At 34.6% G+C, this 72089-nt stretch overlaps 2 long non-coding RNA genes and 3 pseudogenes across 2 annotated transcripts; 1 reads left to right on the top strand and 4 right to left on the bottom strand.

The window, feature by feature from the left end:
- The first annotated feature begins 6427 nt into the window (after window positions 1-6427).
- LOC149230437 (histone H2A-like) lies at window positions 6428-6771 on the top strand (annotated as a pseudogene).
- Window positions 6772-13654: 6883 nt separating this feature from the next.
- LOC149230436 (putative histone H2A.1 pseudogene) lies at window positions 13655-14825 on the bottom strand (annotated as a pseudogene).
- Window positions 14826-16471: 1646 nt separating this feature from the next.
- LOC149230435 (uncharacterized) lies at window positions 16472-17172 on the bottom strand. Its single transcript, XR_016247372.1, has 3 exons — window positions 17091-17172; window positions 16912-16971; window positions 16472-16812 (listed from the first exon to the last, which is right to left on the bottom strand). It is a non-coding gene; the product is annotated as an uncharacterized LOC149230435 (long non-coding RNA).
- A 7187-nt stretch (window positions 17173-24359) lies between these two features.
- Window positions 24360-25075, bottom strand: LOC149230434 (uncharacterized). Its single transcript, XR_016247371.1, has 3 exons — window positions 24979-25075; window positions 24800-24859; window positions 24360-24700 (listed from the first exon to the last, which is right to left on the bottom strand). It is a non-coding gene; the product is annotated as an uncharacterized LOC149230434 (long non-coding RNA).
- A 26918-nt stretch (window positions 25076-51993) lies between these two features.
- Window positions 51994-55118, bottom strand: LOC149230433 (putative histone H2A.1 pseudogene; annotated as a pseudogene).
- Between the last annotated feature and the right edge of the window lie 16971 nt (window positions 55119-72089).

The raw sequence follows: 72089 nt of genomic DNA, 5'->3' as shown, positions 1-72089 counted from the left end.
ATTCCAACAATTCAAAATGAGTAGGGGCGCACCTATTATTGGAAGTTACTACACATAAAGTTATCGATGTGATTCATCTTTCAACTGTGTTAAGATTGAGAATAATGTCAACTTGTTGTCATACCTTTTTATAAAGCAAGAATTTACATGATTGTTGTTGGAAATCATTCTTATCCTACTTTTCAAATTACAAATTCATATAGATGAAACCTAATCATTTCATTATTTTGATATTCTATGAATTTTTTTCTCTTTTCTCACATAATGCATTTCTCAAATAAATGCATCAAACACTTATTAATCCAAGGATGATGCCCACAGTAAATTAAATTCTTCTTGACTCAAGGTTAAATCAATGTCTCAACAATAAAATCACGCAAACACATCACAAAGTAAAGAAGCGAGAACTCTCAACCACTCAATCTACACCCTATGACCACCAAACATGATGTTTAATTTGCATTATCAACTTAAATTTATACTTGTACACTAAAGTTCAATCAACTATTAAGAAAGCATGTATCATGTGTTAAAATTTAACACCCTTACTCTTCCTTTCCTTATTTAACATCCTTACTCTTCCTTTCCTTTTAGTTCTAGATAGTATTAGCAAACTTCTAAAAAAAAGAAGGGGCTTTATGGAATATTAAAGGGATTAAGAATAACAACAATTTTATTATCTCACATATTTTAATTGTTGATGATATTCTAACTATTGATATTAATTCTATTAAAAACGCTAAAGCTATTAACTCTTTTTTGAGATTGTTATGTTTGGCACTAAGAACATTGCCAAGTGTATCACTTGTTTCCATTTAATCCCTCCCTCAAGGAGGCAAGCTATTAACCAATTTTAGCTTTAAAAGCTCACAACTTTGATGAAGGCTTCAAATAATATAGTTTTTCAGTTAAAGTAAATGATTATTTGTGAAGGAAATATATTTGGGTAAGGAACGAATCAAGAAAAAGATATCTTTAAGGTGTTATTAAGTACCCCAGAGATCTCCCTAGCTAAGAATGAGAGAGACGAGAGAGAATGGGTAAAATGAGAGAAATGTTGTAATGTTATATTATATTACGTAAACATTTTTTATTTTCCTTTTTTTTGAAAAGATAAATATATTTTATGCTCATCATGGGTTCTAGCTGAGTCTTCATTCTCAGAAAAGTGTGTGCAGAAGGTTGATTTGTCAAAGGAGATTCAAGAGTTGACTACACAGAACTTCTAATTCATCATTTTGTCTTGCAAGCTTTGCTTCGAGGACTAGTTTTCCTCTTACACTTTTTTTGTCAAGGAGATTGAAGAGTTGACTACACAGAACTTCTAATTCACATTTTGTCTAGCAAGTTTTGCTTCAAGGACTAGTTTTCCTCTTACACTTTTTTTTGCCAATCAGAAAAGAATCTTTCTATTAATAGTAAAAAAAGTGATTACAAACATAGAACTTGTATTTGGACTAAAAACAAAGTATGTTAATCAGTATTTCCTCTTGCACTTGGACAGTGGACATCATATAATCTTTTGTCTTCAAATTGAGAACCAATAAATCAACTTTCATAGAATCAATCTTCAGTTCAATTGTGCAACAATATCCAAGTTGACAAAGTGATATTCCAGTTTTGGAATCGGGATGAATTTAGCAAGAGCTTTGCCTCCCACCATCCACAAAGGACCCTCCCGCTTCAATTCAGAAATGTCGATTATCGTTCCACCTGCAATCGCCAGGATGAAAATGGGTTTTGCAGCCCAAGACTCTACCCAAGTAGGTAGGCATAAAGACTGCAAGACATGCCTAAATCCACAGCCAATGTTGTGCATGCTTGAAAATGATGAGTTACTGTGTCTGCATAGAGGAGGGGCCATCTTGAAATGACGCAGCCTGACGAACCACCTATAGGGAGATTTAATGACATCAACTTGTTCATAATTCGTATGCCATGGACATCCATCATGTTTTCAAAAAGAAATTGAGTATTAGGGGGTTTACGCAGTGCATTATATTAGATGTCATTTTGGGATTCAACTGCGTTAAGTAAGTCATTAGCGTATGACCATTTCCATGAGAGGTAGTCGTAACTGACTAATTTCTCATGATTTTTGAATAGTTCACTTAGCACTCATTGCATCGGGTGATGCTCACAGGGGTGAAGAAGTGGGATTGAAACTAGTGAAAAGAATCACATAGCATCAATCATCACTTCCGGATGATTTTTGAATAGTTCACTTAGCACTCATTGCATCGGGTGATGCTCACAGGGGTGAAGAAGTGGGATTGAAACTAGTGAAAAGAATCACATAGCGTCAATCATCACTTCTGGGGTTTTCACCCAGTAACCAGGACTTCCCGGGAGGTCACCCATCCCAAATCGCCTCTGGCTCAAGCGCGCTTAACTGTGGAGTTTTCCCCACAACAAGCCCACTTAGCTTGCTACCCTATTTGCAAAACCTTAGCAAGTATTGTGCCTCATGAACCATTCAAGGAGAGATCCCTTCACTCTTTTTGAATTTAAGTATTAGGGGGTTTACGCAGTGCATTATATTAGATGTCATTTTGGGATTCAACTGCGTTAAGTAAGTCATTAATGTATGACCATTTCCATGAGAGGTAGTCGTAACTGACTAATTTCTCATGATTTTTGAATAGTTCACTTAGCACTCATTGCATCGGGTGATGCTCACAGGGGTGAAGAAGTGGGATTGCAACTAGTGAAAAGAACCACATAGCATCAATCATCACTTCCGGGGCTTTCACCTGGTAACCAGGCTTTCCCGGGAGGTCACCCATCCCAGATCGCCTCTGGCTCAAGCACGCTTAAACGGTGGAATTACAATTTAATAAGGTGTGATTAGCGTTAGCATAATGGTGAAGGTAATAATGCAATGCCATAATCAGGTGCAGTCCCCCTGCCACTTGTGGTGATTGATTCCCCATAATTAAGATTAGCACTGGAATGTTTTGCCTCTAAACTGGAGAAATTTTGTGGGTGTGGATCTTAGTATGCTTTATAGCCATATGATTGAGTTTGAGGTTATGGTAAATTAAACCAACCTTGGGTTTCTAATTGCTTAACTTTGAGCTGAGAAGTTTGATTAGCACACTTATTAACCTCACTATTTTGTTTCTTTAAAATATAGAAGAAAAGCTTTAAAGGATAATTCTTCAAGCAACATTTTTTTTTTTTTTTTTTAATTAAATTTGGTAAATGATTTTCTTTTAGCTAGGTGTTTTTGTGGAGATGTTGAATAACCAGAAGTGAGTCTCCAAAGATGGTTACATTAGATACTCAAAGGATTCTTGGGAGCAACATGCCATGCAATTCAACCTGATTTTTGATAATAGAGCCCAATCCCTAAGCATACCTTCTATTCAAATTTTCATCAGGGTTGGTCATTGAACTCAATCCCCAAGCATACCTTGTATTCAATTTTCCCTCAGGGTTGTACAAAAACTTTCCCCTACCTACCACCCTTATGTTATCTAAACAATTGACTTGGTTAAATTACATTTAACAAAAATAAAATAAAATTAATAATTAAAATAAAATTGTCATAAAATAGTACATATACCATTGGAAATTTTGGGTTGCAAATTTGACAACCCAAGTTTTTCCAATGGTATTATTCTCTATTGTAGTCCAATGGTATTCTTCTCTAATGCAGTCTATTTAAAGGTATTTTTTGCAACTAAAGCTTAAAAACTAAAAATCATAATTATGTGTATAGTATTGCACCTCCACCACAAACCTTGGGCAATTTTCATATCCAACAAAGAGAACCACTCAGTACATATATAACCCAAAGACTTGTAGCTGTGAGGATGCATGTCTTCCACGTAAAATTTGGGAAGCACAATATTTGCCCATTATTTTCCTTATGAGTCCATTGAGTCTTTTTTTTGCTTAAATTTGAACTTCATGGTTTGGGATTTCTATATTTCTCCTGATTTTACCATGTAGATATCCCATGATTTTTTATTCTACAAAACCTAGTTATATGACTGAATTGTGATTTTACTAAACACTTATGTATGTTGGGCTCCACTAATGGCTCGTATCTACAAAACCTAATTATGAATAAATTGTGGGTTTTGTAAGTGTTTTAAGAACATTGGGATGCTAATGACTCATATATTAAATTGCCCTTTCTTTTTATGATAAATTTTGGTTTTGTGGTAAAAATTATCCATTATTTTCCTTGAGCCTTTTCCAACTTCCAATTCTAGTTCTTTTATGAGATAATTTGATTTTTTGGGATTTCTATTTTTCTCCAAATTTTACCATGTAGATATCTCATATTGTGGGGCTTCACTCAAAGCCTAAAATAATGATGACTACAAACTTAATACTCATAAATATTTTAATAAAGAATGTCATAAAGGGAATACACATATTATAGCTCATTTACAATCATCCCTAAATTTATTATAAATAAGTTCACCTAAATTTCCAATAGATTTCTATGGTCTAGAAGGAAAAAGCTAGCATCCCACTAAGTGGACGTCCATTTACCAACCCAAAATTATGGGGATTAGGCACTAAAGGACTCTTCCCTATTCATTCAAGCATTAGTCACAAAATCTATTTGACATTTGTTTTCTTATTTAAGGCTCTAGCACAAGATCATAAAAATGTCTCATCTTTCACTCCCCAAGTAGATACTCAAGCATCACTATTCTAAAGAGTTATAATTACTATTATCCCCTCCTAAGAAGATAACTAAGTAATTTAAGTAGAAATGGGGAATCTACTATATTAAGAGGTGACTCCTATAGTAGTGTAGATTATAAATTCCAAGTAGATGATGAATTTATTTAGAGTTGGAACCAATGGGCATATATACAATGAAAAATCCTTCAATGAAATTACCAACTAATCCACCCACATTTAGGTTGAAGCAAGAAGTAGCATTGAAGTGGAGATTCCTAATCATCTCAAGATTTCATAAGACTTTTAAGAATCAACTAATTAGATAAAGCACCACATTAAGATGAGAGTTAAAAAATTATCAGTTAGGTCATAGTAGATTAATCATACACACTTTACAACAACCACAAAAAAACCCTTATTGGTCCTCCATGTAAAAGGCCAAGGATCAATTAACAGTAAGAATATGCTCTTAAATACAACGAAAAAGAAACTATTAACATATAAAATAAACAACTTCAAGATTCTAACTATTAGGCCTAAGGAAAAACAATTCAACGCTAAATAACAATATACTCTTAAATACAATGAAAAAGAAACTATTAACATATAATAGATTACCAAAAACAAACAACTTCAAAGTTCTAACTATTAAGCTTACAAAAAAATAATTCAACATTAATTTAAACATTGTCAAATGTTTTAGTCCAAATATCTAAGCATGAATTAAACAATATAAACTTGAAATGAAAGATAAAAAAACCTTGAAAAATAACATTTAAACCTAAATTAAACAATAAAAACCTAGAAAAAAAAATGAAAAGAACTAGCATATGGAATACACAAAACCTACGAACAATAATGGATTAAATAATTCAAGCATGAAATAAAAGATTTGAAACAATAATAAACGTAGTAAATAGTACTGTAACATATAACAACAAAATGAGTTATTGTAAACCTATAAAACAATAATAAACGTAGTAAATAGTACTGTAACATATAACAACAAAATGAGTTATTGTAAACCTATAAATCCTCGAAAGTTCAGCAAACTTCGAACCCTAAACTCTGGGGCTTAATTTTCCATACCCTTCGAAAGGGATTTATACATGAAACAATATTTGAACAGGGCACACTACGAACAGAATTGATTTAAGACATATATATATCTATAGAGTATTCACTAATAAGTTCCAAATTGGCTTTAGTAGAAAACAAAAATAAAAAACATCAATTTGGCGCATAAGCGTACTTCACTTTCCCATTCTTCACTTTCTCGATGTACTTCTTGGAGAAGAGAGCGTAATTAATGCGTTGAATCACTCCATCGCTGGGAAAGTGTAAAGCACTTTTCAGTGTTTATTCAAACTAATAGTAAAACCCAAAGAAATATATTTAGTTGGTAAGTTATCTGGTGATTTTTAATTGGTAAAGTGTTTTAACTACAAAATTTTACTCAATATTTCAGTGTTTTAGTAAGAAATATATTTAGTTGGTAAGTTATCTCGTGATTTTTAATTGGTAAAGTGTTTTAACTATAAAATTTTACTCAATATTTCAGTGTTTTAGTAAGAATAAGAATACGTATAGGTGGACTACTGTATATCAATTCCAAACATCAAAATTCTAGAAATTGAAGTTGCTTTTATATTGCTTGTATCTTCTTATACTACACATGGTATAAATAATGTTTAAATATCTTTCCATTTTCAATAGTGTCATTGGCTTTGTGGTCGCCATTTACGAGTACAATCAGCGGTAGAGGAGCAGTATTCAGAAAATGGAGACTTCAGGGAAGAGCAACGGAAAGGGAGGGAGGAATGGAGCAGGCTCAAGGAAGAAGCGAGTAACCAAAACAGTGAAGGCGGGATTGACCTTTCCATGGGGAGGATTGCCAGATATCTCAAGAAAGGGTGGTATGCCAAGCGGGTTGGAGGCGGGGCGGCCATCTACCTTGACGCTGTCTTGGAATATCTCCACGCCGAAGTGTTGGAGTTTGCCGGAAAAGTTGCCCGTCGTTTCAAGAAGACCAGAATTATCCCTCGCCACATTATGCTGGCCGTCCGATTCGATGACGATTTGGATAAACTTTTCAAGAATGTGACCATCACGTGGAGGGCATGACGAAGTATAACATCACCCCAACATTTAAGACTAGTGACATCACCCTAGACCCTGGGTATATTGAATGGAGGGCATAGTAGAACTCATGGGATTTAATTCCCGGGTGACCTAGCACATGGGGCCTATTTGGTGGGGTCAAACACGACATAGCATGAATTTTTTTGCTTAAACGTCAAGAGGGAGGCTAATCTTATCACAAGTTATATGTTTCCATGTAACCCTGACAAGGTCATGCCTAGTGGCTTCTCCCGATCTTTTATTCTTGAGAAGAGGTGGCTAGGCAGGGGCCCACACTTGCTTAACCTGCCTAAGTCTATGTATGAGTGTTCATTTGTTTAGAAGGGTATGTCATATGAGTGAATCAATAGTGGATACATGTGACCCAGGATAAGAACATGTCAACAACTTCCATGTCGCCTATGATGTGGACAATCACATAGGCACTGCATGGCAGACCCGATGACGTGGTGCAATTTGATTGACCAAGACTTTAATCAACCACATATTTTGATCGAGGAGTCAAATTGGAAAAAAAATTATATTGTTGCAAAGGTCTTGATGAGATGAAAAAAACAATGTTATCCAATTTAAGTTATGATATGCTCGAAAAAGATCGAAAAATTTAGACCCCATTTCCATAATGGGACATTTGAGGTCAGGTCAATGTTGTAAAATGTTGTTAAATATTTCCTAGGGGTTAAGTGTATTGAATGATGTATTATTTCTAAAGTTTGAGTTAGAGAAGAGGGTTATTATAGACATCTTTGGTGATCAAACCTCTTTTTATTATGTAATAAGGTATTAATCATGTAATAGTCCTTCAGTGATGCATCCTAGATTCAATCCTAGGTTGAGCTTTTATCCTATCAGTATATTGTTATCATGGTGGGGTTATCATTAGGGAAGATAACTTAGTTTCAAAATAAAACAATTATTGCAGAACACCCCCCTTATTAGCACACTTCTTTAGGGCAACCTTCTCTTCTGCAAATGGTTTAGGAAGTTAGTTGACCATTTTGGCACTTCTTCCAAGGGCACAATCAATATAGGATATTTCATATTTGATGAATGGTTGAGGTAATTACATCACACAATATTCTTGGGCACACCCCTCCTAAACACCCTCTCTTAAATATTGCATGGATATTTCAGCTACACTTAACATTATTTGACCTCGATTGGCGAGCACACTCATGTCTTTGACTTAGCACATAAAATATTTTATCTAGAGGTTATTATGGAGTTTAAATGTGTCATGTTAAGAGGACATATGTCTCCTTCAATGCATCTTGCATGGACTAGAAGCTTGAGGGTCATATATCACTTTTACATGCATGCGTACTTGAAGAGCACTATCTATGTGGACCTATAAAATCATGTCCCAATTATTGTTCATATTTTTCATGGTGCACCCTCACTTGAAGATATGTGTTTTGATTCCTACATCAAGATGAGGGTGAGCTCTTTTGGAGAGTCTAGTGTCTTCATATCTTGACATGGTCAAGCATTGATTGAGGATGGATCTAACTATTCCATGATCACTCTAAATACATTGAGGATGGATCTAGCTATTTCATGATCACTCTAAATGCATTGATATCGAATGTTATTTCTTGAGAGAATGATAATTATTGGATAATACCTACCTTACAAGGAGGGTTTTTTAAACTTCTTGATTACTATAAGTTGTTCTCCATTCATCCTCTCACTATTGGGCAATGGTGGGGCACACTTCTTTGGGAGCGCACATTCAATTCCAAGAATTCAAAATGAGTAGGGGCACACCTATTATTGGCAGTTACTACACATAAAGTTATCAATGTGATTCATCTTTCAACTGTGTTAAGATTGAGAATAATGTCGACTTGTTGTCATACCTTTTTTTAAAGCAAGAATTTACATGATTGTTGTTGGAAATCATTCTTATCCTACTTTTCAAATTACAAATTCATGTAGATGAAACCTAATCATTTCATTATTTTGATATTCTATGCATTTTTTTTTCTCTTTTCTCACATAATGCATTTCTCAAAGAAATGCATCAAACACTTATTAGTCCAAGGATGATGCCCAGAGTAAATGAAATTGTTCTTGACTCAAGGTTAAATCAATGTCTCAACAATAAACTCACACAAACACATCCCAAAGTAGGATTAAAACCCAAGCAAAAGAAGAGAGAACTCTCAACCACTCAATCTACACCCCATGACCACCAAACATGATGTTTAATTTGAATTATCAACTTAAATTTATACTTGTACCCTAAAGTTCAATCAACTATTAAGAAAGCATGTATCATTTGTTAAAATTTAACACCCTTACTCTTCCTTTCCTTATTTAACAATCTTACTCTTCCTTTCCTTTTAGTTCTAGATAGTATTAGCAAACTTCTAGAAAAAAGAAGGGGCTTTATGGAATATTAAAGGGATTAAGAATAGCAACAATTTTATTATCTCACATATTTTAATTGTTGATGATATTCTAACTATTGATATTAATTCTATTAAAAATGCTGAAGCTATTAACTCTTTTTTGAGATTGTTATGTTTGGCACTAAGAACATTGCCAAGTGTATCACTTGTTTCCATTTAATCCCTCCCTTAAGGAGGCAAGCTATTAAACAATTTTAGCTTTAAAAGCTCACAACTTTGATGAAGGCTTCAAATAATATATTTTTTCAGTTAAAGTAAATGATTATTTGTGAAGGAAATATATTTGGGTAAGGAAAAAATCAAGAAAAAGATATCTTTAAGGTGTTATTAAGTACCCCCAGAGATCTCCCTGGCTAAGAATGAGAGAGACGAGAGAGAATGGGTAAAATGAGATAAATGTTGTAATGTTATATTATATTACATAAACATTTTTTATTTTCCTTTTTTTTGAAAAGATAAATATGTTTTATGCTCATCATGGTTTCTAGCTGAGTCTTCATTCTCAAAAAAGTGTGTGCAGAAGGTTGATTTGTCAAAGGAGATTCAAGAGTTGACTACACAGAACTTCTAATTCATCATTTTGTCTTGCAAGCTTTGCTTCGAGGACTAGTTTTCCTCTTACACTTTTTTTGTCAAGGAGATTGAAGAGTTGACTACACAAAACTTCTAATTCACATTTTGTCTAGCACGTTTTGCTTCGAGGACTAGTTTTCCTCTTACACTTTTTTTTGCCAATCAGAAAAGACTCTTTCTATTAATAGTAAAGAAAAGTGATTACAAACATAGAACTAGTATTTGGACTAAAAACAAAGTAGGTTAATCAGTATTTCCTCTTGCACTTGGACAGTGGACATCATATAATCTTTTATCTTCAAATTGAGAACCAATAAATCAACTTTAATAGAATCAATCTTCAGTTCAACTGTGGAACAATATCCAAGTTGAAAACGTGATATTCCAGTTTTGGAATTGGGATGAATTTAGCAAGAGCTTTGCCTCCCACCACCCACAAAGGAGCCTCCCGCTTCAATTCAGAAATGTCGATTATTGTTCCACCTGCAATCGCCAGGATGAAAATGGGTTTTGCAGCCCAAGACTGTACCCAAGTAGGTAGGCATAAAGACTGCAAGACATGCCTAAATCCACAACCAATTTTGTGCATGCTTAAAAATGATGAGTTACTGGGTCTGCATAGGGGAGCGGCCATCTTGAAATGACGCAGCCTGATGAATCACCTGTAGGGAGATTTAATGGCATCAACTTGTTCATAATTCTTATGCCATGGACATCCATCATGCTTTCAAGAAGAAATTGAGCTTTGTTTTGTGACTTTCGAACTGTGGAATTACAATTTAATAAGGTGTGATTAGCGTTAGCGTAATGGTGAAGGTAATAATGCAATGCCATAATCAGGTGCAGTCTCCCTGCCACCTGTGGTGATTGATTCCCTATAATTAACATTGGCACTAGAATATTTTGCCTCTAAAGTGGAGAAATTTTGTGGGTGTGGATCTTAGTATGCTTTAAACCCATATGATTGAGTTTGAGGTTATGGTAAATTAACCCAACCTTGGGTGTTGTTGTTTTCTAATTGGTGTTGTTGGTTTCTAATTGCTTAACTTTGAGTGGAGAAGTTTGATTAGCACACTTATTAACCTCACTATTTTGTTTCTTTAAAATATAGAAGAAAAGCTTTAAAGGATAATTCTTCAAGCAACATTTTTATTTTATTTTATTTTATTTTTTTAGTTTGGTAAATGATTTTCTTTTAGCTAGGTGTGAAGTTTGATTAGCACACTCATTAACCTCACTATTTTGTTTCTTTAAAATATAGAAGAAAAGCTTTAAAGGATAATTCTTCAAGCAACATTTTAATTTTAATTTTTTTTAATTTTTTTTTTTTTTTTTTTTTTTTTTTTTTTGGTAAATGATTTTCTTTTAGCTAGGTGTTTGTGTGGAGATGTTGAATAACCAGAAGTGAGCCTTCAAAGATGGTTATATTAGATACTCAAAGGATTCTTGGAGCAACATGCCATGCAATTCAACCTCATTTTTGATAATAGAGACCAATCCCTAGGCATGCCTTCTATTCAAATTTTCATCAGGGTTGGTCATTGAGCTCAATCCCGAGGGATACCTTGTATTCAATTTTCCATCAGGGTTGTACAAAACCTTTACCCTTCCTACCACCCTTATGTTATCTAAACAATTGACTTGGTTAAATTACATTTAAAAAAATAAAATAAAATAAATAATTAAAATAAAATTGTGATAAAATAGTACGTATACCATTGGAAATTTTGAGCTGCAAATTTGACAACCCATGTTTTTCCAATGGTATTATTCTCTAATGTAGTCCAATGGTATTCTTCTCTAATGCAGTCTATTTAAAGGTATTTTTTGCAACCAAAGCTTAAAAACTAAAAATCATAATTATGTGTATAGTATTGCACCTCCACCAGGGAAATTTCATATCCAACAAAGAGAACCACTCAGTACATATACAACCCAAAGACTTGTAGATGTGAGGATGCATGTCTTCCAAGTAAAATTTGGGAAGAACAATATTTGCCCATTATTTTCCTTATGAGTCCCTTGAGTCCCTTTTTTCTTAAATTTGAACTTCATGGTTTGGGATTTCTATTTTTCTTCTCATTTTACTATGTAGATATCCCATGATTTTTTATTCTACAAAACCTAGTTATATGACTGAATTGTGTTTTTTCTAAACACTTATGTATGTTGGGCTCCACTAATCTAGTATCTAAAAAAACTAATTATGAATAAATTGTGGGTTTTGTAAGTGTTTTAAGAACGTTGGATGCTAATGACTCATATATTAAATTGCCCTTTCTTTTTATGATAAATTTGGGTTTTGTGGTAAAAATTATCCATTATTTTCCTTGAGCCTTTTCCAACTTCCAATTCTTTTATGAGATAATTTGATTTTTTGGGATTTCTATTTTTCTTCAAATTTTACCATGTAGATATCTTATATTGTGGGGCTTCACTCAAAGCCTAAAATAATGATGACTACAAACTTAATACTCATAGATATTTTAATAAAAAATGTCATAAATGGAATACACATATTATAGCTCATTTACAATCATCCCTAAATTTATTATAAATAAGTTCACCTAAATTTCCAATAGATTTCTATGGTCTATAAGGAAAAAGCTAGCATCCCTATGGTCACAAAATCTATTTGACATTTGTTTTCTTCTTTAAGGCTCTAGCATAAGATCATAAAAATGTCTCCTCTTTCACTCCCTATTCAAGCATCACTATTATAAAAATTTATAATTACTATTATTCCTCCTAAGAAGATAACTAAGTAATTTCAGTAGAAATGGGGAATCTACTATATTAAGAGGTGACTCCTATAGTAGTGTAGATTATAAATTCCAAGCCAATGATGAATTTCTTTAGAGTTGGAACCAATGGGCATATATAAAATGACAAATCCTTCAATGAAGTTACCAACTAATCCACCCACATTTAGGTTGAAGCAAGAAGTAGCATTGAAGTGGAGATTCCTAATCATCTCAAGATTTCATAAGACTTTTAAGAATCAACTAATTAGATAAAGCACCACATTAAGATGAGAGTTAAAAAATTATCAGTTTGGTCATAGTAGATTAATCATACACATTTTACAAAAACAACAACAACAAAAACCCTTATTGGTCTTCCATGTAAAAGACCAAGGATCAATTAACAGTAACAATATGCTCTTAAATACAATGAAAAAGAAACTAATAACATATAAAACAAACAACTTCAAGATTCTAACTATTAGGCCTAAAGAAAAACCATTCAATGCTAAATAAAAATATACTCTTAAATACAATGAAAAAGAAACTATTAACATATAATAGATTACCAAAAACAAACAACTTCAAAGTTCTAACTATTAGGCTTACACGAAAACAATTCAACATTAATTTAAACGTTGTTAATTATATTAGTCCAAAAACTTAAAAAATAACATTTAAACATAGTTTAAACAATAAAAGCCTGGAGTAAAAAATAAAGAAAGAAAAAGCACCAAAAAAAAACAAAAAAAAAACTTAAGAACCAACATATTGAATACATAAAACCTACAGACAATAATGAATTAAATAATTCAGTCATGAAATAAAGGACTTGGAACAATAATAAACGTAGTAAATAGTAATGTAACATAAAACAACAAAATGAGTTATTGTAAACCTATAAATCCTCGAAAGTTCAGCAAACTTGGAACCCCAAACTCTGGGGCTTAATTTCCCATACCCTTCGAAAGGAATTTATACATAAAACAATATTTGAACAGGGCACACTACAAACAGAATTGATTTAAGACCTATATATAGATATCTATAGAGTATTCAGTAATAAGTTCCAAATGGGCTTTATTAGAAAACAAAATGCCCCCAGAGGAAGAAAAAGTGATCTTATAAAAAACATCAATTTGGCGCATAAACATTTTTCACTTTCCCATTCTTCACTTTCTCGATGTACTTCTGGGAGAAGAGAGCATAATGAATGATTTCGATCGCTCCACCGCTGGCGATGGTCACATTCTCGAAAAGTTTATCCAAATCCTCATCGGATCGGACGGCTAGCATAATGTGGCGAGGGATAATTCTGGTCTTCTTGCAACGACGGGCAGCTTTTTTGCTCAAACTCCAACACTTCGGTGGTGAGATATTCCAAGACAGCGGCAAGGTAGACGGCCGCCCCAGCTCCAACCCGCTTGGCATACCGCGATATCTGGCAATCCTCCCCACTGGAAAGGTCAATCCGGCCTTCACTGTTTTCGTTACTCGCTTCTTCCTTGAGCCTGCTCCATTCTTCCCTCCCTTTCCGTCGCTCTTTCCTGAAGTCTCCATTTTCGGAATACTGCTCCTCTGCCGCTGATTGTACCCGCAAATGGCAACCGCGAATTGCTTCTGCCACAAAGCCACAGACACTCATGAGAATGGAAAGATATTTGGTAGAATTTTGTGTTACTGTTTAAATTTTTGGAAGCTGGCATTCATACACTTCTTAACAAGCAATATAAAAGTAAATCTCATCAACAACTCTGGCAGAGTTTCCGGATTTGAAATCGATTTACAATAATCCCACCTGTATTTTTACTAAAAATCACTCAATAATGAGTAGAATTTTATAAATCACCAGATAACTTACCAGCTAAATATATTTCTTTGGGTTTTGCTATTAGTTTGAATAAACACTGAGAAGTGCTTTATATTCTATAGATATATACATGCATGTTCCCCTCCCTAACGCCCAAGCAAATGCATGATCGTACGAAAAGTGCATAACACAATGGAGTTCAAGAACTACTGAAGATCATGTGCGGAAACAAAAAATGTGATCAATTCGGTTTGAAACAAAGAAGTGCGGGTATAGTTGTGCATTACGTAGTGCATAGGAGAAAAAGCATGCTCGCCAGCCTCTGGATCTAATCAAAGATCAAATATAAACCCTAAAAAAATTTAGCATAGGAGAAAAAAATTATCGCCGGGATCAACATATTAATCAAAGATCAAATATTAACCCTAAACAAATAAAGGTTTATTCACTTACCTCAGTTTGTTTGTTTGGCGCAGTATTGACGTTCTTGCACATTTCTTCTGCTCTTATTTACCAGTTTCCACTGCCAAACTCGAACTCAGATTGAGTCCACTGCCAAACTCGAACTCAGACCATTAAGATTGAGTCCACTGCCAAACTCGAACTCAGACCATTAAGATTGAGATATTGATGGTGTAATGACCCCGGTAACTTGTAAATCTGGATAATTACTGTGGTAAAAGTGTTGAGTGGTTACTCATGGTTTTGAATAACATTATTAATAAAGAAAGTTAATTATTGAATTATTTTTACATGGATATGTTCTTGGAAATGCTGGCAGCCTCCTGAAGGAGGATTTCTATTTTTAGTGAATCAGTTATGAAACTGATGCAACTGCTTCTCACCCAAGGAAAAGTCCTGGGAAGGAAAAGTCTCTGGGTTGTTGAGGAACAAGCAGAGGGAGAAATTCCATGAGAGAGCAGAGTAAGAAAAGAGGTTAAGTCTGGTAATGACCAGATAACCTAGCACAGAGGTGCAAGAGTCTTGTTGAGGGCTGCAGGCCTGCAAGACGGCTCGGGGGGAGAATCCAACGAAGTGGATCTCAAGGTTGGGAGGATAAGAGCAAACCATTGCAGGTGACTTCTGCAAATAAGGACATCATAGCGGGAATAACCAGGTATGCAATCTCTGATCTAGTTAGTAAATAAAGAGCAGGTACAGAAGGAGACAGACAGGACACAGAACTTGTCTTACTGTCTTTAGTTACTGTAGTATGTCAATCTGAATGAATGAATACAGTTCTTGAAATATTTATGCATGTTAATGTGAGACTATGGTCACCTATGGACATACCAAAGATAATGAAAGTGAGCGTGACTGTGTAGGGAAACTATTAAATAGTGCTGCAAATATATATGAGAAGGCCGAAACGAAATGCTGTGATTATATATATAAAAAGGCCGAAACGAAATGCTGCAAACATATATTTCAATGGCCGAAAACAACATGCTGTATACATATAAATATATGCCAGGTGGCATGGCATAAACACCCTGTTGTATAAACATGAACCATTATACAAACGTAATGCTGTGTAGTGAAACCTTATTACGGAGCAGAATCTTAAAATAGCAGTGTACAGTAAAAGAACACAAAGCAAGCTAAATCATATTAACAGACTCGGAAGAGGGTTATAACAAGTGAAATCATGCCGACAGACCGAATAAGGGTTATAATAAACAAGATGTATTAGCAGACCCGAGTAGAAATTCTATTTCTAAATGAAGGACCCGGTAGTAGCTACGCTTAACAAAACCGGTAACAAATCCCTCATTACAAGATAAGTCAACAATATCAAATTTATGAGCTGCAAAAATTAAACATACAGTAATACTGGCATTAAGGTCATTGTAAACGACTGTCGCGGAAGAGGTAAACGCTACGCTCATCACCCGAGCGCAGGATTATCTCAGTGCCGCCTTACATATATATTTACATGAGATGGGTACCGTCTGTATGAACTGAACACATGTAGAAACCCCAATATTACTACTATATGAATATGCACTGAAGTAAACTCTTTAAATCCACGGATCTATTAAATAGACAGAAATATAAACATATAAAAGAACACCCAGAACGTGAATCGACCATATGAACAGACTATGTGAGAGTAATATAACCATTTGGAACTATTGTCATAATCTGAAAACCGGAAGCAAATATCCATTAAGGGAAACTGTATAACATTGTCATAGCTGTGAGAAGTCCGGCATAGAAGTCAGTGGTAAACCACGGAATAAAGGAAACTAAACAAAGTCGTTCACAGATACGTTAAACTTCATGAGAACTGTTCTAAAATATACATTCGGTGTTTTCTTAAAGCCTGAGGGCCAAGCCGAATCAAATATACAGAGATACAGTAATTGGCGTGAAAGCCACAAGTAACACCTAACTAAACCCTAAGGGTTCACGCGGGACAGGCCGGCATGGAGAGGCCGCCTGTATAAGCGTAACCAGGACTGAGATAAATAAATCGGACCTAAGACAGATAAACGAACCATAAACTATGTCTCAGCTAGAAGTCATGACATACTGCGTATCGATAAGCAAAACCAATGAGGAGCCAGTATCGGCATACCTGTAAACTTCGCTAAACGCCTAGTTCCTTCTGCACGCGGTAGGAGAAGCGGTGGAAGGCCTGCACAAAACCCCCATGAGAGGCATTCGGCCACAGTCAGAATATAGACTACTCAGAGAGAAAAACATGCCTGAAAGTTAACTGTAACATGATCATAGATTCAATAGAGCCATCCTTACCTAAGCTGTGAGATAGGCATCAGAATAGTTGCAGAGAGGTCTGTAGCAGTGGTGCGAGAGCTCGGCAGCTACGGTGGGTTGCAAATGAACCAAATCCGACAATCCCGCTGAATAAATATTGGCTGTCAAACCCTAGATTAACCAGAGCCGTCCGATGAGGTTGATAGATCTCCATCGTAGGTTTATGCGGGAGGTTATGGCGCGAATCCCAGTGTGGGCAGCCCATTGCAAGTCACATGCCATCACGTGGGTTGAAAGTCATCTGGCCATCAAGAAGGTGAGCTGGGTTACCGCTTGCTCACCACCTGGCTCACCACGTCCACGTCAAGCCGGTCATGACAGTCAGTACTCCAATGCATTAAAGTTCCATTCTCAAATATTCGAAGGCATAAAACCATGTTTAAAGGCCTAAGTTATGTCAGGGTGTTATATATATATATATATATATATATATATATATATATATATATATATATATTATTGACATATGTATTCACAGAGTGCAGGCGTATTAGCTGGGGTGGGCCAGTGTGATTATGTTTATACATATAGGTAAATGTGGAAGAGACCTGGCGGAGGGTAAGTTAATGGTCAACCTACTTAGTTAGGGTGAAGGAAAGTGATGAATTGACCACCTTACAAAATTTTTTTATTTTGCATTTTTAAGTTTATGAGATTAAGTTTATGAGATCGTGACAATGTGGTATCAGAGCCAGGTTTCAAAACTGTGGCCTCTGGAACAGCAAAGATTACCTAATGTATATATGAGAAAAGACAATACATCTAACTGATTTTCTTGTGTACCAATTAGGAGATTCATACAGAGACAGCCAGCTGCTAACAGTTAATAAGCAAGATGGAGGAAATGCCGGGAGCTGGTGGCATCCCTCAAGAAAATGCTGAGCTGTGGGTACAGCTTGGTGCTGAGACACGCAGCACCAATCTGGCAATACTGCAAACTGTGCAAGAGTTGAAAAGTGAGATGGCCCGTCTGCGAGAGGATAATGCGCGATTGACCATGGAGCAAGAAAGGATATTGAAAAGCCTGTCAGATAAACAAAATCCACCCTTAGCCAACCCCAGTGCAGAACAGCAAAGGGGAACTGAAGAACGTGATTATGCACCTGAGGGTTCAGATGAACAGGAAGATCATTCTGATAATGTACAAGAACAGCAAACCTCAAAGAGGCAGAAAATGGAATTACAGGGAGAATTCCGGAAAATCAAACCTCCACTGTTCGATGGAGAACAGGAAGAAGCAGCGGAGGCTTGGTTAATTAATATTAATAAGTATTTTCAACTATACGAATATGACCAAAATCTGAAGGCGCGGCTGGCCATTTTCCAGCTACAAGGCAAAGCTACCTTGTGGTGGGAAGAAATTAAAATTGTGAAGGGAGTAAGTGAACAAAGCATAACCTGGGAAAAATTTCAGAAATACTTTAAGGAGAGGTATTTAACTGAGCGCTTCTACGATGAGAAGGCACGGGAATTCCATGACTTGCGACTGGGACAACAGTCCATGGATGAATTCATAAATCGCTTCACTTCCCTGCTTCGCTATGTGCCATACATCAAGGAGGAGAAGGCTAAGGTTCAGAGGTTCGTGAGCAGCCTACCGGCTTATATAAGGGAACGGATTGAGTTTGACAATCCCCGAACCATGGATGAGGCAATTCGTAAGGCTAGAATTTGTTACCAGCAGAACAAACAAAAAGGAGACGTTTCAAACAAAAGATGGACTGAAAGAAAAGGCAACAGAGTTGCTGGAAATAACAAAGGCAGCCGTGGAAATGGCGGTAAAAGTGCTGGAAAGGGGCAGTTTAACAGAAACACCAATAAAGGTACCTTCCGGACTAAGCCAAGCGAGAGTAGGATCAGCGAACCACCTGCCAGATCAGAGATTGAGGGAACCAGACCTCCAGTTCAGTGCTGGGGGTGTGGAGGACCGCATTACGTTAAGAATTGTCCACAGCGTAAAGGAGCTGATCAAATATCTCAAATCCATGAAGCCTCAACTGTTGGGGATGTGGCGCGCAGCGTACCAAGAATTAATGCAGCCCTAGAGGACCGGCAAGCGGAATATCAACCCTCCATGGTGGAATTCGAAGGTAAGATTTCAAACCTGTCTGTAGCTGTACTTATTGATCCAGGAGCTACTTTAAGTTATGTTAGTCCAAAAGTAGTGGAACATTGTAAGCTATCACCGGAAAAGTTCAAAAACCCATGGTTGGTCCAGTTAGCTACGGGGGCCAAAAGACGGGTTTTAGCTAAAGTTAATAACTGTTCTTTCAGTATAGCTGGACAGCCCGTAACAGCAGACCTGAATGTACTACCATTAGGTTCTTATGACATTCTTATTGGTATGGATTGGCTGGAAAAGCACTGGTCATTGGTGAATTGCAAAACCAAGACCATATACTACAAGGATGATTTGGGGCAGCAGCAGGAAATGCAGGGAATTAGACATCCTGTCCAGATTCGACCTATCACTGCGACTCAGTTAGCTAAATGTATGAGAAAGAAATGTCAGATCTATGCCATACAAGTTGGTTATGCAAACCAGAAAGATAAGATGTCCGCATTAGGCAATATTCCAGTGGTACAGGAATTTACAGATGTTTTTCCTGAAGAGGTACCGGGACTGCCTCCAAAGAGGGACATAGACTTCACTATAGAGCTAATACCGGGAGCAGCACCAGTATCGCGGGCACCCTACCGAATGAGCGTACCAGAGTTAACAGAGTTGAAAATGCAGCTTCAAGAGCTGTTGGATAAACAATATATACGTCCCAGTGTATCACCCTGGGGAGCTCCAGTATTATTTGTGAAGAAGAAGGATGGGACCCTTCGCATGTGCATAGATTATCGACAGCTGAATAAGCTCACGGTCAAAAACAAGTATCCCTTACCCAGGATAGATGAACTCTTTGATCAAGTGAAAGGGGCAAAAGTGTTTTCCAAGATTGACCTGCGATCTGGTTATCATCAGATCAGAATTAAAGATGAGGACATTGCCAAAACTGCCTTCCGGACACGCTATGGGCACTACGAATTTGTAGTGCTACCTTTTGGTTTGACCAATGCACCTGCCACCTTCATGTGTATGATGAACAGCGTGTTTCATCGGTTTTTAGACAAATTTGTGCTGATATTTATTGACGATATTCTGATATACTCTCACTCCCAGCAGGAACACGAAGAGCACCTTAGGTTGGTGTTGCAGACCCTTCGAGAACATCAGCTATACGCTAAGTTCAACAAATGCGATTTCTTCAAGGAGAAGATTCAGTACTTGGGACACGTGATTACTAAAGAAGGAATTGCTGTAGACCCGGAAAAGATAAAAACCATTATGGAATGGCCCATACCCAAGGATGTTGCTGATATCAGATCCTTTATGGGATTAGCTGGCTATTACCGGAGGTTTGTGGAAGGTTTCTCTAGGATAGCCTATCCTATTACCTCCCTACAGAAAAAGGGGAAAGTATTTAAGTGGACATCAGAATGTCAGCAGAGTTTTTACCATCTGAAGCACTTACTTACCACTGCACCTGTTTTGAGTATAGCTGATCCTAATAAGGATTATGTGGTATGCACCGATGCAAGCAAGGAGGGTGTGGGAGGAGTATTAATGCAGGAAGGAAAGGTAATAGCATATGAATCAAGGAAGCTGAAGGAGCATGAGCAGAGATACTCTGCTTACGATCTGGAATTAACAGCTGTCATTCATGCGCTGAAAATGTGGCGGCACTACCTCCTAGGGAGGAAATTTCTGCTGTTAACAGATCATCACAGTTTGACACACTATTTCAGCCAACCTACCTTGAATGCAAGACAAGGACGTTGGGCAGATTTCCTAAGTGGGTATGATTTCGACATAAAGCATTTAAAGGGCAAGGAAAACCGAGTGGCGGATGCATTAAGTCGGAAGGTTCACTGTTTATGTGAACTTTCCGTCAGCAAATGGCAGAATTCACTAATTGAGCAAATAAAAACAGCAGCTAGTCTTGATTCTGAATACCAGCACTTAAAACAGCAAGTACAGCAATCTGTTAAGGAAAGATTACAGCAAGGATACACACTAAACAGTGCTGGAATGCTGTGTTTTAATAAGAAAATATTTGTACCTGATTCAAATGACCTTAGGAGGCTGATTTTGGATGAGTTTCACATCAGCCACTACACTGGTCATCCGGGGTACCAGAAGATGATCAATGCGCTTAAGAAGGAATACTATTGGCCAGGAATGAAGAAACAAGTGGTTGAGTACTTGGCACGGTGTTTGGAATGCCAGCAAATAAAGGCAGAACATCAGCATCCCGCTGGACTGCTACAGCCTTTGCCTATTCCGGAGTGGAAATGGGAAACCATTTCCATGGATTTCATAACTGGGTTGCCCCGAACAAAGAAAGGTAACGACTCTATCATGGTAGTGGTTGATAAATTGAGTAAAGCAGCGCACTTTGTTCCTGTGCAGTCCACTTACAAGGCGGTGCAAATCGCTCACCTTTTTATGCAAAATATCTTTCGATTGCATGGATTGCCAAAGGTAATTATATCAGACCGCGATGTGAAGTTTACTTCCATTTTTTGGAGAACATTGTTCGCTGAACTGGGGACTCAGTTGAATTTTAGCACGGCCTATCACCCACAGACCGATGGCCAAACTGAGCGAGTTAATCAGGTGTTGGAAGACATGTTGCGGGCGTATGTAATGTTGAAACCAGGACAATGGGAAGAGTATTTACATCTGGTCGAATTTGCGTATAATAATGGGTATCACACTTCGACTCAGCTAAGTCCCTTTGAAGTCCTATATGGACGAAAATGTCGCACACCCTCAAGTTGGGGTGGACCTGAGGACAAGTTGAGTTTGGGACCAGAAATGCTTAAAGAAATGGAAGACTTGGTGAAAAGAGTGCGTGCTAATCTAAAAGCTGCCCAAGACCGACAGAAAAGTTTTGCGGACAGAAAAAGAAGATTCACAGAATATAAGATTGGTGATCATGTGTTTGTGAGGATCCAAACTAGGAGGAGCACTCTGCAGTGGAGTGGGTGCGCCAAGCTGGCTCCACGATACTTTGGACCTTTTCAGATCTTGGCTAGAGTGGGGCCAGTGGCCTACCAGCTTGCCATGCCAAGTCACATCAGGATTCACAATGTGTTCCACGTGTCTGTCCTAAAGAAATATGTATATGACTCTAAACATGTTATTCGATGGCAAGATGTGCGGGTAAGAATTAATCCGGTTGTGTTATTAAGCAGCTATATTTTGTAAAAAACTAATTTAAGGTATTGGTGGTTTGCAGGTCGAACCGGAAGGCGAGGTCCTGGTCGAACCACAGAGCATTCTCGACCGGAGAGAAGTGCGGCTGCGGAAACGGGTTATTACCCAAGTTAGAGTGCTGTGGCAGCACTATGGGCCTGAGGAGGCTACATGGGAAGACGAGGAACTCATTAGAAAAACTTACCCACATTTATTTAATGAGAGTAGACATCGGGACGATGTCCAATCTTAGGGGGGGGAGATGTAATGACCCCGGTAACTTGTAAATCTGGATAATTACTGTGGTAAAAGTGTTGAGTGGTTACTCATGGTTTTGAATAACATTATTAATAAAGAAAGTTAATTATTGAATTATTTTTACATGGATATGTTCTTGGAAATGCTGGCAGCCTCCTGAAGGAGAATTTCTATTTTTAGTGAATCAGTTATGAAACTGATGCAACTGCTTCTCACCCAAGGAAAAGTCCTGGGAAGGAAAAGTCTCTGGGTTGTTGAGGAACAAGCAGAGGGAGAAATTCCATGAGAGAACAGAGTAAGAAAATAGGTTAAGTCTGGTAATGACCAGATAACCTAGCACATAGGTGCAAGAGTCTTGTTGAGGGCTGCAGGCCTGCAAGACGGCTCGGGGGGAGAATCCAACGAAGTTGATCTCAAGGTTGGGAGGATAAGAGAAAACAATTGCAGGTGACTTCTGCAAATAAGGACATCATAGCGGGAATAACCAGGTATGCAATCTCTGATATAGTTAGTAAATAAAGAGCAGGTACAGAAGGAGACAGACAGGACACAGAACTTGTCTTACTGTCTTTAGTTACTGTAGTATGTCAATCTGAATGAATGAATACAGTTCTTGAAATATTTATGCATGTTAATGTGAGACTATGGTCACCTATGGACACTGTATTAATAACTTAGAGTTGTGCAGTCGTCATCATACGCTCAGAACAGAGTTAGTTCTTAGAGTGAATGAAAAGGTATGGAACTGTATCAATGTCAGTGAGGTAAATTAGAGAACAGAAGTAAACAGAACCAAGGAAAGGTCTAGAAATGCTTGGTGAGAACCCAAGTTAGATAATACAGTTAGTTAGCACAGAATTAGTGCTCGCATGTAAATAGTGACGTTACATAAACCAAAGATAATGAAAGTGAGCGTGACTGTGTAGGGAAACTATTAAATAGTGCTGCAAATATATATAAGAAGGCCGAAACGAAATGCTGTGATTATATATATAAAAAGGCCGAAACGAAATGCTGCAAACATATATTTCAATGGCCGAAAACAACATGTTGTATACATATAAATATATGCCAGGCGGCATGGCATAAACACCCTGTTGTATAAACATGAACCATTATACAAACGTAATGCTGTGTAGTGAAACCTTATTACGGAGCAAAATCTTAAAATAGCAGTGTACAGTAAAAGAACACAAAGCAAGCTAAATCATATTAACAGACTCGGAAGAGGGTTATAACAAGTGAAATCATGCCGACAGACCGAATAAGGGTTATAATAAGCAAGATGTATTAGCAGACTCGAGTAGAAATTCTATTTCTAAATGAAGGACCCGGTAGTAGCTACGCTTAACAAAACCGGTAACAAATCCCTCATTACAAGATAAGTCAACAATATCAAATTTATGAGCTGCAAAAATTAAACATACAGTAATACTGGCATTAAGGTCATTGTAAACGACTGTCGCGGAAGAGGTAAACGCTACGCTCATCACCCGAGCGCAGGATTATCTCAGTGCCGCCTTACATATATATTTACATGAGATGGGTACCGTCTGTATGAACTGAATACATGTAGAAACCCCAATATTACTACTGTATGAATATGCACTGAAGTAAACTCTTTAAATCCACGGATCTATTAAATAGACAGAAATATAAACATATAAAAGAACACCCAGAACGTGAATCGACCATATGAACAGACTATGTGAGAGTAATATAACCATTTGGAACTATTGTCATAATCTGAAAACCAGAAGCAAATATCCATTAAGGGAAACTGTATAACATTGTCATAGCTGTGAGAAGTCCGGCATAGAAGTCAGTGGTAAACCACGGAATAAAGGAAACTAAACAAAGTCGTTCACAGATACGTTAAACTTCATGAGAACTGTTCTAAAATATACATTCGGTGTTTTCTTAAAGCCTGAGGGCCAAGACGAATCAAATATACAGAGATACAGTAATTGGCATGAAAGCCACAAGTAACACCTAACTAAACCCTAAGGGTTCACGCGGGACAGGCCGGCATGGAGAGGCCGCCTGTATAAGCGTAACCAGGACTGAGATAAATAAATCGGACCTGAGACAGATAAACGAACCATAAACTATGTCTCAGCTAGAAGTCATGACATACTGTGTATCGATAAGCAAAACCAATGAGGAGCCAGTATCGGCATACCTGTAAACTTCGCTAAACGCCCAGTTCCTTCTGCACGCGGTAGGAGAAGCGGTGGAAGGCCTGCACAAAACCCCCATGAGAGGCATTCGGCCACAGTCAGAATATAGACTACTCAGAGAGCAAAACATGCCTGAAAGTTAACTGTAACATGATCATAGATTCAATAGAGCCATCCTTACCTAAGCTGTGAGATAGGCATCGGAATAGTTGCAGAGAGGTCTGTAGCAGTGGTGCGAGAGCTCGGCAGCTACGGTGGGTTGCAAATGAACCAAATCCGACAATCCCGCTGAATAAATATTGGTTGTCAAACCCTAGATTAACCAGAGCCGTCCGATGAGGTTGATAGATCTCCATCGTAGGTTTAGGCGGGAGGTTATGGCGCGAATCCCAGTGTGGGACAGCCCATTGCAAGTCACATGCCATCACGTGGGTTGAAAGCCATCTGGCCATGAAGAAGGTGAGCTGGGTTACCGCTTGCTCACCACCTGGCTCACCACGTCCACGTCAAGCCGGTCATGACAGTCAGTACTCCAATGCATTAAAGTTCCATTCTCAAATATTCGAAGGCATAAAACCATGTTTAAAGGCCTAAGTTATGTCAGGGTGTTATATATATATATTATTGACATATGTATTCACAGAGTGCAGGCGTATTAGCTGGGGTGGGCCAGTGTGATTATGTTTATACATATAGGTAAATGTGGAAGAGACCTGGCGGAGGGTAAGTTAATGGTCAACCTACTTAGTTAGGGTGAAGGAAAGTGATGAATTGACCACCTTACAAAATTTTTTTATTTTGCATTTTTAAGTTTATGAGATTAAGTTTATGAGATCGTGACAGATGGTATGATTTATATATTTATACATTTACTGTGCAGGTTAAAGTGTTTATTTATAATCTTATTCTCACCTATGTGTTTATGAACCGTTGCTATTAACTAGCTAGATCCATTTTAATTTTAGGATTACTAAGTGCAGCATCAAATGTGAACATAATTATGAAGCTTGATCGCTATAACCCAGATTTCCCAAAATTTTGGTCGGATTTTTGTCAAAATCATACTGAAATTTTTACTATTTTCCAGGCAAAATCGTGGCCTCCTTCCACTATGTCACCCCTTTTTACTTTAGAAGAAGTTTGCATCTAAAAAAATTGATATCTCTTCGACTTTGGTGGATCTAGAGTTAAAATGAATTTATGTTGGTTTTATTATTAATTATATTTATTACTTTTTATTTTTAGTGTTATTTTTATGTAATTTGAGGTAGCCAAATGTTTTATGAGGATGGATACATGTTAGGCAATCTTGAAAATGGTCATATACCATCTCACCCATTGATGGGTAATTCCGCCCCTCCCTTTGTGAAAACTAGTCATTTTTACTCTAAAAGAAGTTTGCATATAAAAAAATATTGATATCTCTCTGACTTTGGTGGATCAAGAGGTAAAATGGATTTATGTTGGTTTTATTATTAATTATATTTATTAATTTTTATTTTTATTTTTATTTTTATCTAATTTGACGTAGTCAAATGTTTTATGAGGATGGATATATGCTTAGCCAATCGGTCATCTACCATCTCACCTATTGATGCGTGATTCCCGCGCATCCCCATCCCTCTCTCGGTGAAAACTGGTCTTTTTTACTCTAAAAAATATTTGCATCTAAAAAATATTGATATCTCTGTGGATCAAGACTTAATATAGATTTATGTTGATGTTATTATTGATTATATTTATTAATTTTTATTTTTATTTTTATTTTTATGTAATTTGATGCAGTCAAATGTTTTATGAAGATGGATACATGCTTAGCCAATCCCGAAAACTAACCGTCTACCATCTCACCTATTGATGTGTGATTCCGACTCCTCCCCACCCCTCTCAGTGAAAACTAGTCATTTTTACTCTAAAAGATGTTTGCATCTAAAAAATATTGATATCTCTCCGATTTTAGTGGATCGGAGAGGTAAAATGGATTTATGTTGGTTTTATTATTAATTATATTTATTAATTTTTATTTTTATTTTTAGTTTTATGTAATTTGAGGTAGTCAAATGTTTTATGAGGATGGATACATACTTAGCCAATCATGAAAACTGGTCATTTACCATTTCAGCTGATAAGTGATTCGTGCCCCTCTCACCCTAGCCAATCCTGAAAACTAGTCATCTACCATCTCACCCATTAATGAGTGATTCTTGCCGCTCCCTTAATTACCTCTCTCCTACCCTTGGTGGTATTTTCCCCACCTCAACCCCACTCCCACCCCACCTTCATAAATCTTATAATCATTTACAAAAAAAATCATCATTTCGAATTGGAGGTCTTCTTTAACTTTATTTCGTAGATTATATTTCTTATTTAATTTAAATTAAATTGATCCTCATCCTTTAACATCCCCCTCTATAATTAAACGTGATTAAATTTATTTAAAACTGGTTTAGTAATATTAGTTTTCTCGTTAATTTCTAAACCATTTTTACTTCATTATTTAATTAATTCTTAATTTACTTTCTAATGTTTCAATATAACCTTATTAGAATTGGACTTACCAGAATTTGGTCATTCCTTCCATTAATTCTTAATTTATTTAATTTATTTGTGTGACTTTGTTTAATTGTGGTGAAATAACTGTTTTAATCATTATTTATTTTTATCTATTTTAACATTTATTACTAATTATTTTATTTTATACTTTTTAATTTTGGCCAAATTATGGTTTTAATCATTAGTTATTTTTTCTAATTTAATATTTATTTCTAATAACATTTAATTTTACCAAATTTATTCCTCGCTAATCTTTAATCAAACGAATACTTGACTTCTTTCTATAAATACTCTCTTTAGCACTAACTTATTCTTAAAGTTCTTGGTTTTGTAATCAAAAACATTATATAGTTCACTTCAAACTCTTTTTTATAAATATCCTTTTTAGCACTAGTTTATTCTTAAAGCTCTTTGGTCTAGGATCAAAAACATTACATGGTTCATTTTCGGAAATCTCCAATGATAATTATCATTGTAATTATTATTTATTTTTTATTTTTTTAGATAATTAGCAATTTTTTATTATTTTTTAATTGAACCAATATTTGGGTAAGTGGTATTGATAAGCCATGGTAGTGGCCCATGATATTGTAACAAAGCCTCTTTACAAGTTAATAATATCTATGGTAAAATAAGGTGAATATCGATGGTTAAGAATCTTGTTATATAGCAAGTTTATTGTAAATATCGAGTTTTAATTTTAAAAATGGTATAAAAATAAAATAAATAAAAATATTTATAAAACATTTTGATTTTGAAATGAGTTATAGTTTTTAGGCGTGTGGTATTGATAAGCCATGGTATTGGCCCATGGCATTGTAACAAAACTTATTTAGAAGTTAATAATATCCATGGTAGAAGTTAATAATATCCATCCATCCAATATTCATGGTTAAGAATCTTGTTATCTTATAAGTATTAAATATTTATGTGCCTATTAATTTAATTTTAATATAGTTATGGAATCATTATTTTAATGTGTATGATAAAATGGATCTTAATATATCACTACTATTTATATATATGTTATATATTTTAATGTGATATGTATATTTTAATTTTCTTTTATCTAAAATTTTATTAATAAAAACAAAACTGCAATATAAAATGTTTACATCTAACACCTACACATCTCCCCACTACTAGGTTGTACAGTAGCACCTTTGGATGGAATCATTGCTCTATCCGCCTTTGCAAACCTATATTGTGTTTATATAAAGTCCAAGTGTTGTTGCTAATTAGTAATTTTGATAGTTCATTCTATTTAACATTAATAGATGATGATGAACCACAGTTGTTGGTTCCAAACACGTCGGCAAAAAAAATCTCTCATGTGATTTCTACCGAAAGACTTCGTTTAATTAATAGACGCGTATAAATTTGAAAGCTATTAAAATATCTAGACATTCCATTTAACATTATGCTTGTACTTGTTAATATGTGATTTAGAGAAAGAATATAATTCTATGAAGTCATATTGTTAGCAATGGGGTTCTGCCATAAATTATGTCAGTGGAATAAAGGTTCTTTCAGTGCTAATGTTTTGCGATGATTTCTAATGAATAAATTACAATAGGATTTGTAGAGTTGTTCAAAGAGAAGGAGGTGGATAATTGATACTAGTAGGAATTGTGGATGCTTGAACATTGGTGTTTAAATAGTTTAATTATTGTTACTAAGCTTACACTAGTGTAGAAATTAATGTGAGATTTGAAACTGCTCATGAAATTTACTAAATCACAAGACATGAAGCTACTCTACTGATATGTAGAAGTTAATTCACCATTTAAAACAAAAATCACAGACATGAAAAAGAAACATCACAAATGCATAAATATTTATCTAGAGGAAATCAACTTCTCAAAACCCCTTCCGACCTATATTGCATTAATCAGATAATACATATGAAATACATATGCTTGCTTAAGCCTAAGAACAACCTGCAAGTGTATAGTATATTCATTTGCCTATTTGACTAAATTTTGCCAACACTTAGCTAATTTTCTAGCCCTCCAAGTTCTTAATTCCTTGCACTATTCCTTGAGGAATTAGGCCTCTATTAATTGGGAAATTCCCTCATATGGATTGTGCAATTTCTTTAGGTCCTTCCTCTAACTGCGTGCACCACTTGTACACTTCAGAATAGTCTACAACTGATAGTACACTGCCTTGAAAGCTCCATCTCAATTGGGTAATTTGAATTCTCTACACACATGAGCTAACTTAGGCTGATTGATTAGTTATTTGTATGATCACCGTGTGTGGTTTAAGTTCCACTTCCATAACTTGACCTTCCACTAGTTCCTCCAACAATTAGAACTAGTTAAACCGACCATAGCTAAATTTAACTGAAATAAATTGCTACAACTGAAATAAGCTCAACCTAGGCTCCTGAAATTTAGGAACCTACTGCACACAACTGAACTTCAAGTCCCTCACTCGAATTAACTAAGCTAAACTCCTATGTTTTAGGAATCAACTGAAGTGAACTGAAGTTCAACTCATTAACTCAAATTGAGTATTTTTAACTGTGTGACAAGAGCCATGTCACCTCAATTAACTCCTCTAAGTTGTATGCTAATGTTTCGAACTTCCTCAATTTGATTAAGGCAAAAATCAAAATTGAGACCTTCTTGTTGCATTTTCAACACTCCCTCTCCGCAAGAAAGGGATTATCAACCACCCTTATCCTGCACCTGTGTAATGTATTGCATGCAACACCTCTCACTGTTTATTTTGTTACTACAACATCTACAATTGAGAAGCATCCAAAAAAACGAACTGAATCAACTATGTCTACGACTGTCTATTGGGAAAATTGTGTTGTTTTTTACTCTACTAGTAAGCCTCCTCCTCTGTCGTCAACATTCCTCTGCAATCCGCAGTATCTGAATCACATTGATCCTCCTACTAGTGAATATTGTGGGACCCCGTAGCAAGGTAATGATCCATGAGGAGAATGACTTCATGGAGCCTGCCCACATTTCTGCAACTCTTGGACTAAGGATCTAGATCACTCCATGATCTGAAAGGGGGGTTTGATAAATTTTTATGCTTACAAGAACCTCCCACTCAGTTAAACAAATAAATGATCTAGCTTATATATGACATTTGCGGAATTAAATACTTGAAACTCGTGTATGTCTTTTTATTTTTAAACTATTTAAGTGTTTTAAGTCCATTTGTTTTTGCTTATATTAAACACATATAACAAACATATAATGCAACAAATAAACATATACACATAACAACAAATTTAATCTAGGAGTTCACCCAAATATCGTGGGTTACGTCTCCTTGAGATTTTATCATCTTGACGGGCTCTCTGGGATTATGGTAAAGTTTCTTTTACAAGTTCCACACTTAACTCCAAAGGTTACTGAACTGAACCAATGGACTTAGAATACCATCTATATCCTTGTCATGGTTTTCATCACTTTGCAAACAGATCTAATCTCCCTTAGACTTGATCATTCAATTAAGGCTTCCATATCATTTGTCCAACCAAGGCTCTAGGAACTAATAAATCAATCCACAACCATAATGAACATGGGCGCCAATATGAAAATAAATGGGAAAATACACATCATGTCTATCTAGGAAATGGAAAGGCTAGGCAAAACCATTGTCAATCTAGGCAATCCTCCATGGCAATGACAAATCATAACCAAATAATCACATGCATATACCATGCATTCCAAAAATAGCAAGGAAATCATACATGCAACTCAGTACTTACAAAGAAAAGCTGTTATAATTGTTGATCCCACTATCCCCTTGCGCTTTGCTTCTTTTCTGTTGCCTTCTTTCTCCAAATCCAAAGTGTACGAGAATCCTCCAAGAGTGCTCCAAAAAAAATCTAAGTGTGAAAGAGTATGAGAGAGAGAATAAAATGAGAGTGCCAAAGACTGAACTGATCCTTAAAAGTATTTTTATCACTGAGGTCTATATTTTCTTCATTTTCCTCTATTTTCCTTCAATTTTCCTCGCATGCAATTTTGTGAACTTTCACCTTCCTTTTCTCCTATTTTCCATTATTTTCATAAGTAAATGTCAATTAATTCCACTTTACCTTTGCCACTTCATTTGCAAATTTCCATGGCCATAAATTAATCACAAGTGATCCCCATCGCTATGTTTTTGCCCAACATTCAACTTGAAATATGGGTCCCATGACCTTGGTCATATTATTCCTTTATTATCATTATTAGATGGATTTTTAACCAGGGTCGTTACACTACCACTCACAAATATAAATATGGAAGTGTTGCTGCTCCTAGCCTTCAACAACCTACAAGGTTGACACCATAAAAATTGGAGGAAAAAGGAGAAAAAGGGCTTTGTTATAGTTGTGATTACAAATACACTAAAGGTCATAAGTGTGCCAAGAAGAAGTTATTTTACATAGATTATGAAGAGGAGGAAAAAAAGGAACAAGAAACATCAAAAGAAGAGGATATATACCATGAACCAACCCTAGAGAAATAAGAAATGAATCTGACCATATCTTGTAATGCAATATTGGCAGGATTACCACTCTTGAAACTCTCAAGATAAAAGGCTATATCAAGAAGAAAAAGGTAATAGTGTTGACTGATTTAGGTAATGCCCATAATTTTATTCATTGTACGATATCGAAGGAATTGAATTGATTTCTATATCCAACGCTAGAGTTTAGAGTGATGGTTGCAAATGGTGGAACTATAAATTTCTCTAGAAAGTGCCATTATATTAAGCTAACCATTCCAATGGGTGGTGCTGTGTTGTACTAGGAGTCAAATGGTTACAATATTTGGGGACAATAACCTTTAATTTTCAAGAACGTTTCGTGATTTTTTTTTTGGGAAGGAAATGAAATTGAATCAAGGGGTATCATAGGGAAACTAGGGAAGATAATCAGCTCCAATGGCATGAAAATTATTTTGAAGAAATAAATTCACGAAGTAATTGCACAATTATGTTCACTAGACGTTCAAACATGGAAATCATCTATTTCTCAGAATCTACAAAAAGTCTTGGAAAATAATTCCAAGGTGTTTGAGACTCCCAAAGGCCTCCTATCTATTTGTGATTATGATCATGCTATTCACTTGATTCGAGGAAGTGTTACTCCAAACATCATGCCTTATAGATATCCCTATGCCCAAAAGAGTGAAATTGAACATATGGTTGCAGAAATGTTAGCAACTATAATTCAACCTAGTCAAAGTTATTTCTTTGCTCCAATAGTGTTGATGCATAAGAAGGATGGGTCAAGGCATATGTGTTTATATTATAGGGAGCTCAACAAGCTCAATATTAAAGATAAATTTCCCATTCCTATCATTGATTAATTGTTGGATGAATTACATAGAGCAATTTACTTCACAAAGTTGGATCTTGATTCAGGATATCATCAAATTAGAATGAAGACCGAAGACATTTCAAAAACAACATTCTTAACTCATGAAGATCATTATGAGTTTTTGGTCATGCCTTTTTTCCTTACTAATGCACCTTCCACATTTCAGGGTTTGATGAATTCCATTTTCAAACCCTTCATTTGAAATTTGTGTTAGTATTTTTTGATGATATACTAATATACAGTAAGTCTTGCAAGGATCATGTTCAACATGTTGACAGGGTGCTCAAACTATTGAAGAAGAAACAATTATATGAAAAACCTCCACATGTTTCTTTGGAGTACAAGAGATGGAATATTTTGGTCATATTATATTTCATGAGGGTTTTAAGGTAGACCCTAAAAAATATAAAGCCATTAAGGAATGAAAAATCCCCACAACCCTAAATCATCTTTGAGGATTTCTTGGGTTGATAGGGTATTATCTCAAGTTTGTTAAGAATTATGGGAGAATATCAATGCCTCTAACAACATTACTGAAGAAATATGCATTTTCTTGGACTCTGGAAGCAACTAAGGTCTTTGAACATCTTAAACAAGAAATGTACCAAGCATTGGTCTTATCTATACCTGACTTCTCAAAAACCATTATTGTGGAATGTGATGCCTTGGGAAATGTAATTGATGTTGTTTTAATGCAAGAAGGAAGACCCATTTCTTTTGAAAGTCATACAATCAAGGGAAAGTATTTACACAAACCTATTTACGATAAGGAAGTGTTGGCAATACTACATGCACTAAAGAAATGGCAACCTTACCTAATGGGAAGACACTTCAAGATAAAAATTGATCATGATAGTCTTAAATAATTTTTGGAACTAAGATTATCTTTAGAAGAGCAACAAAAATGGGTCACAAAGATGTTGGGTTATGACTTTGAAATAATCTACAAAAAAGGAAGCAAAATGTTGTTGCAGATGCACTCTCAAGAAAGGACGAGGATGTGGAAGCATTGCTCTGTGCCATTTCTATTATTCAATCTGATTGGATAACTAAAGCAAGGGATGAATGGAAGAATGACGAAGATGTGTGGACACTTATTCAAAATTTGCAGCAATATTTGAGTAGATCTGATACATTTATCTAGAAAACTGATTCATTATGGTACAAAGATTGTTTATATCTTTGTAAGAATTCCCAACTCAAACAAAAGATTATTTTGGAATTGCACACCTACCCCTTAGGAGGGCACTAATGATTTTTAAAAACTTATCAAAAGGTCAAGAATATTTCTTTTTGGGATGGCCTTAAATATGATATTCATAAGTTTGTGGCAAAATGTTTGGCTTGCCACAAAAATAAAGTTGAGACAATTAAGATCCATGGTCTGTTACAACCTTTAGCCATTCCAAGTCAGCGCTGGGAGGAGATCTAAATGGATTTTATCATAGGTTTACCCAAGTATCAAGGAAAGAGTGTCATCATGGTGGTAGCTGATAAAATTACCAAATATGCATAATTTTGTGCATTATATCATGCTTTTAAAGGCAATATAATTGCTACCATTTATGGAAATAATTCAAAAGCTACATGGAAACCCAAAGATTATTGTAAGTGACAGAGATTCCATTTTCACTGGAAATTTTTGGAAAGAATTATTTTCTTGTCTTGGTACTCAATTAGCTCTTATCTCATCTTATCATCCTCAATCTGACGGGCAAACTAAGATAGTGAAAAAATGTTTGAAATGTTATCTTCATTTCTTTGTATCTGATAAACAACACAATGGGTCAAGTGGTTGCCTCTAGTTTAATGGTGGTATAACACTTCCTTCCATACTACAACAAAAATGACCCCATTTATGGCACTTTATGGGTATCATCCACCATCCATCTCATCATCTTTAAGAGAAAATTCTAAGGTTCAAGCAGTGGAATATCACATTGAGCATCAACAACAAGTTATTCAACTCTTAAAGGATAACCTCACTCTAGTGTACAATCCAATGAAACAATAGGCATATCAACATCGCAGTGAAAGAAGTTTTGATGTAGGTGACTAGGTATTTTTAAGGCTCCAACCATACAAACAAATTTCATTCAAGCAAGCTAAGAAGGATAATAAATTATCACCCAAGTAATATGATTCTTACAAAGTGTTGCAAAATATTGGTACTATGGCATACAAATTGGAGATGCTCGCATCTTCCCGGGTACACCCAATTTTCCATGTTTCATGCTTAAAGAAGGCTATTAATGAGAAGCTCCCAGTTCAAACATTATTGCCAAATCTTGTTGAAGAAGGAAAAGTCATATTGGGGCCTAAAGCAGTCATAGAAATGAGAACCTGAAAGTTACAAATCGATCAATTTCAAAATATCTCATTAAGTGGAAGAACTTACTTTTTGAAGATTCCACATGGCAGGATGAGAATTTTATATAGAAGCCTCCAAAAGTACTCAAGTGTTGAGGACAACATTTTTTTGAAGGAGAGGGGCATGTTAGGTCCCTATAATACTAGTGTATCTGTTGGTTTGAGGTAGCATCGGATGTGCTCTAGATAGGAAAATTGGTGGAGAGTCTAAAGAACATAAGATCTCCAATACCCAGAACACCAAGTTCTGAAGCAATATGTTGTATTTACACAAGAGATCCCTTGATTACCTCCACACATGGAAGTGGATTTCTCCATATAATTGCTTCTAGGAAATGCACCAACATCTAAAGTTATATACTCGATGATTACCCCAAAACACATGGAACTGAAACTATTAGCTGAAAGAAATGTTGGACAACGGATACATCAAGCCAAGTGTGTCATAATAGGGTGCACTAGTCTTATTTGTGCAAAATAAAGATGGAACACTCAGACTGTGTATAGACTAAAAGAATTTGAATAAAGCTACCATAAAAAAACAAATACCCATTACCTTGAATCAATGGCTTATTTGATCAATTGTGGGGAGCAACATTGTTCTAAAAAATCGATATAAGATCTAGTTATCACCATGTGTGTATATGGTTATCCTTTGTGTTGGAAACCATCATACATAGTAATTATAAATCAAGATACACATTAAATAAGATTGTTAATTTCAATAGCAAAAGAAAAATCAAACAAAAACTCTGTGCCTGCACAAGTAACAAGTGATATTCACTTAGAATAAATTAATATTCACTTAGACTAAATTAAAACTATTTACCTTAATAAAAAAGACAATCTTGGCTTATAGTTTGATATCCACATCCTAATTAAATGTATATGATTCTCTCAAATTGAATGTATTGTGTATCTCATGATTATCTACTATTTACCAACCTAGATCCAACTTAACTCTAGATCTATCAACCGCCAAGAGGGATCAAATCTCTCAAGGTGAAAACCTCTTTTTTTGAGTGCAAAACTTGAAGAAATATTTGCAACTCGAGATATTTGATTCCTCTCGACGCTTGATATATCTAGAGTTAAGAATGATCTAGGTTAGTTTCATTATTAATAATTAATAATTATTATTATTATTTTATTTTAATTTAATTTATTTTTATTTTTATGTAATTTGACCGAGTCAAAATGTTTACATAAGATAACATAGCTTGACAACATCTCTTCCATACCAGGTCGGAGAGCGCCTCTCTGCGCAATTATTTTATGTTAAATTTTAACTCTCAAATCAAATCCACACTCAAAGAAATATAACCTACAACTAGAACTAGAAAACAATATTCAATAAATATAAGAGTAGAACAACCATATTTTGTGAGCTAATTCAAAACAAAATATAACTTTGCCTTGATGGGATTTCCCTAGGTGGTATGACTTAACAATGTAAAATGTTGTTAGATATTGGCTAGGGTCCAAGTATATTGAATGGTGTATTATTTCTAAAGTGTGAGTTAGAGAAGGGGTGGGTGGGGTACTATATACATCTTTGCTGATCAAACCTATTTTTAATATTTGATAAGGTATTAATCATGTAATAGTCTTTTGGTGATGCATCCTAGTCCCACGTTGAGCTTTTATCCTATCAATATGTTGTTATCATGGTGGGGTTATCACTAGAAAGAATAAATTAGTTACGTGATACAAAAATTATTTGAGCTCACCACCCTTATTAGCACACTTCTTGAGGGCACCCTTCTCTTCTACAAATGGTTTGGGAAGTTAGTTGACCATTTTGGCACTTCTTCCAAGGGCACACTTCATATGGAAGATATTTTATATTTGATAATTGGTTGAGGCAATTACATGGCACAATCTTCTAGGGCACACCCTCATAAGTGATCTCTCTTAATTATTGCATGGATATTTCAACTACACTTAGCATTATTTGACCTCTATTAGTGAGAACCCTCACATATTTGACTTAGCACATAAAACATTTTATTTGGAGGTTGTTATGGAGTTTTCATGTGGCATGTTAAGAGGACATATGTCCACTTCAATGCATCTTGCATGGACTAGAAGCTTGAGGGCCATACATCACTTTACATGCATGCATCTTGGATAACACTATCTATGAGGACCTATAACATCATGTCTCGATTACTTTGCCTATTTTTATTGGTGCACCCTCAGTTACATATTCATATTTTTGTTCCTCTGCCGAGAGGAGGGTGACCTCTTTTGGAGAGTCTAATGTGTACATATATTGATTTATGTGAATTGCACGACGTCGGGTATAGTGGAACCCACAATTACATAGCTCCTAACGTGGAGGGCATGACGAAGGATAACATCACACCAACATTTAAGACTAGTGACATCACCCTAAACCCTGGGTATATTGAATGGAGCACATAGTAGAACTCATGGGATTTAATTCCCTGGGTGACCTAGCACATGGGGCCTATTTGGTGGGGTCAAACACGACATAGCATGAATTTTTTTGCTTAAAAGTCAAGAGGGAGGCTAATCTTGTCACAAGTTGTATGTTTCCATGTAACCCTGACAAGGTCATGCCTAGTGGCTTCTCCCGAGCTTTTATTCTTGAGAAGAGGTGGCTAGGGAGGGCCCCACACTTGCTTAACCTGCCTATGTCTATGTATGAGTGTTAATTTGTTTATAAGGGTATGTCATATGAGTGAATCAATAGTGGATACATGTGACCCAGTATAAGAACATGTCAACAACTTCCATGTGGCCTATGATGTGGACAATCACGTAGGAACTGCATGGAAGGTCTGATGACGTGGTGCAATTTGATTGACCAAGACTTTAATCAACCACATCTTTTGATGGAGTCAAATTGGAGAAAAAAATTTATTGTTGCAAAGGTCTTGATGAGATGAAAAAAACAATGTTATCCAATTTAAGTTATGATATGCTTGAAAAATATCGAAAAATTTAGACCCCATTTCCATAATGGGACATTTGAGGTCAGGTCAACGTTGTAAAATGTTGTTAAATATTTCCTAGGGGTTAAGTGTATTGAATGATGTATTATTTCTAAAGTTTGAGTTAGAGAAGTGGGTTACTATAGACATCTTTGGTGATCAAGCCTCTTTTTATTATTTAATAAGGTATTAATCATGTAATAGCCCTTCAGTGATGCATCCTAGATTCAATCCTAGGTTGAGCTTTTATCCTATCAATATGTTGTTATCATGGTGGGTTTATCATTAGGGAAGATAACTTAGTTTCAAAATACAACAATTATTGGAGAAAACCCCCCTTATTAGCACCCTTCTTTAGGGCACCCTTCTCTTCTGCAAATGGTTTGGGAAGTTAGTTGACCATTTTGGCACTTTTTCCAAGGGCACAATCCATATAGGATATTTCATATTTGATGAATGGTTGAGGTAATTACATGACACAATATTCTTGGGCACACCCCTCCCAAACACCCTCTCTTCATTATTGCATGGATATTTCAGCTACACTTAGCATTATTTGACCTCGATTAGCGAGCACACTCATGTCTTTGACTTAGCACATAAAATATTTTATCTGGAGGTTATTATGGAGTTTACATGTGGCATGTTAAGAGGACATATGTCTCCTTACAAAGAAGGTTTTTTAAACTTCTTGATTACTATAAGTTGTTCTCCATTCATCCTCTCACTATTGGGCAATGGTGGGGAACACTTCTTTGGGAGCGCACATTCAATTCCAACAATTCAAAATGAGTAGGGGCACACCTATTATTGGCAGTTACTACACATAAAGTTATCGATGTGATTCATCTTTCAACTGTGTTAAGATTGAGAATAATGTCGACTTGTTGTCATACCTTTTTATAAAGCAAGAATTTACATGATTGTTGTTGGAAATCATTCTTATCCTACTTTTCAAATTACAAATTCATATAGATGAAACCTAATCATTTCATTATTTTGATATTCTATGCATTTTTTTCTCTTTTCTCACATAATGCATTTCTCAAATAAATGCATCAAACACTTATTAGTCCAAGGATGATGTCCACAGTAAATTAAATTCTTCTTGACTCAAGGTTAAATCAATGTCTCAACAATAAACTCACACAAACACATCACAAAGTAAAGAAGAGAGAACTCTCAACCACTCAATCTACACCCTATGACTGCCAAACATGATGTTTAATTTGAATTATCAACTTAAATTTATACTTGTACACTAAAGTTCAATCAACTATTAAGAAAGCATGTATCATGTGTTAAAATTTAACACCCTTACTCTTCCTTTCCTTATTTAACATCCTTACTCTTGCTTTCCTTTTAGTTCTGGATAGTATTAGCAAACTTCTAAAAAAAAGAAGGGGCTTTATGGAATATTAAAGGGATTAAGAATAACAACAATTATATTATCTCACATATTTTAATTGTTGATGATATTCTAACTATTGATATTAATTTTATCAAAAACGTTGAAGCTATTAAATATTTTTTGAGATTGTTATGTTTTGCACTACGAACATTGCCAAGTGTATCACTTGTTTCCATTTAATCCCTCCCTCAAGGAGGCAAGATATTAACCAATTTTAGCTTTAAAAGTTCACAACTTTGATGAAGACTTCAAATAATATAGTTTTTCAGTTAAAGTAAATGATTATTTGTGAAGGAAATATATTTGGGTAAGGAACGAATCAAGAAAAAGATATCTTTAAGGTGTTATTAAGTACCCCAGAGATCTCCCTGGCTAAGAATGAGAGAGACGAGAGAGAATGGGTAAAATGAGAGAAATGTTGTAATGTTATATTATATTACGTAAACATTTTTTATTTTCCTTTTTTTTGAAAAGATAAATATATTTTATGCTCATCATGGGTTCTAGCTGAGTCTTCATTCTCAGAAAAGTGTGTGCAGAAGGTTGATTTGTCAAAGGAGATTCAAGAGTTGACTACACAAAACTTCTAATTCATCATTTTGTCTTGCAAGCTTTGCTTCGAGGACTAGTTTTCCTCTTACACTTTTTTTGTCAAGGAGATTCAAGAGTTGACTACATAGAACTTCTAATTCACATTTTATCTAGCAAGTTTTGCTTCAAGGACTAGTTTTCCTCTTACACTTTTTTTTGCCAATCAGAAAAGACTCTTTCTATTAATAGTAAAAAAAGTGATTACAAACATAGAACTTGTATTTGGACTAAAAACAAATTATGTTAATCAGTATTTCCTCTTGCACTTGGACAGTGGACATCATATAATCTTTTGTCTTCAAATTGAGAACCAATAAATCAACTTTCATAGAATCAATCTTCAGTTCAACTGTGCAACAATATCCAAGTTGACAAAGTGATATACCAGTTTTGAAATCGGGATTAATTTAGCAAGAGCTTTGCCTCCCACCACCCACAAAGGACCCTCCCGCTTCAATTCAGAAATTTCGATTATCGTTCCACCTGCAATCGCCAGGATGAAAATGGGTTTTTCAGCCCAAGACTGTACCCAAGTAGGTAGGCATAGAGATTGCAAGACATGCCTAAATCCTCAGCCAATGTTGTGCATGCTTGAAAATGATGAGTTACTGTGTCTGCATAGGGGAGGGGCCATCTTGAAATGACGCAGCCTGACGAACCACCTGTAGGGAGATTTAATGACATCAACTTGTTCATAATTCGTATGCCATGGACATCCATCATGCGCAGCCTGACGAACCACCTGTAGGGAGATTTAATGACATCAACTTGTTCATAATTCATATGCCATGGACATCCATCATGCTTTAAAAAAGAAATTGAGTATTAGGGGGTTTACGCAGCGCATTATATTAGATGTCATTTTGGGATTCAACTGCATTAAGTAAGTCATTAACATATGACCATTTCCATGAGAGGTAGTCATAACTAACTAATTTCTCATGATTTTTGAATAGTTCACTTAGCACTCGTTGCATCGGGTGATGCTCACAGGGGTGAAGAAGTGGGATTGAAACTAGTGAAAAGAATCACATAGCGTCAATCATCACTTCCGGGGCTTTCACCCGGTAACCAGGACTTCCCGGGAGGTCACCCATCCCAAATCGCCTCTGGCTCTAGCGCGCTTAACTGTGGAGTTTTCCCCACAATCAAGCCCACTTAGCTTGCTACCCCATTTGCAAAACTTTAGCAAGTATTGTGCCTCATGAACTATTCAAGTAGAGATCCCTTCACTCTTTTTGAGTTTAAGTATTAGGGGGTTTACGCAGTCCATTATATTAGATGTCATTTTGGGATTCAACTGTGTTAAGTAAGTCATTAACGTATGACCATACGTATGAGAGGTAGTCGTAACTGACTAATTTCTCATGATTTTTGAATAGTTCACTTAGCACTCATTGCATCGGGTGATGCTCACAGGGGTGAAGAAGTGGGATTGAAACTAGTGAAAAGAATCACATAGCATCAATCATCACTTCTGGGGCTTTCACTTGGTAACCAGGCTTTCCCAGGAGGTCACCCATCCCAGATCGCCTCTGGCTCAAGTGCGCTTAAACGGTGGAGTTACAATTTAATAAGGTGTGATTAGCGTTAGCGTAATGGTGAAGGTAATAATGCAATGCCATAATCAGGTGCAGTCTCCCTGCCACTTGTGGTGATTGATTCCCCATAATTAAGATTGGCACTAGAATGTTTTGCCTCTAAACTGGAGAAATTTTGTGGGTGTGGATCTTAGTATGCTTTATAGCCATATGATTGAGTTTGAGGTTATGGTAAATTAAACCAACCTTGGGTGCTATTGGTTTCTAATTGCTTAACTTTGAGCTGAGAAGTTTGATTAGCACACTTATTAACCTCACTATTTTGTTTCTTTAAAATATAGAAGAAAAGCTTTAAAGGATAATTCTTCAAGCAACATTTTAATTTTAATTTTTTTTTTTTTTTATTATTAAAATTGGTAAATTATTTTCTTTTAGCTAGGTGTTTTTGTGGAGATGTTGAATAACCAGAAGTGAGTCTCCAAAGATGGTTACATTAGATACTCAAAGGATTCTTGGGAGCAACATGCCATGCAATTCAACCTGATTTTTGATAATAGAGCCCAATCCCTAAGCATACCTTCTATTCAAATTTTCATCAGGGTTGGTCATTGAACTCAATCCCCAAGCATACCTTGTATTCAATTTTCCTTCAGGGTTGTACAAAAACTTTCCCCTTCCTACCACCCTTATGTTATCTAAACAATTGATTTGGTTAAATTACATTTAAAAAAAATAAAATAAAATTAATAATTAAAATAAAATTGTCATAAAATAGTACATATACCATTGGAAATTTTGGGTTGCAAATTTGACAACCCAAGTTTTTCCAATGGTATTATTCTCTATTGTAGTCCAATGGTATTCTTCTCTAATGCAGTCTATTTAAAGGTATTTTTTGCAACTAAAGCTTAAAAACTAAAAATCATAATTATGTGTATAGTATTGCACCTCCACCACAAACCTTGGGCAATTTTCATATCCAACAAAGAGAACCACTCAGTACATATATAACCCAAAGACTTGTAGCTGTGAGGATGCATGTCTTCCACGTAAAATTTGGGAAGCACAATATTTGCCCATTATTTTCCTTATGAGTCCATTGAGTCTTTTTTTGCTTAAATTTGAACTTCATGGTTTGGGATTTCTATATTTCTCCTGATTTTACCATGTAGATATCCCATGATTTTTTATTCTACAAAACCTAGTTATATGACTGAATTGTGATTTTACTAAACACTTATGTATGTTGGGCTTCACTAATGGCTCGTATCTACAAAACCTAATTATGAATAAATTGTGGGTTTTGTAAGTGTTTTAAGAACATTGGGATGCTAATGACTCATATATTAAATTTCCCTTTCTTTTTATGATAAATTTGGGTTTTGTGGTAAAAATTATACATTATTTTCCTTGAGCCTTTTCCAACTTCCAATTCTAGTTCTTTTATGAGATAATTTGATTTTTTGGGATTTCTATTTTTCTCCAAATTTTACCATGTAGATATCTTATATTGTGGGGCTTCACTCAAAGCCTAAAATAATGATGACTACAAACTTAATACTCATAGATATTTTAATAAAGAATGTCATAAAGGGAATACACATATTATAGCTCATTTACAATCATCCCTAAATTTATTATGAATAAGTTCACCTAAATTTCCAATAGATTTCTATGGTCTAGAAGGAAAAAGCTAGCATCCCACTAAGTGGACATCCATTTACCAACCCAATATTATGGGGATTAGGCACTAAAGGACTCTTCCTTATTCATTCAAGCATTAGTCACAAAATCTATTTGACATTTGTTTTCTTCCTTAAGGCTCTAGCATAATATCATAAAAATGTCTCCTCTTTCACTCCCTATTCAAGCATCACTATTCTAAAGAGTTATAATTACTAAAAACTAAACTAAAAAACCATTACCTTGAATCAATGGCTTATTTGATCAATTGTGGGGAGCAACATTGTTCTAAAAAATCGATATAAGATCTAGTTATCACCATGTGTGTATATGGTTATCCTTTGTGTTGGAAACCATCATACATAGTAATTATAAATCAAGATACACATAAAATAAGATTGTTAATTTCAATAGCAAAAGTAAAATCAAACAAGAACTCTGTGCGTGCACAAGTAACAAGCAATATTCACTTAGAATAAATTAATATTCACTTAGACTAAATTAAAACTATTTACCTTAATAAAAAAGACAATCTTGGCTTATAGTTTGATATCTAGATCCTAATTAAATGTATATGATTCTCTCAAATTCAATGTATTGTGTATCTCATGATTATCTACTATTTACCAACCTAGATCCAACTTAACTCTAGATCTATCAATCGCCAAGAGGGATCAAATATCTCAAGGTGAAAACCTCTTTTTTTGAGTGCAAAACTTGAGGAAAGCATTGCACCTCGAGAGATTTGATTCCTATCGACGCTTGATATATCTAGAGTTAAGAATGATCTAGGTTAGCTTCATTATTAATAATTAATAATTATAATTATTATTTTTTTTTAATTTAATTTATTTTTGTTTTTATGTAATTTGACCAAGTCAAAATGTTTACATAACATAACATAGCTTGACAACATCTCTTCCATACTAGGTCGAAGAGCGCCTCTCTGCGCAATTATTTTATGTTAAATTTTAACTCTCAAATCAAACCCACACTCAAAGAAATATAACCTACAACTAGAACTAAAAAACAATATTCAATAAATATAAGAGTAGAACAACCATATTTTGTGAGCTAATTCAAAACAAAATATAACTTTGCCTTGATGGGATTTCCATAGGTGATATGACTTAACATTGTAAAATGTTGTTAGATATGGGCTAGGGGCCAAGTATATTAAATGGTGTATTATTTCTAAAGTGTGAGTTAGAGAAGGGGTGGGGGGGGGGGGTATTCTGCTTTTAATATTTGATAAGGTATTAATCATGTAATAGTCTTTTGGTGATGCATCCTAGTCCCAGGTTGAGATTTTATCCTATCAATATGTTGTTATCATGGTGGGGTTATCACTAGAAAGAATAAATTAGTTGCATGATACAACAATTATTTGAGCTCACCCCCCTTATTAGCACACTTCTTGAGGGCACCCTTCTCTTCTGCAAATGGTTTGGGAAGTTATTTGACCATTTTGGCACTTCTTCCAAGGGCACACTTCATATGGAAGATATTTTATATTTGATGATTGGTTGAGGCAATTACATGGCACAATATTCTAGGTCACACCTCTCGTAAGTGATCTCTCTTAATTATTGCATGGATATTTCAACTACACTTAGCATTATTTGACCTCTATTGGTGAGCACCCTCACATATTTGACCTAGCACATAAAACATTTTATTTGGAGGTTGTTATGGAGTTTGCATGTGGCATATTAAGAGGACATATGTCTCCTTCAATGCATCTTGTATGGACTAGAAGCTTGAGGGCCATACATCACTTTACATGCATGTATCTTGGATAACACTATCTATGAGGACCTATAACATCATGTCTCGATTATTGTGCCTCTTTTTATTGGTGCACCCTCAGTTACATATTCATATTTTTGTTCCTCTGTCGAGAGGATGGTGAGCTCTTTTGGAGAGTCTAATGTGTACATATATTGATTTATGTGAATTGCACGACGTCGGGTATAGTGGAACCCACAATTACATAGCTCCTAACGTGGAGGGCATGACGAAGTATAACATCACCCCAACATTTAAGACTAGTGACATCACCCTAGACCCTGGGTATATTGAATGGAGCGCATAGTAGAACTCATGGGATTTAATTCCCGGGTGACCTAGCACATGGGGCCTATTTGGTGGGGTCAAGCACGACATAGCATGAATGTTTTTGCTTAAAAGTCAAGAGGGAGGCTAATCTTGTCACAAGTTGTATGTTTCCATGTAACCCTAACAAGGTCATGCCTAGTGGCTTCTCCCGAGCTTTTATTCTTGAGAAGAGGTGGCTAGGGAGGGGCCCACACTTGCTTAACCTGCCTATGTCTATGTATGAGTGCTCATTTGTTTAGAAGGGTATGTAATATGAGTGAATCAATAGTGGATACATGTGACCCAGGATAAGAACATGTCAACAACTTCCATGTCGCCTATGATGTGGACAATCACGTAGGCATTGCATGGCAGACCCGATGACGTGGTGCAATTTGATTGACCAAGACTTTAATCAACCACATCTTTTGATCGAGGAGTCAAATTGGAGAAAAAATTATATTGTTGCAAAGGTCTTGATGAGATTAAAAAAACAATGTTATCCAATTTAAGTTATGATATGCTCGAAAAAGATCAAAAAATTTAGACCCCATTTCCATAATGGGACATTTGAGGTCATTTCAACGTTGTAAAATGTTGTTAAATATTTCCTAGGGGTTAAGTGTATTGAATGATGTATTATTTCTAAAGTTTGAGTTAGAGAAGAGGGTTATTATAGACATCTTTGGTGATCAAGCCTCTTTTTATTATTTAATAACGTATTAATCATGTAATAGTCCTTCAGGGATGCATCGTAGATTCAATCCTAGGTTGACCTTTTATCCTATCAATATGTTGTTATCATGGTGGGGTTATCACTAGGGAAGATAAATTAGTTTCAAAGTAAAACAATTATTGGAGAACACCCCCCTTATTAGCACACTTCTTTAGGGCAACCTTCTCTTCTGCAAATGGTTTACGAAGTTAGTTGACCATTTTGGCACTTCTTCCAAGGGCATAATCCATATAGGATATTTCATATTTGATGAATGGTTGAGGTAATTACATGACACAATATTCTTGGGCACACCCCTCCTAAACACCCTCTCTTCATTATTGCATGGATATTTCAGCTATACTTAACATTATTTGACCTCGATTAGCGAGCACACTCATGTCTTTGACTTAGCACATAAAATATTTTATCTGGAGGTTATTATGGAGTTTACATGTGGCATGTTAAGAGGACATATGTCTCCTTCAATGCATCTTGCATGGACTAGAAGCTTGAGGGTCATATATCACTTTTACATGCATGCATGCTTGAAGAGCACTATCTATGTGGACCTATAAAATCATGTCCCAATTATTGTTCATATTTTTCATGGTGCACCCTCACTTGAAGATATGTGTTTTTATTCCTACATCAAGATGAGGGTGAGTTATTTTGGAGAGTCTAGTGTCTTCATATCTTGACATGGTCAACCATTGATTGAGGATGGATCTAACTATTCCATGATCACTCTAAATACATTGATGATGGATCTAGCTATTTCATGATCACTCTAAATGCATTGATATCGAATGTTATTTCTTGAGAGAATGATAATTATTGGAGAATACCTACCTTACAAGGAGGGTTTTTTAAACTTCTTGATTACTATAAGTTGTTCTCCATTCATCCTCTCACTATTGAGCAATGGTGGGGCACACTTCTTTGGGAGTGCACATTCAATTCCAAGAATTGAAAATGAGTAGGGGCACACCTATTATTGGCAGTTACTACACATAAAGTTATCAATGTGATTCATCTTTCAACTGTGTTAAGATTGAGAATAATGTCGACTTGTTGTCATACCTTTTTTTAAAGCAAGAATTTACATGATTGTTGTTGGAAATCATTCTTATCCTACTTTTCAAATTACAAATTCATGTAGATGAAACCTAATCATTTCATTATTTTGATATTCTATGTATTTTTTTTTCTCTTTTCTCACATAATGCATTTCTCAAAGAAATGCATCAAACACTTATTAGTCCAAGGATGATGCCCAGAGTAAATTAAATTGTTCTTGACTCAAGGTTAAATCAATGTCTCAACAATAAACTCACACAAACACATCACAAAGTAGGATTAAAACCCAAGCAAAAGAAGAGAGAACTCTCAACCACTCAATCTACACCCTATGACCACCAAACATGATGTTTAATTTGAATTATCAACTTAAATTTGTACTTGTACACTAAAGTTCAATCAACTATTAAGAAAGCATGTATCATGTGTTAAAATTTAACACCCTTACTCTTCCTTTCCTTATTTAACATCCTTACTCTTCCTTTCCTTTTAGTTCTAGATAGTATTAGCAAACTTCTAGAAAAAAGAGGGGGCTTTATGGAATATTAAAGGGATTAAGAATAACAACAATTTTATTATCTCACATATTTTAATTGTTGATGATATTCTAACTATTGATATTAATTCTATTAAAAACGTTGAAGCTATTAACTCTTTTTTGAGATTGTTATGTTTGGCACTAAGAACATTGCCAAGTGTATCACTTGTTTCCATTTAATCCCTCCCTTAAGGAGGCAAGCTATTAACCAATTTTAGCTTTAAAAGCTCACAACTTTGATGAAGGCTTCAAATAATATAGTTTTTCAGTTAAAGTAAATGATTATTTGTGAAGGAAATATATTTAGGAACAAATCAATAAAAAGATATCTTTAAGGTGTTATTAAGTACCCCCAGAGATCTCCCTGGCTAAGAATGAGAGAGGTGAGAGAGAATGGGTAAAATGAGAGAAATGTTGTAATGTTATATTATATTATGTAAACATTTTTTATTTTCCTTTTTTTTGAAAAGATAAATATGTTTTATGCTCATCATGGGTTCTAGCTAAGTCTTCATTCTCAAAAAAGTGTGTGCAGAAGGTTGATTTGTCAAAGGAGATTCAAGAGTTGACTACACAGAACTTCTAATTCATCATTTTGTCTTGCAAGCTTTGCTTCGAGGACTAGTTTTCCTCTTACACTTTTTTTGTCAAGGAGATTCAAGTGTTGACTACACAAAACTTCTAATTCACATTTTGTCTGGCAAGTTTTGCTTCGAGGACTAGTTTTCCTCTTACACTTTTTTTTTGCCAATCAGAAAAGAATCTTTCTATTAATAGTAAAAAAAGTGATTACAAACATAGAACTTGTATTTGGACTAAAAACAAAGTATGTTAATCAATATTTCCTCTTGCACTTGGACAGTGGACATCATATAATCTTTTATCTTCAAATTGAGAACCAATAAATCAACTTTAATAGAATCAATCTTTAGTTCAACTGTGCAACAATATCCAAGTTGACAAAGTGATATTCCAGTTTTGGAATCGGAATGAATTTAGCAAGAGCTTTGCCTCCCACCACCCACAAAGGAGCCTCCCGCTTCAATTCAGAAATGTCGATTATCGTTCCACCTGCAATCGCCAGGATGAAAATGGGTTTTGCAACCCAAGACTATACCCAAGTAGGTAGGCATAAAGACTGCAAGACATGCCTAAATCCACATCCAATTTTGTGGATGCTTAAAAATGATGAGTTACTGTGTCTTCATAGGGGAGGGGCCATCTTGAAATGACACAGCGTGATGAACCACTTGTAGGGAGATTTAATGGCACCAACTTGTTCATAATTCGTATGCCATGGACATCCATCATGCTTTCAAGCAGAAATTGAGCTTTGTTTTGTGACTTTCGAACGGTGGAATTACAATCTAATAAGGTGTGATTAGCGTTAGCGTAAAGGTGAAGGTAATAATGTAATGCCATAATCAGGTGCAGTCTCCCTGCCACCTGTGGTAATTGATTCCCCATAATTAACATTGGCACTAGAATATTTTGCCTCTAAAGTGGAGAATTTTTGTGGGTGTGGATCTTAGTATGCTTTATAGCCATATGATTGAGTTTGAGGTTATGGTAAATTAACCCAACCTTGGGTGCTATTGGTTTCTAATTGCTTAACTTTGAGTGGAGAAGTTTGATTAGCACACTTATTAACCTCACTATTTTGTTTCTTTAAAATATAGAAGAAAAGCTTTAAAGGATAATTCTTCAAGCAACATTTTAATTTTTAATTTTTTTTATTAAATTTGCTAAATGATTTTCTTTTAGCTAGGTGTTTGTGTGGAGATGTTGAATAACCAGAAGTGAGCCTTCAAAGATGGTTATATTAGATACTCAAAGGATTCTTGGAGCAACATGCCATGCAATTCAACCTCATTTTTGATAATAGAGACCAATCCCTAGGCATACCTTCTATTCAAATTTTCATCAGGGTTGGTCATTGAGCTCAATCCCCAAGGATACCTTGTATTCAATTTTCCATCACGGTTGTACAAAACCATTCCCCTTCCTACCACCCTTATGTTATCTAAACAATTGATTTGGTTAAATTACATTTTAAAAAATAAAATAAAATAAATAATTAAAATAAAATTGTGATAAAATAGTACATATACCATTGGAAATTTTGGGCTGCAAATTTGACAACCCATGTTTTTCCAATGGTATTATTCTCTAATGTAGTCCAATGGTATTCTTCTCTAATGCAGTCTATTTAAAGGTATTTTTTGCAACCAAAGCTTAAAAACTAAAAATCATAATTATGTGTATAGTATTGCACCTCCACCAGGGAAATTTTCATATCCAATAAAGAGAACCACTCAGTACATATACAACCCAAAGACTTGTAGATGTGAGGATGCATGTCTTCCAAGTAAAATTTGGGAAGAACAATATTTGCCCATTATTTTCCTTATGAGTCCCTTGAGTCCCTTTTTGCTTAAATTTGAACTTCATGGTTTGGGATTTCTATTTTTCTCCTGATTTTACTATGTAGATATCCCATGATTTTTTATTCTACAAAACCTAGTTATATGACTGAATTGTGTTTTTTCTAAAAACTTATGTATGTTGGGCTCCACTAATCTAGTATCTACAAAAACTAATTATGAATAAATTGTGGTTTTTGTAAGTGTTTTAAGAACGTTGGATGCTAATGACTCATATACTAAATTGCCCTTTCTTTTTATGATAAATTTGGGTTTTGTGGTAAAAATTATCCATTATTTTCCTTGAGCCTTTTCCAACTTCCAATTCTAGTTCTTTTATGAGATAATTCGATTTTTTGGGATTTCTATTTTTCTCCAAATTTTACCATGTAGATATCTTATATTGTGGGGCTTCACTCAAAGCCTAAAATAATGATGACTACAAACTTAATACTCATAGATATTTTAATAAAGAATGTCATAAATGGAATACACATATTATAGCTCATTTACAATCATCCCTAAATTTATTATAAATAAGTTCACCTAAATTTCCAATAGATTTCTATGGTCTAGAAGGAAAAAGCTAGCATCCCAATGGTCACAAAATTTATTTGACATTTGTTTTTTCTTTAAGGCTCTAGCATAAGATCATAAAAATGTCTCCTCTTTCACTCCCTATTCAAGCATCACTATTATAAAGATTTATAATTACTATTATCCCCTCCTAAGAAGATAACTAAGTAATTTCAGTAGAAATGGGGAATCTACTATATTAAGAGGTGACTCCTATAGTAGTGTAAATTATAAATTCCAAGCCAATGATGAATTTCTTTAGAGTTGGAACCAATGGGCATATATACAATGACAAATCTTTGAATGAAGTTACCAACTAATCCACCCACATTTAGGTTGAAGCAAGAAGTAGCATTGAAGTGGAGATTACTAATCATCTCAAGATTTCATAAGACTTTTAAGAATCAACTAATTAGATAAAGAACCACATTAAGATGAGAGTTGAAAAATTATCAATTTGGTCATAGTAGATTAATCATACACATTTTACAACAACAACAACAAAAACCCTTATTGGTCCTTCATGTAAAAGGCCAAGGATCAATTAACAGTAACAATATGCTCTTAAATACAATGAAAAAGAAACTATTAACATATAAAACAAACAACTTCAAGATTCTAACTATTAGGCCTAAGGAAAAACCATTCAATGCTAAATAACAATATATTCTTGATTACAATGAAAAAAAAACTATTAACATATAATAGATTACCAAAAACAAACAACTTCAAAGTTTTAACTATTAGGCTTAAAAAAAACAATTCAACATTAATTTAGACGTTGTCAATTATATTAATCCAAATATCTAAACATAAATCAAACCATATAAACTTGAAATGAAAAATCAAAAAACTTAAAAAATAACATTTAAACATAGATTAAACAATAAAAGGCCGGAGAAAAAAATAAAGAAAGAAAAAGCACCAAAAAAAACTTAAGAACCAGCATATTGAATACATAAAACCTAGGGAGAATAATGGATTAAATAATTCAAGCATGAAATAAAGGACTTGGAACAATAATAAACGTAGTAAATAGTAATGTAACATATAACAACAAAATGAGTTCTTGTAAACCTATAAATCCTCGAAAGTTCAGTAAACTTGGAACCCTAAACTCTGGGGCTTAATTTGCCATACCTTTCGAAAGGGATTTATACATAAAACAATATTTGAACAGGGCACACTACGAACAGAATTGATTTAAGACATATATATATCTATAGAGTATTCAGTAATAAGTTCCAAGTGGGCTTTATTAGAAAGCAAAATGCCCCCCAGAGGAAGAAAACGTGATGTTATAAAAAACATCAATTAATTCTTCTTGGAGAAGAGAGCGTAATTAATGAGTTCCATCGCTCCACCGCTGGCGATGGTCACATTCTCGAAAAGTTTATCCAAATCCTCATCGGATCGGACGGCCAGCATAATGTGGCGAATATAATTCTGGTCTTCTTGCGATGACGGGCAGCTTTTCCTGCAAACTCCAACACTTCGGCGGTGAGATATTCCAAGACAGCGGCAAGGTAGACGGCCGCCCCGGCTCCAACCCGCTTGGCATATCGCCCTTTCTTGAGATATCTGACAATCCTCCCCACTGGAAAGGTCAATCCGGCCTTCACTGTTTTGGTTACTCGCTTCTTCCTTGAGCCTGCTCCATTCTTCCCTCCCTTTCCGTCGCTCTTTCCTGAAGTCTCCATTTTCTGAATACTGCTCCTCTGCCGCTGATTGTACCCGCAAATGGCAACCGCGAATTGCTTCTGCCACAAAGCCACCGACACTCATGAGAATGGAAAGATATTTGGTAGAATTTTGTGTTACTGTTTAAATTTTTGGAAGCTGTCATTCATACACCTCTTAACAAACAATATGAAAGTAAATCTCAACAGCAACTCCTGCAGAGTTTCCAGGTTTGGAATCGATTTTACAATAATCCCACCTGTATTTTTACTAAAAATCACTCCATAATGAGTAGAATTTTATAACTAAAGCACTTTACCAATTAAAAATCACCAGATAACTTACCAGCTAAATATATTTCTTTGGGTTTTACTATTAGTTTGAATAAACACTGAGAAGTGCTTTATACTTTCCCACAATGTTTTCCTTTTATTCTTTTATTCTATACATATATACATGCATGTTCCCCTCCCTAACGCCCAAGCAAATGCATGATCGTACGAAAAGTGCATAGCACAATGGAGTTCAAGAACCACTGAAGATCATGTGCGGAAACAAAAAATGTGATCAATTCGGTTTGAAACAAAGAAGTGCGGGTATAGTTGTGCATTACGTAGTGCATAGGAGAAAAAGCATGCTCGCCAGCTTCTGGATCAACATATTAATCAAAGATCAAATATAAACCCTAAACAAATTTAGCATAGGAGGAAAAAATTTATCGCCGGGATCAACATATTAATCAAAGATCAAATATTAACCCTAAACAAATAAAGGTTTGTTCACTTACCTCAGTTTGTTTGTTTGGCCTAGTATGGACGTTCTTGCACTTTTCTTCTGCTCTTATTTACCAGTTTCCACTGCCAAACTCGAATTCAGAAATTAAGATTGAGTCCACTGCCAAACTCGAACTCAGACCATTAAGATTGAGAACTCAGACCATTAAGATTGAGAGATTGATGGTATGATTTATATATTTATACATTTACTGTTCAAGTTAAAGTGTTTATTTATAATCTTATTCTCACCTATGTGTTTATGAACCGTTGCTATTAACTAGCTAGATCCATTTTAATTTTAGGATTACTAAGTGCAGCATCAAATGTGAACATAATTATGAAGCTTGATAGCTATAATCTAGATTTCCCAAAATTTTGGTTGGATTTTTGCCAAAATCATACTGAAATTTTTACTATTTTTCAGGCAAAATCGTGGCCTCCTTCCACTATGTCACCCCTTTTTACTTTAGAAGAAGTTTGCATCTAAAAAAATTGATATCTCTTCCACTTTGGTGGATCTAGAGTTAAAATGAATTTATGTTGGTTTTATTATTAATTATATTTATTACTTTTTATTTTTAGTGTTAGTTTTATGTAATTTGAGGTAGCCAAATGTTTTACGAGGATGATACATGTTAGGCAATCTTGAAAATGGTCATATACCATCTCACCCATTGATGGGTAATTCCGTCCCTCCCTCTGTGAAAACTAGTCATTTTTACTCTAAAAGAAGTTTGCATCTAAATATTGATATCTCTCTCACTTTGGTGGATCAAGAGGTAAAATGGATTTATGTTGGTTTTATTATTAATTATATTTGTTAATTTTTATTTTTATTTTTACTTTTATGTAATTTGACGTAGTTAAATGTTTTATGAGGATGGATATATGCTTACCCAATCGGTCATCTACCATCTCACCTATTGATGGGTGATTCCCGCGTATCCCCATGCCTCTCTCGGTGAAAACTGGTCTTTTTTACTCTAAAAAATATTTGCATCTAAAAAATATTGATATGTCTCAGATTTCTGTGGACCCCATCCCTCTCTCAGTGAAAACTGGTCTTTTTTACTCTAAAAAATATTTGCATCTAAAAAATATTGATATCTCTCCGATTTCGGTGGATCAAGACGTAATATGGATTTATGTTGGTGTTATTATCGATTATATTTATTTATTTTTATTTTTATGTAATTTGATGCACTCAAATGTTTTATGAAGATGGATACATGCTTAGCCAATCCCGAAAATTGACCGTCTACACCTATTGGTGGGTGATTCCGGCTCCTTCCCACCTCTCTCTCGGTGAAAACTAGTCATTTTACTCTAAAAGAGGTTTGCATCTAAAAAAATTGATATCTCTCCAATTTTAGTGGATCAAGAAGTAAAATGGATTTATGTTGGTTTTATTATTAATTATATTTATTAATTTTTATTTATTTTTAGTTTTATTTAATTTGAGGTAGTCAAATGTTTTATGAGGATGGATACATACTTAGCCGATCATAAAAACTGGTCATTTACCATTTCACCTGATAAGTGATTTGTGCCCCTCTCACCCTAGCCAATCCTGAAAACTAATCATCTACCATCTCACCCATTAATGAGTAATTCTTGCCCCTCCCTTAATTACCTCTCTCCTACTCTTGGTGGTATTTTCCCCATCTCAACCCCACTCCCACCCCACCTTCATAAATCTTATAATCATTTACAAAAAAAATCATCATTTCGAATTGGAGGTCTTCTTTAACTTTATTTCTTAGATTATATTTCTTATTTAATTTAAATTAAATTGATCCTCATCCTTTAACCTCCCCTCTTTAATTAATCGTGATTAAATTTATTTAAAATGGTTTAGTAATATTAGTTTTCTCGTTAATTTCTAAACCATTTTTACTTCATTATTTAATTAATTAGTAATTTACTTTCTAATCTTTCAATATAACCTTATTAGAATTGGACTTACCAGGTCATTCCTTCCATTAATTCTTGTGGTGAAATAACTGTTTTAATCATTATTTATTTTTATCTATTTTAACATTTATTACTAATTATTTTATTTTATACTTTTTAATTTTGGCCCAATTATGGTTTTAATCAATAGTTACTTTTTCTAATTTAATATTTATTTCTAATAACATTTAATTTTACCAAATTTATTCCTTGCTAATCTTTAATCAAATGGATACTTGACTTCTTTCTATAAATAGTCTCTTTAGCACTAGCTTATTCTTAAAGTTCTTTGTTTTGAATCAAAAACATTATATAGTTCACTTCAACTTCTTTTTATAAATAGCTTTTTTAGCACTAGTTTATTCTTAAAGCTCTTTGGTCTAGGATCAAAAACATTACATGGTTCATTTTCAGAAATCTCCAATGATAATTATCATTATAATTATTATTTATTATTTATTTTTTAGATAATTAGCAATTTTTTATTATTTTTTAATTGAACCAATATTTGGGTAAGTGGTATTGATAAGCCATGGTAGTGGCCCATGGTATTGTAACAAAGCCTCTTTACAAGTTAATAATATCTATGGTAAAATAAGGTGAATATCGATGGTTAAGAATCTTGTTATATGGCAAGTTTATTGTAAATATCGAGTTTTAATTTTAAAAATGGTATAAAAATAAAATAAATAAAAATATTTATAAAACATTTTGATTTTGAAATGAGTTATAGCTTTTAGGCGTGTGGTATTGATAAGCCATGGTATTGACCCACGGCATTGTAACAAAACTTATTTAGAAGTTAATAATATCCATGGTAGAAGTTAATAATATCCATCCATCCAATATTCATGGTTAAGAATCTTGTTATCTTATAAGTATTAAATATTTATGTGCCTATTAATTTAATTTTAATATAGTTATGGAATCATTATTTTAATGTGTATGATAAAATGGATCTTAATATATCACTACTATTTATATATATGTTATATATTTTAATGTGATATGTATATTTTAATTTCCTTGTATGGAAAATTTTATTAATAAAAACAAAACTGCAATATAAATGTTTACATCTAACACCTACACATCTCCCCACTACTAGGTTGTACAATAGCACCTTTGGATGGAATCATTGCTCTATCCACCTTTGCAAACCTATATTGTGTTTATATAAAGTCCAAGTGTTGTTGCTAATTAGTAATTTTGATAGCTCATTCTATTTAACATTAATAGATGATGATGAACCACAGTTGTTGGTTCCAAACATGTCGGCAAAAAAATTCTCTCATGTGATTTCTACCGAAAGACTTCGTCTAATTAATAGACGAGTATAAATTTGAAAGCTATTAAAATATCTAGACATTCCATTTAACATTATGCTTGTACTTGTTAATATGTGATTTAGAGAAAGAATATAATTCTATGAAGTCATATTTTTAGCAATGGGGTTCTGCCATAAATTATGTCACTGGAATAAAGGGTCTTTCAATTCTAATGTTTTGCGATGATTTCTAATGAATAAATTACAATAGGAGTTGTAGAGTTGTTCAAAGAGAAGGAGGTGGATAATTGATACTAGTAGGAATTGTGGATGCTTGAACATTGGTGTTTAAATAGTTGGACTACTATTAATTATTGTTACTAAGCTTACACTAGTGTAGAAATTAATGTGAGATTCGAAACTGCTCATGAAATTTACTAAATCACAAGACATGAAGCTACTCTACTGATATGTAGAAGTTAATTCACCATTTAAAACAAAAATCACAGACATGAAAAAGAAACATCACAAATGCATAAATATTTATCTAGAGGAAATCAACTTCTCAAAACCCCTTCCGACCTATATTGCATTAATCAGAGAATACATATGAAATACATATGCTTGCTTAAGCCTAAGAACAACCTGCAAGTGTATAGTATATTCATTTGCCTATCTGACTAAATTTTTCCAACACTTAGCCAATTTTCTAGCCCTCCAAGTTCTTAATTCCTTGCACTATTCCTTGAGGAATTAGGCCTCTATTAATTGGGAAATTCCCTCATATGGATTGTGCAATTTCTTTAGGACCTTCCTCTAACTGCATGCACCACTTGTACACTTCAGAATAGTCTACAACTGATAGTACACTGCCTTGAAAGCTCCATCTCAATTGGGTAACTTGAATTCTCTACACACATGAGCTAACTTAGGCTGATTGATTAGTTATTTGTATGATCACCGCGTGTGGTTTAAGTTCCACTTCCACAACTTGACCTTCCACTAGTTCCTCCAACAATTAGAACTAGATAAACTGACCATAGCTAAATTTAACTGAAATAAATTGCTACAACTGAAATAAGCTCAACCTAGGCTCCTAAAATTTAGGAACCTACTGCACACAACTAAACTTCATGTCCCTAACTTGAATTAACTAAGCTAAAGTCCTTTGTTTTAGGAATCAACTGAAGTGAACTGAAGTTCAACTCATTAACTCAAATTGAGTATTTTTAACTGTGTGACAAGAGCCATGTCACCTCAATTAACTCCTCTAAGTTGTATGCTAATGTTTCGAACTTCCTCAATTTGATTAAGGCAAAAATCAAAATTGAGACTTTCTTGTTGCATTTTCAACACCCCCTCTCCGCAAGAAAGGGATTATCAACCACCCTTATCCTGCACCTATGTAATGTACTGCATGCAACACCTCTCACTGTTTATTTTGTTACTGCAACATCTACAATTGAGAAGCATCCAAAAAAACGAACTGAATCAACTATGTCTATGACTGTCTATTGGGAAAATTGTGTTGTTGTTGACTCTACTAGTAAGCCTCCTCCTCTGTCGTCAACATTCCTATGCAGTCCGAAGTATCTGAATCACATTGATCCTCCTACTAGTGAATATTGTGGGACCCCGTAGCAAGGTAATGATCCATGAGGAGAATGACTTCATGGAGCCTGCCCACATTTCTGCAACTCTTGGACTAAGGATCTACATCACTCCATGATCTGAAAGGGGGGTTTGATAAATTTTTATGCTTACAAGAACCTCCCACTTAGTTAAACAAATAAATGATCTAGCTTATATATGATATTTGCAGAATTAAATACTTGAAACTGGTGTATGTCTTTTGATTTTTGAACTGTTTAAGTGTTTTAAGTCCATTTGTTTTTGCTTATATTAAACACATATAACAAACATATAATGCAGCAAATAAACATCTACACATAACAACAAATTTAATCTAGGAGTTCACCCAAATATCGTGGGTTACGTCTCCTTGAGATTTTATCATCTTGACTGGGGTCTCTGGGATTATGGTATATCCCTGTCATATATCCATATAAATGGGATTATTTAAGTCCATTGGTTCAGTTCAGTAACCTTTGGAGTTAAGTGTGGAACTTGTAAAAGAAACTTTACCATAAATTAAGGCTTCCTTAGACTTGATTCATTCAATTAAGGCTTCCATATCATTTGTCCAACCAAGGCTTCAGGAACTAATATATCAACCCACAACCATAATGAACATGGGCGCCAATATGAAAATAAATGGGAAAATACACATCATGTCTATCTAGGAAATGGAAAGGCTAGGCAAAACCATTGTCAATCTAGGCAATCCTCCATGGCAATGACAAATCATAACCAAATAATCACATGCATATACCATGCATTCCAAAAATAGCAAGGAAATCATACATGCAACTCAGTACTTACAAAGAAAAGCTGTTATAATTGTTGATCCCACTATCCCCTTGCGCTTTGCTTCTTTTCCGTTGCCTTCTTTTTCCAAATCCAAAGTGTACGAGAATCCTCCAAGAGTGCTCCAAAAAAAATCTGTGTGAAAGAGTATGAGAGAGAGAATAAAATGAGAGTGCCAAAGACTGAACTGATCCTCAAAAGTATTTTTATCATTGAGGTCTATATTTTCTTCATTTTCCTCTATTTTCCTTCAATTTTCCTCGCATGCAATTTTGTGAACTTTCACCTTCCTTTTCTCCTATTTTCCATTATTTTCATAAGTAAATGTCAATTAATTCCACTTTACATTTGCCACTTCATTTGCAAATTTCCATAGCCATAAATTAATCACAAGTGATCCCCATCGCTATGTTTTTTCCCAACTTTCAACTTGAAATATGGGTCCCATGACCTTGGTCATATTATTCCTTTATTATCATTATTAGATGGATTTTTAGCCAGGGTCGTTACACTACCACTCACAAATATAAATATGGAAGTGTTGTTGCTCCTAGCCTTCAACAACCTACAAGGTTGACACCACAAAAATTGGAGGAAAAGGGAGAAAAAGGGCTTTGTTATAGTTGTGATTACAAATACACTAAAGGTCATAAGTGTGCCAAGAAGAAGTTATTTTACATAGATTATGAAGAGGAAAAAAAGGAACAAGAAACATCAAAAGAAGAGGATATATACCAAGAACCAACCCTAGAGAAATAAGAAATGAATCCGACCATATCTTGTAATGCAATATTGGCAGGATTACCACTCCTGAAACTCTCAAGATAAAAGGCTATATCAAGAAGAAAAAGGTAATAGTGTTGACTGATTTAGGTAATACCCATAATTTTATTCATTGTACGATATCGAAGGAATTGAATTGATTTCTATATCCAACGCTAGAGTTTAGAGTGATGGTTGCAAATGGAGGAACTATAAATTTCTCTAGAAAGTGCCATTATATTAAGCTAACCATTCCAATGGGTGGTGCTGTGTTGTACTAGGAGTCAAATGGTTACAATATTTGGGGACAATAACCTTTAATTTTCAAGAACTTTTCTTGAAATTTTTTTTGGGAAGGAAAAGAAATTGAATCAAGGGGTATCATAGGGAAACTATGGAAGATAATCAACTCCAATGGCATGAAAATTATTTTGAAGAAATAAATTCACGAAGTAATTGCACAATTATGTTCACTAGACGTTCAAACATGGAAATCATCTATTTCTCGGAATCTACAAAAAGCCTTGGAAAATAATTCCAAGGTGTTTGAGACTCCCAAAGGCCTCCTATCTATTTGTGATTATGATCATGCTATTCACTTGATTCCAGGAAGTGTTACTCCAAACATCATGCCTTATAGATATCCTTATGCCCAAAAGAGTGAAATTGAACATATGGTTGCAGAAATGTTAGCAGCTATAATTCAACCTAGTCAAAGTTATTTCTTTGCTCCAATAGTGTTGGTGCATAAGAAGGATGGGTCAAGGCATATGTGTTTATATTATAGGGAGCTCAACAAGCTCAATATTAAAGATAAATTTCCCATTCCTATCATTGATTAATTGTTGGATGAATTACATAGAGAAATTTACTTCACAAAGTTGGATCTTGATTCAGGATATCATCAAATTAGAATGAAGACCGAAGACATTTCAAAAACAACATTCTTAACTCATGAAGATCATTATGAGTTTTTGGTCATGCCTTTTTTCCTTACTAATGCACCTTCCACATTTCAGGGTTTGATGAATTCCATTTTCAAACCGTTCATTTAAAATTTGTGTTAGTATTTTTTGATGATATACTAATATACAGTAAGTCTTGCAAGGATCATGTTCAACATGTTGATAGGGTGCTCAAACTATTGAAGAAGAAACAATTATATGAAAAACCTCCACATGTTTCTTTGGAGTACAAGAGATGGAATATTTTGGTCATATTATATTTCATGAGGGTGTTAAGGTAGACCCTAAAAAATATAAAGCCATTAAGGAATGAAAAATCCCCACAACCCTAAATCATCTTTGAAGATTTCTTGGGTTGATAGGGTATTATCTCAAGTTTGTTAAGAATTATGGGAGAATATCAATGCCTCTAACAACATTACTGAAGAAATATGCATTTTCTTGGACTCTGGAAGCAACTAAGGTCTTTGAACATCTTAAACAAGAAATGTACCAAGCATTGGTCTTATCTATACCTGACTTCTCAAAAACCATTATTGTGGAATGTGATGCCTTGGGAAATGTAATTGATGTTGTTTTAATGCAAGAAGGAAGACCCATTTCTTTGAAAGTCATCCAATCAAGGGAAAGTATTTACACAAACCTATTTACGATAAGGAAGTGTTGGCAATACTACATGCACTAAAGAAATGGCGACCTTACCTAATGGGAAGACACTTCAAGATAAAAATTGATCATGATAGTCTTAAATAATTTTTGGAACTAAGATTATCTTCAGAAGAGCAACAAAAATGGATCACAAAGATGTTGGGTTATGACTTTGAAATAATCTACAAAAAAGGAAGAAAAATGTTGTTGCAGATGCACTCTCAAGAAAGGACGAGGATGTGGAAGCATTGCTCTGTGCCATTTCTATTATTCAATCTGATTGGATAAATAAGGCAAGGGATGAATGGAACAATGACGAATATGTATGGACACTCATTCAAAATTTGCAGCAAGATCTGAGTAGATCTGATACATTTATCTGGAAAACTGATTCATTATGGTACAAAGATTGTTTATATCTTTGTAAGAATTCCCAACTCAAACAAAAGATTCTTTTGGAATTGCACACCTACCCCTTAGGAGGGCACTAATGATTTTTAAAAACTTATCAAAAGGTCAAGAAGATTTCTTTTTGGGATGGCCTTAAATATGATATTCATAAGTTTGTGGCAAAATGTTTGGCTTGCCAACAAAATAAAGTTGAGACAATTAAGACCCATGGTCTGTTATAACCTTTAGCAATTCCAAGTCAGCACTGGGAGGAGATCTGAATGGATTTTATCACAGGTTTACCCAAGTATCAAGGAAAGAGTGTCATCATGGTGGTAGCTGATAAAATTACCAAATATGCACAATTTTGTGCATTATATCATCCTTTTAAAGGCAATACAATTGCTACCATTTATGGAAATAATTCAAAAGCTACATGGAAACCCAAATATTATTGTAAGTGACAGAGATTCCATTTTCACTGGAAATTTTTGGAAAGAATTATTTTCTTGTCTTGGTACTCAATTAGCTCTTATATCATCTTATCATCGTCAATCTGACAGGCAAACTAAGATAGTGAACAAATGTTTGAAATGTTATCTTCATTTCTTTGTATTTGATAAACAACATAATGGGTCAAGTGGTTGCCTCTTGTTGAATGGTGGTATAACACTTCCTTCCATACTACAACAAAAATGACCCCATTTATGGAACTTTATGGGTATCATCCACCATCCATCTCATCATCTAAAAGAGAAAATTCTAAGGTTCAAGCAGTGGAATATCACATTGAGCATCAACAACAAGTTATTCAACTCTTAAAGGATAACCTCACTCTAGTGTGGAATCCAATGAAACAATAGGCATATCAACATCACAGTGAAAGAAGTTTTGATGTAGGTGACTAGGTATTTTTAAGGCTCCAACCATACAAACAAATTGCATTCAAGCAAGCTAAGAAGGATACTAAATTATCACCCAAGTAATATGGTTCTTACAAAGTGTTGCAAAATATTGGTACTATGGCATACAAATTGGAGATGCTTGCATCTTCCCGGGTACACCCAATTTTCCATGTTTCATGCTTAAAGAAGGCTATTAATGAGAAGCTCCCAGTTCAAACATTATTGCCAAAACTTGTCGAAGAAGGAAAAGTCATATTGGGGCCTAAAGCAGTCATAGAAACGAGAACCTGAAAGTTACAAAATCGATCAATTTCAAAGTATCTCATTAAGTGGAAGAACTTACGTTTTGAATATTCCACATGGCAGGATGAGAATTTTATATAGAAGCCTCCAAAAGTACTCAAGTGTTGAGGACAACATTTTTTTAAAGGAGAGGGGCATGTTAGGTCCCTATAATACTAGTGTATCTGTTGGTTTCGGGTAGCATCAGATGTGATCTATCCACGAAAATTGGTGGAGAGTCTAAAGAACATAAGATCTCCAATACCCAGAAATGGTTTGGACAAAGTCTCACTATTTTGGGAGATATTCAAATAATTAATATTTTTTAATGGAGTCCCTAAGTCTAAACTTAGGGAAAATAAAATATTGATGTGAATTGATATAAAACTAAGTTAGAATGGTCCAAAAGTCATGGATCAGGCAAGATATAATCTTAGCCATTGGTTATGGACTTAATCTTGGCCATTGAATAGTCAACGAGAAAAGTATAAGAGGAGGCTTGAGGGTCACTTTGAGAACACATTGAGTTGATCAAGAATTCGATTTTTTGGGGTAGGGCTTGCTGAGGAAATCGAAGAAGTGATCAAAGTTGCAGCTGAGGGGTAGTGAATATAGAAGTAGAAAGGCAGAGCGCTTATCAGGAGCATCAATGAAGAATCTGAAGAGAGGGGCGCAGAGCCAACTAGAAGCCATGTAGAGGCAGTCAGGAGTTGCACAGTGCCTGAGGAGAGCTAGTGTGGGTCACATAGAGACTGTAGAGGCTGACGCGGGGAAATTTGGTCTTATGCCTAGATGACATTAGGCCAGAGAGGCTAACACAGTCCTTAGAGGCAGACGCTGGGAGATTTCGTGGAGCAGATTGGAGCTGAGAGCTGTGGGTTGTTCATCCAGTGTTTTTAGCCAAAATATATGTCGCTGACTGAGAGGTACTACTACCGAGAGCATTCTCTATTGGGTGAGCCATTTCTAGAACCCATATTGTATTTTGAAACTACTTAATAATAAAACCCTCAAATAGTTGCATCGGTTTTCCCGCATTGGGTTTTTGTGAGGACATTAGTCCAAATAACGGTGTCACTTGTGTTCTTGTTTTTCCTTTCGTTGATGATCTGTATGTGTTGAGCATGTACTTGTATTTATTTTCAGTATTTACATGGCGAATAACTTGTTAATTAACAAAACAAGTAGGAAGAAATAAATTAGAAAGTGCATGAAGGATTTCTAATAGATAGACTTAGAAATTCCAACAGTGTCCCCCTTATTGTTATTATTAGTGTAGCCCCCTTATTGTTATTGTTGTTCCCATGTAGCCCCCATATTGTTAGTTTTGTGCCCCATAAAAGCCCACTATTGTTATTGTTGTGTCCTTACATTATTATTGTTATATAGGCTCTGATTATATTATGACCCCTTAGACTCCTATATATACCAAGGAGGTCTTGTCGTTTGTATCATCCAAGAATTTTTCATTTATGTGATGTAAATGAGGTTTCCCCCTCGATGAGGCTATTTTTCAAGTCGTTTATCTATCTTTTCTTCAATTTTGTGAGATGGTTGCATAACATTTCTCCAGAATTAAGGGAAACTTTGAGAAGTCTGGTCGAAAAGATAAGAGTTGTAAAGATGGCAATGAGAAGCTTGTAAGGGCAAAAGAAAGGCTTACTAAAGCACAAAGAGATAAAGCTAAAGTGAATGTGGTTATACTATAGAGTCCCTCAGATTTGTAGAGGCAAAGGAAGCATGAGTTGGGGACTAGTCAAGGATCAAACAAAGCTCATTAGAAGAAATAACGAAAGAGGAAAGAAGTAATGTAGAAAATCGAAGTAGATCCAAGAAAAGTCACAAACTATCAAGTGAAGAAAGTAAAGGGAGGTACTACATTGAGTACTATAGAGAGAATAACCAACACTCATAAGCAAGGATCTAGTGACTCTCACAAATTTAGATATCATCATTATCATAACTTTGGAAAAGTGATAAAAAATGAACATGTACCAAAAGAATTAAAGAAGGCCAAACCTCCCACATTTGATGGTGAGCTACAGCAAACAAAATACATTGAGACATGGTTTCTTGGGATGAAGGAAGCTCTTTAGAGTCCACAACTACTCTGATAACATGAAGGCAAAGGTGGTTACCTTCAGTTTGAAAGGAAAGGCCAATATATGGTAGGAACATTTAAAGAATGTAAAGAATATAAAGGAGGAGGATCAGACGCCTATAAGGAGTTTGAGAATAATTTTAGAGGAAAGTATCTATTTGAAAGGTATTTTGACAACAAATATAAGGACTTCTATGAACTGAAGGTGGGGAAAATTTTATGAAGAGACAAAAACTCAAAGGTATATCAATGAGATGCCATAAGTGTTTAAGGATCAAATTTATTTTGATGAGCCATAAAATCTTGAAGATTTAATTGAGAAATTAAAACATTGTCATGAGGAGTCTAGGCATGAACTTGAGTATAGAGAAAATTGGAAATCAAAGAGAAACAATAATTTTAAAGGAAAAGGGAAGAGAGTAGTCAAAGTAATAAGTTCGGTCCTTATCAACCAAGAAAATTAATAGAGCTTCAACACTGCCAACAAAGAAGGTTGACCTACCCAGACTATGAGAGAAGAGGCCAAAGGCCATGGAAGAGGAACCTATAAATGATGGACATGTAGGGAGAGGCACCGGGGGAAATATTTCAAAATGTTGGCCAAAAATTGTACAACGCACAAGGGGCAGAAACAACTAGGGACATGGCCCAAAATGTGCCAAGAATTTATGCAGTCATGGATAATCACCAAGAAAACCATTAGGAAGTGATTATCAAAATTGAAAGTATGCTTTGTGATCAAATAATTTCGACTTTAATTGAACCTTGTTTCAAATTATAGTTATATAAGCCTGACAACGATGGAAAATCAAATTTGACTAAAGAAACAAACCAGGAGTCATGGCTAGTTCAATTAGCCACCTCGACAGAAAGAAGAGTGGAGTATATCTCATGTCCTTTAATGATGAAGGATTTGGCTACAATAGTTGATTTTAACTTGTTGCAATTAGGTGCATATGATTCACTATTCGGGATGGACTGGATGTCATTGCATTGCACTAAGTGGATTGTTATAAAAATACGATCAAGTGCATAGATGAGAATGGAGAATGAAGGGTGTTGCAAGGAAAGATGAAGCCAATATCATTAAGGCAAATCAAAATGATGCAAGTCAAAATAACTTGTCAAAAACGACATAAATTAATTGTTTTGGAAATAACCAACAATTTTGAGAATGATAGCAGTGATAACTGGCTAGAACACAAAGTTCTGAAGCAATATGTTGTATTTACACAAGAGATCCCTTGATTACCTCCACACATGGAAGTGGATTTCTCCATATAATTGCTTCTACGAAATGCACCAACATCTAAAGTTATATACTCAATGATTACCCCAAAACTCATGGAACTGAAACTATTAGCTGAAAGAAATGTTGGACAACGGATACATCAAGCCAAGTGTGTCATAATAGGGTGCACTAGTCTTATTTGTGCAAAATAAAGATGGAACACTCAGACTGTGTATAGATTACAAGAATTTGAATAAAGCTACCATAAAAAAACAAATACACATTACCTTGAATCAATGGCCTATTTGATCAATTCTGGGGAGAAACATTGTTCTAAAAAATCGATATAAGATCTAGTTATCACCAAGTGTGTATATGGTTATCCTTTGTGTTGGAAACCATCATGCATAGTAATTATAAATCAAGATACACATAAAATAAGATTTTTAATTTCAATAGCAAAAGAAAAATCAAACTAGAACTCTATTCTTGCACAAGTAACAAGTGATATTCACTTAGAATAAATTAATATTCACTTAGACTAAATTAAAACTATTTACCTTAATAAAAAAGACAATCTTGGCTTATATTTTGATATCCAAATCCTAATTAAATGTATATGATTCTCTCAAATTGAATGTATTGTGTATCTCATGATTATCTACTATTTACCAAGCTAGATCCAACTTAACTCTAGATCTATCAGCCGCCAAGAGGGATCAAATCTCTCAAGGTGAAAACCTCTTTTTTGAGTGCAAAACTTGAGGAAAGCTTTGCACCTCGAGAGATTTGATTCCTCTCGACGCTTGATATATCTAGAGTTAAGAATGATCTAGGTTAGTTTCATTATTAATAATTAATAATTATAATTATTATTTTTTAATTTAATTTATTTTTATTTTTATTTTTTTAATTTATTTGCTGACATGGTCAACCATTGATTGAGGATGGATCTAACTATTTCATGATCACTCTAAATACATTGATATCGAATGTTATTTCTTGAGAGAATGATAATTATTGAAGAATACCTACCTTACAAAGAGGGTTTTTTAAACTTCTTGATTACTATAAGTTGTTCTCCATTCATCCTCTCACTATTGAGCAATGGTGGGGCACACTTCTTTGGGAGCGCACATTTAATTCCAAGAATTCAAAATGAGTAGGGACACACCTATTATTGCCAGTTACTACACATAAAGTTATCGATGTGATTCATCTTTCAACTGTGTTAAGATTGAGAATAATGTCGACTTGTTGTCATACCTTTTTATAAAGCAATAATTTACATGATTGTTGTTGGAAATCATTCTTATCCTACTTTTCAAATTACAAATTCATATAGATGAAACCTAATCATTTCATTATTTTGATATTCTATGCATTTTTTTCTCTTTTCTCACATAATGCATTTCTCAAATAAATGCATCAAACACTTATTAGTCCAAGGATGATGCCCACAGTAAATTAAATTCTTCTTGACTCAAGGTTAAATCAATGCCTCAACAATAAACTCACACAAACACATCACAAAGTAAAGAAGAGAGAACTCTTAACCACTCAATTTACACCCTATGACCACCAAACATGATGTTTAATTTGCATTATCAACTTAAATTTATACTTGTACACTAAAGTTCAATCAACTATTAAGAAAGCATGTATCATGTGTTAAAATTTAACACCCTTACTCTTCCTTTCCTTATTTAACATCCTTACTCTTCCTTTCCTTTTAGTTCTAGATAGTATTAGCAAACTTCTAAAAAAAAGAAGGGGCTTTATGGAATATTAAAGGGATTAAGAATAACAACAATTTTATTATCTCACATATTTTAATTGTTGATGATATTCTAACTATTGATATTAATTCTATTAAAAACGCTGAAGTTATTAACTCTTTTGAGATTATTATTTTGGCACTAAGAACATTGCGAAGTGTATCACTTGTTTCCATTTAATCCCTCCCTCAGGGAGGCAAGCTATTAACCAATTTTAGCTTTAAAAGCTCACAACTTTGATGAAGGCTTCAAATAATATAGTTTTTCAGTTAAAGTAAATGATTATTTGTGAAGGAAATATATTTGGGTAAGGAACGAATCAAGAAAAAGATATCATTAAGGTGTTATTAACTACCCCAGAGATCTCCCTAGCTAAGAATGAGAGATATGAGAGAGAATGGGTAAAATGAGAGAAATGTTGTAATGTTATATTATATTACGTAAACATTTTTTATTTTCCTTTTTTCTGAAAAGATAAATATATTTTATGCTCATCATGGATTCTAGCTGAGTCTTCATTCTCAAAAAAGTGTGTGCAGAAGGTTGATTTGTCAAAAGAGATTCAAGAGTTGACTACACAGAACTTCTAATTCATCATTTTGTCTTGCAAGCGTTGCTTCGAGGACTAGTTTTCCTCTTACACTTTTTTTGTCAAGGAGATTCAAGAGTTGACTACATAGAACTTGTAATTCACATTTTGTTTGGCAAGTTTTGCTTCGAGGACTAGTTTTCCTCTTACACTTTTTTTTGCCAATCAGAAAAGACTCCTTCTATTAATAGTAAAAAAAGTGATTACAAACATAGAACTTGTATTTGGACTAAAAACTAAGTATGTTAATCAATATTTCCTCTTGCACTTGGACAGTGGACATCATATAGTCTTTTATCTTCAAATGGAGAACCAATAAATCAACTTTCATAGAATCAATCTTCAATTCAACTATGCAACAATATCCAAGTTGACAAAGTGATATTCTAGTTTTGGAATCAGGATGAATTTAGCAAGAGCTTTGCCTCCCACCACCCACAAAGGAGCCTCCCGCTTCAATTCAGAAATGTCGATTATCGTTCCACCTGCAATAGCCAGGATGAAAATGGGTTTTGCAGCCCAAGACTGTACCCAAGTAGGTAGGCATAAAGACTGCAAGACATGCCTAAATTCACAGCCAATGTTGTGCATTCTTGAAAATGATGAGTTACTGTGTCTGCATAAGGGAGGGGCCATCTTGAAATGACGCAGCCTGATGAACCACCTGTAGGGAGATTTAATGGCATCAACTTGTTCATAATTCGTATGCCATGGACATCCATCATGCCTTCAAGAAGGAATTGAGCTTTGTTTTGCGACTTTCGAACGGTGGAATTACAATTTAATAAGGTGTGATTAGCGTTAGCGTAATGGTGAAGGTAATAATGCAATGCCATAATCAGGTGCAGTCTCCCTGCCACCTGTGGTGATTGATTCCCCATAATTAACATTGGCACTGGAATATTTTGCCTCTAAGCTGGAGAAATTTTGTGCTTGTGGATCTTAGTATGCTTTATAGCCATATGATTGAGTTTGAGGTTATGGTAAATTAAACCAACCTTGGGTGCTATTGGTTTCTAATTGCTTAACTTTCAATTGAGAAGTTTGATTAGCACACTTATTAACCTCACTATTTGTTTCTTTAAAATATAGAAGAAAAGCTTTAAAGGATAATTCTTCAAGCAATATTTTAATTTTTTTTTTTTTTTTATTTATTAAATTTGGTAAATGATTTTCTTTTAGCTAGGTGTTTTTGTGGATATGTTGAATAACCAGAAGTGAGTCTCCAAAGATGGTTATATTAGATACTCAAAGGATTCTTGGGAGCAACATGCCATGCAATTCAACCTGATTTTTGATAATAGACCCCAATCCCTAAACATACCTTCTATTCAAATTTTCATCAGGGTTGGTCATTGAACTCAATCCTCAAGCATAACCTTGTATTCAATTTTCCTTCAGGGTTGTACAAAACCTTTCCCCTTCCTACCACCCTTATGTTATCTAAACAATTAACTTGGTTAAATTGCATTTAAAAAAATAAAATAAAATTAATAATTAAAATAAAATTGTGATAAAATAGTACGTATACCATTGGAAATTTTGGGTTGCAAATTTGACAACCCAAGTTTTTCCAATGGTATTGTTCTCTATTGTAGTCCAATGGTATTCTTCTCTAATGCAGTCTATTTAAAGGTATTTTTTGCAACTAAAGCTTAAAAACTAAAAATCATAATTATGTGTATAGTATTGCACCTCCACCACAAACCTTGGGCAATTTTCATATCCAACAAAGAGAACCACTCAGTACATATAAAGCCCAAAGACTTGTAGCTGTGAGGATGCATGTCTTCCACGTAAAATTTGGGAAGAACAATATTTGCCCATTATTTTCCTTATGAGTCCATTGAGTCCCTTTTTGCTTAAATTTGAACTTCATGGTTTAGGATTTCTATTTTTCTCCTGATTTTACCATGTAGATATCCCATGATTTTTTATTCTACAAAACCTAGTTATATGACTGAATTGTGATTTTACTAAATACTTATGTATGTTGGGCTCCACTAATGGCTAGTATCTACAAAACCTAATTATGAATAAATTGTGGGTTTTGTAAGTGTTTTAAGAACATTGGGATGCTAATGACTCATATATTAAATTGCCCTTTCTTTTTATGATAAATTTGGGTTTTGTGGTAAAAATTATCCATTATTTTCCTTGAGCCTTTTCAAACTTCCAATTCTAGTTCTTTTATGAGATAATTTGATTTTTTGGGATTTCTATTTTTCTCCAAATTTTACCATGGGGCTTCACTCAAAGCCTAAAATAATGATGACTACAAACTTAATGCTCATACATATTTTAATAAAGAATGTCATAAAGGGAATACACATATTATAGCTCATTTATAACCATCCCTAAATTTATTATAAATAAGTTCACCAAAATTTCCAATAGATTTCTATGGTCTAGAAGGTAAAAGCTAGCATCCCACTAAGTGGACATCCATTTACCAACCCAAAATTATGTGGATTAGGCACTAAAGGACTCTTCCTTATTCATTCAAGCATTAGTCACAAAACCTATTTGACATTTGTTTTCTTCTTTAAGGCTCTAGCATAAGATCATAAAAATGTCTCCTCTTTCACTCCCTATTGAAGCATCACTATTCTAAAGAGTTATAATTACTATTATCCCCTCCTAAGAAGATAACTAAGTAATTTCAGTAGAAATGGGGAATCTACTATATTAAGAGGTGACTCTTATAGTAGTGTAGATTATAAATTCCAAGCCAATGATGAATTTCTTTAGAGTTGGAACCTATGGGCATATATACAATGAAAAATCCTTCAATGAAGTTACCAACTAATCCACCCACATTTAGGTTGAAGCAAGAAGTAGCATTGAAGTGGAGATTCCTAATCATCTCAAGATTTCATAAGACTTTTAAGAATCAACTAATTAGATAAAGCACCACATTAAGATGAGAGTTTAAAAATTATCAGTTTGGGCATAGTAGATTAATCATACACGTTTTACAACAACAACAACAAAAACCCTTATTGGTCCTCCATGTAAAAGGCCAAAGATCAATTAACAGTAACAATATGCTCTTAAATGTAATGAAAAAGAAACTATTAACATATAAAACAAACAACTTCAAGATTCTAACTATTAGGCCTAAGGAAAAACCATTCAATGCTAAATAACAATATACTCTTGATTACAATGAAAAAAAAAAACTATTAACATATAATAGATCACCAAAAACAAACAACTTCAAAGTTCTAACTATTAGGCTTACAGAAAAACAATTCAACATTAATTTAAACATTGTCAATTATATTAGTCCAAATATCTAAGCATGAATGAAACCATATAGACTTGAAATGAAAGATCAAAAAACTTAGAAAATAACATTTAAACAAAGATTAAACAATAAAAGCCTGGAGTAAAAAATAAAGAAAGAAAAAGCACAAAAAAAAAACTTAAGAAGCAGCATATTGAATACATAAAACCTACGGACAATAATGGATTAAATAATTCAAGCATGAAATAAAGGACTTGGAACAATAATAAACGTAGAAAATAGTAATGTAACATATAACAACAAAATGAGTTATTGTAAACCTATAAATCCTCGAAAGTTCAGTAAACTTGGAACCCTAAACTCTGGGGCTTAATTTGCCATACCTTTGGAAAGGGATTTATACATA

This window comes from Pinus tabuliformis, chromosome J (assembly GCF_031772625.1).
Source record: "Pinus tabuliformis cultivar Carrire ecotype Pingquan chromosome J, CPIR1, whole genome shotgun sequence".
Classification (NCBI taxonomy): Eukaryota; Viridiplantae; Streptophyta; class Pinopsida; order Pinales; family Pinaceae; genus Pinus; species Pinus tabuliformis.
Note: the sequence above shows the minus strand (reverse complement) of the source record. Positions and strands in the feature narration are given on the sequence as shown.